The sequence below is a fragment of the Lontra canadensis genome, unplaced genomic scaffold (genome assembly GCF_010015895.1).
Source record: "Lontra canadensis isolate GAN:19392208 unplaced genomic scaffold, GSC_riverotter_1.0 scaffold18, whole genome shotgun sequence".
Classification (NCBI taxonomy): Eukaryota; Metazoa; Chordata; class Mammalia; order Carnivora; family Mustelidae; genus Lontra; species Lontra canadensis.
Genome location: NW_022631012.1, coordinates 14,285,866 through 14,357,954, shown reverse-complemented (window position 1 = coordinate 14,357,954; position 72,089 = coordinate 14,285,866). Strand labels below are relative to the sequence as shown.

The window sequence follows — 72,089 nt, the reverse complement described above, 5'->3', positions numbered from 1 at the left end:
AATCTATTATATTTTTATACACTAATAATGAAGCATCACAATGAGAAATTAAGAAAATAATCCTGTTTACAATTGCACCAAAAAAATAATATACCTAGGAATAAACCTAATTAAAGTAGTGAAAGACCTATATACTATGAAAACTATACAATACTGATGAAAGAAATTAAAGATAATACAAAAAAAATGGAAAGACATTCCATGCTCATGGACTCGAAAAACAAATATTGTTAAAATGTCTATAAATTTACACATTTAATGCAATCCCTACCAAAATACCAACAGCATTTTTCACAACACTAGAACAAACAATCCTAAAATTTGCACAGAACCACAAAAGACCTGAAAAAACCAAAGCAACCTTGAAAAAGAAAACCAAAGCTGCAGACATCACAATCCTGGACTTCAAGTTATATTGCTAAGCTGTAGTAATCAAAACAGTATGGCATTGGCACAAAAACAAACATATAGATTAATGAAATAGAATAGAAAACCCAGAAATGAACCCACACTTACATGGCCAGTTAATCTTTAACAAAGCAAGAAAGAATATCCAATGGGAAAAAGAATATTTCTTCAACAAATGGTTTGGGAAAACTGGACAGCAGCATGCAAAAGAATGAAACTGGACCACTTCCCTACACAATACACAAAAATAAATTCAAAATGGATTAAAGATATAAATGTGAAACCTGAAACCATCAAAATCCTGAAAGAGAACACAGGCAGTAACTTCTTTGACATTAGCCATAGCAACTTCTTTCAAGATCAGGAGGCAAGGTAAACAAAATCAGAAATAAAGTATTGTGACTACATCAAAATAAAAAGCTTTTGCACCACAAAGGAAACAATCAAGAAAACTAAAAGGCAACCTACAGAATGGGAGAAGATATTTGCAAATGACGTATCTGATTAAAAGTCAGTGTCCAAAATATATAAAGAAATTACAAAACTCAACACCCCAAAAATGAATAATCCAATTAAAAAATGAGCAAAAGACATGAATAGACAAGACACTTTTCCAAAGAAGACACGCTGATGGCCAACAGACATATGAAAAGATGCTCAACATCACTCAGCATCAGGGAAATGCAAATCAAAACTACAATGAGATACCACCTCACACCTGTCAGCATGGCTAAAATCAGCAAAACAAGAAACAACAGTGTTGGCGGGAATGTGGAGAAAGGGGAACCTCCTCGCACCGTTGGTGGGAGTGGCAAACAGTATGGAGGTTCCTCACAGAGTTGAAAATAGAGCTACACTATGACCCAGCAATCACACTACTAGGTATTTACCCAAAGAATATGAAAGTAATAATTCAAAGGGATACATGCACCCCTATATTTGTAACAGCACTCCCTACAATAGTCAAATTATGGAAGTAGCCCAAATGTCAATTGACCAATGAATGGCTAAAGATGTGGTATATATATATACGATAGGCTATTAGCCATAAAAAGAATGAAATCTTGCCATTTGCAATGACACAGTTGGAGCTAGAGAGTATTATGCTAAGCGAAATAAGTCAGAGAAAGTAAAATACCATACAATTTTACTCATTATTATATGGGATTTAAGAAACAACACAAATGAGCAAAGGGAGAAAAGAGAAAATGAGAGAGGTAAACCAAGAAACAGACTATAGAGAGCAAACTGATGGTTACCAAAAGGGAGGTGTTGGGGGGTGGGTGAGACAGGTGATGAGGACTAAGGAGCGCACTTGTGATGAGCACGGCGTGTTGGATGGAAGTGCTGAATCACTATATTGCACACCTGAAGCTAATATTACACTGTATGTTAACTAACTGAAATTTAAATAAAAACTTTAAAAATAAAAATAAAGAAATAAAGTCCAAAAGCAATCTTTACATAAGCACAAAATAAAAATTCTAAGTGTTAAGAAGTATTGAGTCATAGAATTATGTAACTGGCAATTTTTTTTTCTCCATAGTACAAAAAACAGTGTTAAGACCTAGATTCAGTGGTATCCTAGATTGAATAAAACACAGTACACATCCACAGACAGCCAATTTAGGTATTTTCATATTCACATAAAAATATAAATTATATGAATATATATGAACACATTTATATTTTTTCCAAGGACACAATTTTGTCTTATATGCTCGTTATAGTGTCATTACCACTAAATATAACATTAGAATTATAAGCACTGCATTTTTTTAATTTCTTTTAAGGAATTTTATTTCTGCATTAAAAAATAAGAGCCAAAACATTATGAAAAGGTAATATGAACATAAGTTTACAGATAAGGTTCATAAATACAAGGGCTAAGATGCCATAAGGAGGAGAATGTAAAGAGTGCTCTGTAAAAGACATAAGTTTATTTTTCCCTTACACAGTAGTGTCCAAGTGAGAGGCCCTGGCGGGGACGCAGCTTTTCCCAACAGGACTGCTCAGGGACCAGCGTCTTTCCAGCCTGTTGCTCTGCCCTCCTCCAGCACAGCTCTGTCCTTGGCAAGAACCAGGGGCTGGTAGAACTGTATTTTAGCTGAAGGAAAGGCAAAGAGAGGAATTCTAGGGAAAGGGATATATATATATTTTTTAAAGTAGAAATTTTAAGATAGCATATGGTATGGTCACAATATAATAAAATTGAAAGTAAATAATAAAAGGGGGCCCAAATCATCTTAAAATACTTTCTTAAATAAGCTTTAAATAAACCTGGCAGATGAAGTAAAGAGAGAAATCAGAAACCACTGGGTCATAAAGCCTATGAGATATAGCAAGATCCTCAGAGGGGAAAATTTAAGGCTTTAAATTATTTGTTTTTACAGGGAAAAAAAAGCTTAAAAATAAAGAAGTGCTCCTTCTTAAAAAAAAAAAAATGGGAAAATAACCAGAAAATAAGCCTAAAGAAACTAGGAAGCAAGAATGAACAACAGCAAGAGGTGAAATTAATAAGAATGAATAACAATAAGAGGTGAAATTAATAAAACAGAACACAGGATGTGAAGGATAAATATATCATTAGAAGTTCATTCTTTGAAAAGACCTAAAATGTGATTAAAAAAAAAAAAAAACTCAAAAAGTTGACTAAAGATAAAGGAAACATAACCAAGAAAACAAACAAACAAACAAAAAGATGTATAATAACCGGGGAGCCTGGGTGGCTCAGGGGGTTAAGCCTCTGCCTTCAGTTCAGGTCATGATCCCAGGGTCCTGGGATCGAGCCCCGCATCAGGCTCCCTGAGGCTGCTTCTCCCTCTGTCTGCTGCTCTGCCTACTTATACTCTCTCTCTGTCAAATAAATAAATAAAATCTTTAAAAATATATGTATAATAACCACAGATAAAAAGAGATTTCTAAAAGTCTGAAAATACTGTATACAATTCCATAGAAAACGAGTTTGAAAATCTAAAGGAAATGGATGGTTTCCTAAATGATTACAAATCACCAAATCAACCTAAAAAGTAAAAAACTGAATATGGTAATTACCACAGAAGAGAGCTATCATTTTGAAAGAGTCACCAGTGCAATACGGCTTTATCCAATCTTTAAACAATTACAGTTGTGAACTTATTTAAATTAGTCTAGACAAAAAAAAAGAAGGCTCTTCAAATTTATTTCATAACGAAGCAGAACCTTAATACCAAAACCTAGTAAAGATGGTAGCACAAGGAAAAAAAAAAACATAGATCAATTTCACTATGAATATAGTCAAGTCAAAGCAACAGCAAAAATAAAGTCAACTTGCCAAAGGACTAGTACAGTATGACCAAGGATGGTTTATTCAAGGAATGCAAGGTGGCTTAACGGTATCAATACAATCCCTTACATCTACACATTAAAGAAGAAAAATCATTAAAAACATTAATAAATATCAAAATGTTATCTGATATGACTCAGCAGTCCTCTCCAATTATAAAAACTAAGGGTAACAGCAACAGAAAACAACTTACAGCACAGAATGCTTATAAAAAAATCAAAAGCATATATTATTCTAAATAGTAAAACATTGCCAACACCTTAAATTAAAATTAGAGACATAGCAGATATGCTCAGTATGTTCATTATTATTTACCATCTTGGTGATTTTTAAAGAAAATAAATAGCTGACCTAAAAATTGGAGAAGAGCATGTAAAACTGTGTATTTTGTTGGTAACATGAATGCATAGCCAGGAGCCTATGAGAATGCAAATTAAGAAAAAAACCTCAGGAGTGCCCTGGAGGCTCAGTCAGTTAAGCATCCAACTCTTGATTTCGTCTCAGGTCATGATCTCAGGGTCATGGGATCAAGCCCCACAAGGGGCTCTGCACTGAGCATCAAGTCTGCTTGAGATTCTCTCCCTCCCTCTCTCTCTCTCTGCCCCTTCTCCCGGCTTGCTCTCTCTCTCTCTCAAAATAAAAAATTCAAAATTAACAGAATTGGCAAGACAGCTGGATATAAAATAAGTATCTAAATATCAACATCTTTTCTTCAGTTAGGGATCTAAAAATGAAAAAAATATTCAATTTACAGTTGCAACAATAAAGTAGATAAGAATAAATTTTCCTAGAAAAATGCAGGACCTTATGAAGAGGACCATAACACTACTGAAAGATATCAAATAAGATCTGGCTAGTGGAAGGACTTACCGGGTTCTTGGTTGGAAAGACTTAGCTCCATAAAAATGTCAATTATATCTTGTAAATGTCATTCAATTAGAATTTCAACAGGGTTTGTTTTGGGGCAGTGAGAGAGGGATTAGATAATTTTATTTGAAAATATTTTTGAAGGTTTATGAAAAAGTTTTTAAACTTATGTATAGCATAAAATGCCTGAAAGGCAAAGAGAGCCAACAATAGATACAGAAAAAACATATTTGCCTCAGAGATGATGTAGAAAGGGATATATATAAAATATACAAAGAGATCTCACAATTTTATTTCCTAAAGTAAATCTAATGAATAGGCAAGGATATGAATACACAATTCTTCAATATTTATAATTTTCAATAAACATATGCTTTAAACTCATCCAAATTTTCAACCAACAAATTCACTAATAGGAAAATTCAAATTAAAGTAACAATGAAACTTTACACCTATGAGAGGAGCAAAAACTAATGAGAATTATAATACTTATTGTTCTTAAGGACAACGGGAAAAGATACTTGCAAATACTGCTAGGTATAAACGTAATGTGTTACAGTTCCTTTGGAAAGTAATATGGCAACTTCTATGAAAGTTTAAAATACATAATATATTCTTTGACCTTACAATCCCAACTTCTTGGAATCTATCCCACAGAAAAAAAAACACCACCAGTAAGTGAGGACATACGTATAATGATTTTTATTGAAGCATTATTCATAGTAGAAAAAAAATGGAAATAAAGTTGTTAAATAAATTATGGCCCATTCACAACATGGAGTATTAAGTAGCCTTTAAAAGGAATAAATAGGAACTTCTACATATCAATTAATTTGGAAGGATTCCTATGAAATCCTGCTTTATTTTGTACATACACATATAGGTCTGTATATAATGGTATGAAAATGGAGGAAAAAAATAAAAGACTACACATCATTCATTAACACAGATTACTGGGAACGGGAAGGATGTGAGGAGAGAAGGGATGTAGGATCCAGCAAAAAGAAAAAGAAGACTTTAAGAATATGTAATATGATCAAATTATACATTTACGTTAAGTTATAAAACTGTATATGTGTATGCACTTTTTTAATAGGAAAATTTAAACATCACCTATCAGATTGTGATTGAAAAAACATGCAACTGAATTAAGACCCAAGGGAAAGACAACATCATAAAGCACTACAATTTAGTCACTATGGTAACTTGCAAAGTATTTTTGCAGAGCTGTTCTCACAGCTCCCACACGTACAATCAAAACAAATATGCTAAACACTAAAATTTAAAGAGAATTGGTCATTTTATGTGTTGTATTAACACATTTAATAGTGTCATTGTACATAATGTGAGATTTATGTTAAATCCATATAATATTATACAGTCAGGACCATCTATTTTGTTTACTTTGATGACTGTGGTTTTCAAAGGACTAATAGGATAAAGAAAAACTTTTGATGCTACAGTACAAGGTAAGGAAACAGAGCACAAGCAAACATAAGGTGTCCCCTTCAAATATACATATATGTACATATCCGTGTATGCCTATACACCTATTTACATATACTATATGGCACAGTATATGCTGTATTTGTATATACTATTAGCTATTAACAATCCCATTTCCATAATGGTACTGAAAGAATGCACTATGCTACCCCCATTTATACAGATAAATGATATGGAGTCATTTCCATTATGACTTTACCTTTTTTCTCCTTACAATTTTATATGTAAAAAAAAATTCACTGTGAATTTTGTTGAAAAGGAAAAAACCAAAAATAACCTAAAAATGGTGGAAGATGGAATTTGGGGGGAAATTATAGTTTTCTATTATAGTTGATGAACTGTTACCAATTTTCACAAATACTTGAAGTATGAAGTCCCAAACCAATTGTGCAACAAAGACTCATAAGGTAGTAGGTCTTTTGGTAAACCTAGAAGCAGCTGATACTAGATTTTAAAGCACATGGAAGATTATTTCCCACCAGAGATCTCACTTCCATCCAACTATATCTGGTATTATCTTTGCCTGTAAGTCCCTGTCTCCTTCTTTAAATTTTACCTCCTCCTTCAAGAAGCCTTCCCAGACTCACTCCACTGGAGAATTTTTCGCTTTCTATCTGTTCTCACTCACCACTGGTCCTATAAAGAGTGGCTTGCATGTTCTTCCCCCTGCTTGGCTGTGAGCTTCTTGAGGAGAAAAAAAAACAAGGTCTGGTCCTTTCTAGACCTTCTGTGTTGACCACACATGCCTATCAATGGCCCATTTATCTACCGCTTATTTCCCATTCTCGTATTTCATTCTTTAATATTCTCAACCTGCTCTGCAATCTGCTTTTCCTGCAAAACTGATGGTCTTTCCCTCTGACCCTTTCTTGTCTCTACAGTCCATTTGTGCCCAGCATAGAGATTTATCTCCTTCTTGTGTCCATGCACAGCTTCAAATTGCTCTCTAATTACTCCATATGTGCATCCTTCATATCCAAAATGAGATCCTAAACAGAAATCATGGGGGCTATTTTAAAAATTTTCAAATATCCTAGTACCAAGCACAAGTAATTTCATCATCGATTCTGGCTAAACTAAGGAAAACACACTTTTTCCCCCTCTCTCTAGATTCTCACTGTACCATCAAATATGTTATTAAATTTATAATTTTCTGATTTGTACTTAATGGATGGATTAGGGAGCACACAACAAAGACAATGACTTCAAAATGTGTCTGGCATCATACAATGGCGAGAGCAGACACTGGGAAAGTGATGAAATGAGCCTTTCTTTACCATCCTAAAAGAGAAGCCAAGCTCTGTCCTCCTTCTAGAGACAGTCCTTGCTCCTACCTGCCACACTCGTACATGGGGAACTCACATCTCCTGCAAGGGTCTCTTTAGAAACATGATGAAACTATTCCGGAAATGATACATGGGGTTGAAAGAAATAATAAGTCAGGCAAAATGCAAATAAAGAACAAATAACTCAAGGCATAATTCTCATCTAGTCCTCCAGACAAACCCTCTGAGAGTTGATGCAAGTTGCCTGGGAATAGATAAGGGAGGGGGATATTTACTCAAGAAGCAACTGACAGGAACATAAAACATATATGAAAGTTCCTCCTTAATTTTAAAAATAATAAAATTATCAAAAACAAACTAGAAAATAAAGAAGGGATGAAAGCATTTTAAGTTTGGTGTCGTGTATTTATATAGACATTTTGCCCTCGTGGATCTTTACCACAGTCTTATCTGCCCTTCAAAGCTAATCATGATTTCATTACAATTAAAACTCTAAGCCAGTTTTTGATATAGACATTTTCATTAAAAAAAAAAAACAGTCCAGTATCAAAATATATGTGTGGCACACATATGAATGAAGGCAGGTTCTAAACAGTGGTTGGAATGATACTTACTCCCCCAAACATATGGCATTGACATTAAGAACTTACAACTACTTGGGCCAAGACCTACAACCAGCTGTGATGTGAATCTGCTAAATAAGTAGAGAAAATTGCTGTGCAGCATTAAACTTCAGTTTCTTTCCAGGGCTATTATTTTAGCAGATACTCGTTATGTGTGCACTTCACTTCGTTATCACTTCTTTTCTGCAAGGTTAGCTCAAAGTGTAGGACCAAAATCTTACAGAAAGAAGCAGCATAGCGAGTAAAATCTGTATCTCTAATTAAGCCGGTAGAAGATCACTTTTCCATACATCGATGTTCTAGTGACTCAGTACTCCAGCTGATGTGTCTTAAATAGATAGAAATCTTTACACTTCATCATTGAAAAAATACAGATGCCCTAAAAAGAGCAGAGTTCAGGATAAATAGTAATGAACATTAATCTTATCATCTGCTTGAATACAGATTGGTAAAGTTAAGACTGGCAAATTTTTAATACATTTTCAAAGCTGCTTAAAGGAGTTGGGTGGTTCTTTACTCAGAATAGCAGGCTGGCTATATCTGTGCAGGAGAACCAGCAATCCTAATAAAGTACATAAAAGTTGAAAAATTAAAAAAAGCCTTGTGACCAAAGCAAATATTTCTCATTTGAGAGGAGAAAGAAGCTGTGCATTATGGGGCTCAGTGGCGCTATGTGTCCAAACTTGCAAGATAATAGTCACATTGCCACTTCTCTGTGAGAGAAAATCTTGCTGCCTTTAATGAAGCCAACCAGAGGTTGGTAGCCTTTTATTTTTCTGCATTTTCCCAGTATACAATTCAGCCTTTCTCACTAGTTAAGAACATTAATATCTGTGTCACATTTTGAAGCTATTTTAAAAAAATCCATTCATGTTGCCATTTTCCCATGCATTTTACCCTCTTGGAGAGACAACAGCGTGCACGGAAAGGACTCTGGTGCAGGACTGACCCCAGTTCATACCCTGGCTCCACCATGCAAAGCTTTATGGGGCTGAGCAAGTCACCTAATTCAGTTAAGCATCAGTGTCCTTATTAGAGAAAGAACATTATAAAAATTTTGACCTGGACTGTTAAAAATGCCCAACTCAATGCCTACCATACAAGGTACTCGATAAATGGTAGATGATAAAACACTTTTTCCAGGATGGTATGTACTGGAGAATACTCTTGGAAATTGTCTCTTACCCACTTGTTATGCTACATCAGACATGATTGTTGAATATAAGGTTGAATACAAGAGGAGGGTTTTGCCTGCTTTCTTCTAGCTGTCTTACTGACTTGCCTTTCTTCCCGTACCAGCACACTCTGTTCTTTCTCCCTGTCTCTGCGCAAAACGATCAATGAGGCCTTCTCTGACGACCTTACAAAAAGGCAAACACACTCCAGTCCTGATTTTTTTCTTTTTCTTTTTTTTTAGGTAAGCTCTATGCCCAACATGGGGCTTGAACTCACAGCCCTGAGATCAAGTGTCACAAACTCTACCAACTGAGCTAGCCAGGCACCCCTCAGACCTGATTTTTAAACAGTACTAAAAATAATCCTACTCTGCTTTATATTCTTATGTGGTACTTAGCATCTCTGACAATTTTTCTATTTCCTTGTTTATTTGTAGATTATCATTAGACAGCAAGCTCCTTGAGGGCAGGGAGCTCTGCTTCTCAGAACACCGCCTGCCACATAATAGATCCTCAATTGTTATTGAATAAATATTGTTCTGGGAAGAATAAGCCGCCTCCTGGCAGGTAACGATCTGAGAGTGCCAGAAGACTGGCACCTCTTCCAAATACCCTATTGGATCTCCTTCAAAGATGGGGACCCTCTGTGCTCGCCTTCAGGCCGAAAATGACAACGTAGCTTGAGGAATGCTTGTCCCTCTGATCTGTCAGTGCCCTCATCCCTATCACACTGTCATTCATCCTTCTCTGACTTGTTTGGATAAGTGCCATCTCTCTTAATTTCAAGTTTTTAGGGGAAAAGGACCATGTCAATATAATCTCTGCCAGCACTAAGTTTTAGGGGCTTAGCCAATGCTGAGAGGTAATGATCTTTGCTTTGCTGAAAATGTGCAGTCTTCTTAATTCTGGTCTTAAGGACAATCTCTACTTTCTAGAAAAGGTACACAACATGTTGGGAAGTATCTTCAATCTCTTCCAGAGATTTATATTATGAAAAGGATACAGCAAAACATGTGGAAGTGATTTTAAATTAAGTGATTTTTTTTAAAGATTTTTTTTATTTATTTGACAGACAGAGATTACAAATAGGCAGAGAGGCAGGCAGAGAGAGAGGAGGAAGCAGGCTCCCCGCTGAGCAGAGAGCCCGACGTGGGGCTCTATCCCAGGATGCTGGGATCATGACCTGAGCCAAAAGCAGAGGCTCTAACCCAATGAGCCAGCCAGGCGCCCCAAATTAAGTGATTTTAAAATTTTAAACAGGACTAAAAATGATTTTTTACTTTTTTGTCACTGTTATTTAAAAATCTTGTGAAAGTTTGTCATGGTGACAATAAAAACAACGAATTTACCAATAATTCAGAAAAAAACAAAATTTCATCTGAATTATTTAAAATGTTGCTCCAAACAGCTATTTTCCTAGGTGTCATATTAAATAATGAACTAAGAAGTAAATAGTAATTAAAATATACTCATTCATGGGCTTACCCTCAAACTGAAGCATATTTTTCACACAAATAGTACCATCATTGGAGTTAACATATGTGAACTGTATTTATAAAAGTCGCAAATTGTATACTACTTAAGATTGACTTTATTGAATTACAATTAAGAGACTATTGACTGTCTGGATGTTGAGTGCACTTGGTTTTAACTTTAAACAATCAACTCTAGGTCAGTCATTTCTTCAAGTCAATGTCCAGTTTAATGGATAATTGAAGATTTCAGATCACATACTCATCGGCTGATTAATTGTGATTGACACAGTCCCTGCTGCTAAAGCCTGGATCAATGGCAAATTTACTCATATTACAAAATTTGCTCATGCAGTGGTTTTCCTTTTGTTAAGTACTATCCTTAAAAACAAAAACACAAACAAAACAAAACAAAAAAAAAAAACCAACACCCCAATCAGCTTATACCAAAATGCCCTTCTGGCTCAGAAAACAAGCAGTAAATATTTGGTAACCTATTAAATGCCTAATCCTTTACAAAGTAAACTGTATTAAATTGTGGGACTATATGCTTTAAGCCCTCATTGACCAACTCCACACCATGAGATATTAAATGTTAGCAGTACCACTCTCTCTTCAAAAAAAAAAAAAAAAGTAAAACATAAACAAATGTTACATTTTCTCTCATTAAATATTAGGATCCCAAGCACAATTATAGCAATAGAGCATTACTGATGTGTAGTATGTATGCTCGTAAGAAGCAGCACTTTTAATGAGAAATACAATATTGAATAGTGATGAAAGACACACTTTCTATTTCATTTTCAATCTATGTTCATTAACAATGGTGGAGGCGAAATCTTATTTAAGCAGAAAAGAATTTCAATACACAGGATGAATGAATCAATTTATACCACAGGTGAAATTCCACAAGATAAACATGTATTTGCTCTAAGTAGAAAACTACATATTCCACTGTCTGGATAGGAAAACCTGAAATTTCACGCAATTCTGAATGCTTTAATTCTTTTTTTATTTACTAAAAAGTCACACACCCAAAATGCTATTTTAAAATCAAAGAAATCTGTTCTGAATCTCATTTTACTATTTAATAGAGCAGCTGAAAAATGACTTAAAGATGTGGCCATATGGTGTGAAAATCCAGAATCAAGGAAAGAATGAGATACTACAAACATGCAAAAAGCAATAAAAGGAGGCAACTCTGAGCTCAGTTAATGAAAAGCTGATGATGGAGACTGTCTTTTATTGATGACATTTGAGGACAGTGACTCACTGGTGTTTTCTAAAACACGAATTCTGCATTTCAAGTGTTTGAGAGATTCCGCTAAGTCTCTCTCCCTCTGCCTGGGATTGTTTGTACAGAAAGACTCCATAGAATAAATTATGAACCTTCCACACAGCTCAATTAACTGAATAAAGCAGGGGGAGAAAGCTCCAATCTGGTAGCCCCAGAACAGAGCCTGGCATCATTTTGCTTGAAGAGTTTATAAGTGAATCGTGGGGCATTTAAAAGACAGCCTGTATTTAAGAGGAAAGACGACAGGAAGAGGTGTGAGCACTCGAGCTGACACTTCATCCTCTGCTCATGTTGCCGTGGGAAGTCAGAGTCAGGTGTTGCACTCTGGAGTCATTTTACTGCCTGTCTTTATGAAGAATTTTGGTGTCTCCACCCTGTTTCCCCAACACCGCATACACAAGCTGAGCCAAACTTTGCGTTCTCTAGAAGTTCCAAACAGCTCCTTCCTTTAAATATAACTCCACAATGGAAGTCCACTTCGGGCAAGAAAACCTCAGGTGAGTTGATGAGTGATTAAACCATCTACGCCTAGAGAGTTGTCTATCTCTGACCCAACATGAGGGCTCTGAATTCAGCTATTTGCACATTAATTCATTCAACAAAAATTTTCTGATGCCAAGCATGGGAATTACCAAGGCGAACAAAGCAGTTTCTGTTCTCAAAGAGCTCAGAGCCTAACAGGGAAAACACCCCCGCAAACCAAATTCGTAATAAATGAGTTAAGTACACCAGCCAAGGCGCGTAAAGTTTTCAGAAGAGACTTCCGAACTGGGGAAGTGCTACAGGTTCTGCTGAGTTATAATTTACTCGTGTCCACAGAGCAGTTTTAGATTTAACTTCTTAGGAAACGTGCAGATGCTTTAAAGCATCTGAGACATTTCCCTTGCATCACTGAAAATGTGACCCTTCCTCTTAATTCCAGGACGTGGATGGCAGAGAGATCAGAGGGACTGCGCTGAGGTTGACTTGCAGAACAAGGCACTTAAGACTCTGCCCCTTGGCTCTCCCAAACCACTTGGTGACAAGACAACAATAAAGGAAGAATAATGCTAACAGTCGTGGGGTTTGCTTACACATTAACAGCTAACTAGTGCCCTCCTTACATGAGCCCACAGTCACATAAGTCAGTAGCTGGGGAAGTTGGGAAAACCACAACGAAAAGACTGAAAGACCCACACTGGACCAGGGGTGTTTTCTTACAAAGAGATGACATCCTCATCAGTAGCAAGTGCTGAAAACCCAAAGAATGACTGAAAGATAGGAGGGGTGGGCATTTGAGAAAGGAAAGAGATGTTTTTGAGAGTGAGAGGAAATCCCGATACACCAACCTCACCCCTCTCCCCCCAAATCTCTAGGTCTCCTTTCAGCCAACTCCCTCCTGCCTGGGGAATCTGGCTTCATTCCAGTGGCAGTGCCCTAATGTGCTACGCCAAAAATAAAACAAAGGATGCCATTCATCTTATTTTTCAACAACTGGTTTCTTAGTTTAGAAGAAAAACTTGGCAATCATAAAGCTAAGTTTTTTATTTTTATATATTTTCTTTTTAGTGTCAAAATAAACTGAAAGAGGAAAAAAAAAAAAAAAAAAAAAAACCTTGCCCAACGGTAAGAAAAGAAAAATACACAAAACCCTTCAGAGCTCAGTCGGCCACACACTGCCATTCGACTGACACCACCAAGGCATGGAATGCAACACTCCCAAACTCTCATGGTCCCAAGAGCTGCTTGCCTTCTGCTGCTGTAAGATGTGGCTACTTAGGAAAATCCAAATAGGCTCCCAGTGTTAACTATGTTGCATATTTACTTTAATCAAAGTGACATTTCCCAGATGGTGTCATCCAGAAAACCTCATCTGAAATGGGGAGCATAAGAGAACTAAGTTGCACATTCCAGGGAAAATTGGATACAGGTGTTTCCCCATTTTAAGATGACTCAGTTTACAAAAATACAGAACTATGAAACGGATGCACTTATGGCATGAAAACCACCACACCTCACCTTGGGAATGGGCACCTGGTACCCCAAAATGGGTACCAGACATCTGTATGAGGGAGTGAATGAGTAAATAATAACATCTTTCCAGGACCAACGCAGAACCCTAACACTCTTGGGGATGAATTCTGAGCCTAATGTTTTGTGTTCCCCGACACCTCCTCTGCCTGGGAGGAGGAAAAGTGAGAAAATGTTTGAAGCAAGAAGCTGTCCTAAGGTGCCTCAGGAAATTAGTAAACCTAAAGGAAATAATTCACCAGCTGCACATGCTGAGCCCCTATACTGTAAGCAAAAGAGCTTCCCTCATGGAGGCTGAAACACAGCGATAACACTCCCTTTAATAATTCAATAATTGTGATATGGGCTATGAAAGAAAGGAAGGATGAGCATGAATTTTTTTATATATATAAATACATAGAGAGAACTAACCTGGAAGGAAATGTCTCATAGCTTCAGAAACTAGAGAACAATGTGTAAAAAGCATGAACTTTAGAAAGGTCAGACCTAAACCTGGTTCTCCAACCTACCAGCTGTATGATCTCAAGGTAATCTCTCCGAGCTTCAGTTTCTGCACCCCTACAGCAGGAATAATAAAAATCTCAGATGGATGTTGTGAGGATTAAATAAGATAATGTACAAGTCAAATACACAGAGCACATGGGCGGGTAGATCCCGGTTCGGTGAGGCCTGAAACTCGTACAGTATTAAGTGCCATCTTCAAGAAAACTAATCAGATGGTGACAGATGTTAACTGGACTTGCTGTGGTGATCATTTTACAATACATACAAATAACAAACCAACCAACATGTCATACAAGTGAAACTAACATAATGTCATGTCAATCATACCTCAAAACTAAATAAATGAAAAATAAAAAATAAGCTCATAAGTGAATTTAGAATGAGAAAATAAATCACAATAAATTGCACATTTTAAAAGCAGAGAAATATAATCACTATTATAAATTCTTAAAAAATAACATGACATTTTTATGAATTATTCTATCATACTTCTCTACATGTTTTCCACGTTTTATGGCAGCCTACCTTTTGGTCACCTATTCAAATGACAATGATTTGTCATTTATGTAAAGAGAATATAAAGTGAACTCATTCTTTTTTCTAGAATGGTTGATAGAAATCCATTTGTAATTATTAATGTTTCGAACACAACTTCCCACACAGACACACTTGCTCTTTGTAGTTCTACCAGAGATTTGTTTCCCCCCCAAAACAGGCATTTTGAGCAGTTCTATTTCATATGATTGTCATGAAAAAATGAAGTAACCTAGTGTATTTACAATTGTACACACTGCAGCAACACATCTATTTCTGCAAAACAGAGTTTCTGTTTGGGATGGGCATTATTAAGAACCACATCCTTTGCTTACAGTTTTACACTACTAAGAACTGCAAAGATTTTCCACAGACTAGCCTGTTTTTCCTCCTGAACCTTGTTTTTCCTCCACAACTTACGTATTTCTGGTGCTGGCACCAGAGGACACATTCATCTGTGACAGTCCTCTGGCCCTGCTTTGTGGTGAGCCATCACAGAGGGCGAGGGGCTTCCTGGAGGCCCTCCCTCCACTGGAAGAGTTGGCACAAACTTAACTATGGATGCAAGTGACTGCGAACCACATACATATATCCTGCTAAATCCAATTATCCCCAGCTCAACTTTCCCTGTAACTGGGTCCAAAAACGCCCATGGCTACTCCTTGAACCAGCTATGTAATTTGTGGGACTCAATGCACATGAAAATGAGGGTCCTCTTCTTAAAATGATTCAGAATCTTGATGATAGCAAGCACAGAGCACCGTGCTGCCGCCCAGGCTGCAAGCCCGTGAAGCTGGCCCTGGTCACTCTACTGCCACCTGTCAGGAGAGGACGTTTAGTAGAGAAGTATAATTGGGAACAGACAGTAGTTTCAACAAACTGTGGCGAAAACAGCATGCGTTTGCCGGTTTTACAGAATCGTACAACCTTATGAGCTTACAAGCAGGGCCTGCCCCAGGCCTCACCAGGGCTTCTTGTGAGTGGGGGTCCCTGTGGCTTATGCGTTATCAGCATCGTGGGCACCACTAAACGGAGTAGGTGCTCAACAAATACTGGAATGACCCAGAAGAGACAGTGCCGTCGAGCCAACAAGACAAACGAGAGACGACTAAAACACGGCCACAAGTCAGTGCGTCAAGTCCAAAAAGCGTTACTGCATGAAATGTGGGGATGTGAGCTCAATGCAAAAGAAATAACCCAGTGACTCCACCCGGTCAGGCAGTCCTGAGTCCTGGGGGCGTGGCGGCACCATCCAAACCCACCTGGTCCTGGCTGCAGTTCTGGCACCATCTGGTGGCAATCCTCCTCCCTAAATCAAAACTGAGGGGGACCATTTGAGATCCTGTGGCTGACTTGGCTCTTTCGGGACAGTGGCAGTGATTTCAGGAATCTCTTAATTAATTGGAGCAAGTTTTATGCTTCAGTCTGGGAAACTCAGCAGGGAGAAATCTAGGGACAGGGGGCTTCATCCACATCCGCTCCCTCGCTGATGAGGCAGGGTTGCGTCCCGGAGCACAGAGTCGGGCCTGCAGATGAGGAGTGACAGTCCAGGGCGAAGCTATGAAACTAGGCGCTGATGCATCTCCCAGATACAGGAAGGAAGAAACGGGCAAGGATCCAGTATATTCTAGCTGTGTCAAAGACAGATCTGGGTGAAATTTTAAGTGAGGAAAGAGTGTAGAAGTGCTGGAAAGAGTCTTAGGTCTGGAAGAGATGTCAGCGCTCTGAGGTGGCCTATCCCACAGCAGCACCACAGAAGGGGAGGGTCAACCAACTGGGCGTCCAAGTCTAACCAGATCACGAGAAACGAAACACAAAAGCTGACCAGGCCTAAGAGGAGAGGCCTGGAGTTCTGAGGATCCGGGTTGCTGTATTCAGGGTTCGAGTGGTGACAGAAGTCTACAGGATAAGAGATATGGTAGGAAGAGGCTCCTGGTTGACCCAGCGGGCTAAAAAGAACATGGGTAATCATATTACTTCCCAGTCACCTACTCCAGAGAGCTGTGGAAATCACACAAGGTACCTGACACTAGGAATTCAACAGAAGGTAGCCACTATTAATGGCGCTAAAAGGGTTCACCAAAGACTTCTGTTCCGGTATGTTTCTATTTCATCTTCCTTTTATCCTTGAGAAATACTGGTGTGGATATGGTGACAGAAGATGAACTCTGGAATGTAAGTTTGGGACAGCGAGTAATAGCAATTACCAAAAATTCTTTATACTCACCAGAAACAAAACAGTAGGTCATTACTAAACTGTATCAGAAACAATGATGACTTTCTCCCAAAGAAATTGGTCTTCATGAAGATACAGGCACCTAAGAAGTTAGGTAACAGTGACTGGCCACATGTGGGGTTTCCTAAGAAAAAGTTAATAGGACGCTACACAGAAGGTTTGGGAAAGGTGTTTGGCTGGGAGCCCACCATCAGCTGAAAACCATCATCTACCTGGAAGGGGTGGGTGGGCACAAAAGGAAAGACACATAACTGTGATAACAGAAAAGAATTTCAGTTTTAAAATTACATTAGCCCACGCTTTTAATTGTAGAATAAGTTAGTACACGAAAGGCATTCATTGGAAAACTCTGCCCGATAACACTCCCACCCTTACCCCCGATCAATATTCAGACTCCCTATTAGCTGAAGGAACAGCAAGACTGTCAAAGAAAACACAGGATCTGACAATAAGAGAAAAATAATAAAGAAATTATGAGAATAAAATGCCAATGAGAAGAGAGGGCGATAATCTTCAATGGGCTGCTTTTAATAAAACTATATTCAAGCCGGATATTTTCTGCCTTATTCTCCCTCCCTTCGATTCAGTCTGCTGAGTTCTCCTCCTGACACGATCCAGTCAGGGAGCCAGAAACCCCATGAAGTATTTCAAAAGACAGAACATAAAAAAATGGGTCAACCAAAAGTTGTTGGAGAACCCAAAGAGCAAAGACAGAAAACGGTACCCCAGACACACAAGGGCAGGAGTCAGTACGCCCTAAAGCTGCAGGCACAAAGGGAGGAGGAGACTGGGGTCCACAGAGCCTAGAAGCTAGGGGAGAGCCCTGGAGTGGAGCCCAGAGCCGGGGCTCAGCGGCTGCTGGGGCCCCTGGGGAACAGGAAGAGGGCAGTTCTGAAAGCGTCAGAAGAAAAGCAGGAGGCTGGGGAGCTACTACTCTCAGTTCCAGAGCCACTGCGGCAGGGTGGCTGTCAGCAGCAGGAAGCGACGAGGAGAGCGCAAGCCCCTCTCCGCCTGCCCAGCCAGCACCGGGTCCTGGCCCAGCCCAACAGGAAACCAGCTGGCAAGGAGGACTATGGCCTGCAGAGTCCCCAGGGTCCACGGCAGCGTATGGAAGGGCAGGCGTGTGGCTGAGCTGGACGACGTACACGCTACACGTTTAGAAAAAGGAATTGATTCCATGCTTAGGTCTCCGACTCACATCTTCATTTATGAGCTAATCTGTCTCAAAATACTGCGCACAGGGACAAAAGAAGTGGCGGGGTTATCCGGGGTCAGAGAGAGTCCAACAGACCCACGCTCCCCGGGATCTTTTCTCACACCCTAGAGAAGGAGTCAGATTCTGTCCTAATTGCTCTTACCTATGAAAAATGGGCTCCTATGCAGCCATATGCAGGCCTGCTTAAAACAATAAGCTTCGCTAACCCCCGAGCACAACATTCTCCGGGAGCCTGGTCTGGACGCTTATCAAACAGTTCCTGAGCCGTTCTCTGAAGTTTCTGGGCGCGTACAAACAACAGAGTCAAATAAATGCCTTTTAAAAGCAAGGCCGTGGAGCACGTACCCTGTCCATGAGATCCTCACATCCCCACAGAGTAAACAGTAACATGAGAATATTTATACTAAACAAAATTGTATATCAAGCCTGCTTTGGCTCAGCCAGAGGGAATGATAAATTCCTTGCAGATTCTCATAGAGCGGTCCTTTGCGGGCCACGGACGCCACTTCCAAGACAGTACGAACCAATTACAGAGCAAGGCTTTTCATTATGTTGAGGAATGAAAATATCACCCCCCGCCATTTTGTTTTTATATTTTACAGTTATATTTTATTTAGCCCACCCCTTGCTCCTTACGTGGAAATAATTTTAATTTATTATTGAGTCAAGCCCAAATTCAGGAAAAAAAGGACAGCCCTCCCGCCCCACCCACAATAATGACATCAGGAGTCCTTATCACCCTCAGAGCCTAGCTTTCCGCTTTCCTTGTCCTTCCTCTAAGAGACTAAAACTTGAAGTTTAAAGTGGGATAGAGGAAAAACACTAAAGACTTGATGAACTGTAAAATCTATTTGCCCACATCGATTCGGTCCTATTTGCAACTGGCACAAGCCACGGGCAAAGCCCTCTGACAGGAGCCAGAGGTTAGACAAGCAAGGAAGCCACACTCCATACAATGTCCACTTTGTGGTCAGACGAAAAGAAAAGTACTGCCGAAACATTCCCACAGACGGTCAGTTTGTTTTTTTAAGAGGCCAATAAGAGAAAAGGTTAATAGGAGTCAGGCTGTTTCTTAGCTCATTTTGTCAGATTTTCTCAACCCAATTTGATAATCCTTGGTTGTTAGAGATCCACTCTGGCTACTTCTGCCAGCTCCCACGTAGAAATAGCTGGTGATACACCCTGCATCTGTCCATAGGCTAAACCTTCAGGAACTCACAGCTGTTTCAGATTTTCTAGAGAACCATGGTGGAGCAAGGGAGAGGGGGAAAGGGAAAGACAACAGAAAGAAAAGGGGAATTAGAGTATCAATGGGAAGTAAGAAATGTGACTGTGCTGGTTTTGAAAATTATTTAACAAAAATAGTAAGTTATTGTTTTTAAATAGACAGATGAATCAAAGGCCAAATTTAACTAACTCTATTTTAAACCATTAACTAAACCCCACATGCAGTGCCAGAGTCCATCATAATAGATTAAAAGGGAAAAATGGGTCTTATATGTTTGTACACTTCAACAGATACTAGAAATTTGCCAACATTTTATATAGAAAGCCTTCGTAAAATGATCTTTCTTGCTTTTTTTTAACTTTTCTGAAATTAATATATACTTTTTTAGTAATTAATTGTGGTAAAATACACATACCATAAAATTTACCATTTTAGCCATTTTTAAGTACAGTTCAGCAGCATTTAGTACTCCCATTGATGTGCAACCATCAGCACCATACATTTCCAGAATTTTTTTCAACTTCAAAAACTGAAACCCTGTGCCCATTAAATGGGGGTTTGGTTTTATACAGGCCTTACTCGAAGCCAGTGGTCTGGAATGCAGTGATAGAAACCTGAAGAGGCTAATTCACATAATTAGCAAAATCAGTGAACTCCTCCTACAACCCCAAATGACCCAGTGGCATGAGGTGCTTTTACCCGCTCTCATCTGTTTAACATTGATGCCCAAAACCGAACCAAAGCTCTACAACACATCTGTAAGAGTACGAATAATATATTTCATTTTCACCTTACAGACTATCAAGTCCTTCCATTTTATTCCCCCAGAATACAGCCCTTGATCAAAGGGGGAACTATTTTCCCTACTTAACAGGTAATGGAATTATGGTTACATGGAGGGTGAGGCAAGGACCAGAACCCACGTCCCCTAATCCAGTACTCACCCTACTAGGCCATGTGGCCTCCACCAAAGTAAGAGAAGAACAAAGCGTTTCTGCTTCTCAGCTCTCACAGACTGAGAAATTGGCCCACCGGGTCTAAACGGAGAACATTTGCTCTTCACCACAGCAATTAGACTTCTAGCTGACTGAAAACCACACCTGGTCCATCATTTCTCTTTGTTGTATTTATATTGACAGTGAAAAGAAAACACCCACAGAATCATAATTCTGGAACAAAATTAATTTGCAATCGTATTCAAGAATCAAATGTAAGTTAAATAAAGATAGGTGACTAAATCCTGTAAGAGTTCAACCTCTTTTTTATTTTTTTACTCATTAAAATAAATTCACATTTATGTTCTTACTAGACAAGACCATAATCTTTCTTGCTAAACAAAGTCAATGGAAAAAATTCATTTCTTTGTGCCTTATGGAGAGAAAGCACCTGGTACTAAAGCAATATAAATACTAAGGATTTACATAAAATTGCCAGAATCAACAAGTGGCTTCTTTTAGTTCATAAAGAGGCTAGGTATTTTGATTTCTTTCAAATAAAATCCTTCCACTGATACCCTCCTCTGCTCAAAAGCAATACATTCCCTAAACCTTCAGATTTTCCATTTAAATTCCAAAAGAGATAAACATAATTCCTTGAAGTCATGCCCAATACCATCATTCCATCTCCCTATATAAACACTGAAAAATTAGACAAGTCTGGCTTTTTGGAATTACCTCTAAAATGAACAATAGGTCATCCTAAAAGTGGGAAGGTAAAAACGGGCAATGATGCTTTGAAAAATGAACTTCATTTTCTAATTCTCCCCACACTTTAGTCACTTAGTGCTTGATCTTTTAAAGTGTATTTTTTAAAAACATGACTACTCAAAAAATGAGAGTTGAATACAGGACTTGGGAATAGAGTTCAGGGAAATCAAGTAAGTGCACACCTGTTTTTAGGTTTGTTCACGATAAGGAAAGGTAGTCCAGCAACCATGGCCATCTTATCCATCCAATTCAGAAAGGCTTTTAAGGTACACAAGGACATAAACCTGATACAGAGTAGGTTCTCACGAAGTTTTAACAACTAGAAATACCTTAGGGCGATTACAGACAAGCGATAAACACCTGTTTCTGTTGAACAGAGAATTTTCCACTACACAGCTACAACCAAGCTCTTTGTATCTTCTTTTCATCTTCATCAGCAAAAAGAAAACGTTGTCATGATTGATGTCTTCCTTAAAATTTAAGAGAAGCCTTAGATTGGATCACATAAAAATACTTCCCTCCCCATATCTTCCAGAATTCCCCAATACTTTCTTTCATAGCACATTTGGCACAGTTCTTACGTTCTTAGGGTGTAAATCCAATCAATGCTCTACCAATTCCCTGGTCTCTCACGGACTTTTTAACTTGAGCTTCTATGTAATTAGGATACATAAGAAACATGATCCCATGATCACTGTAGGCCGTGTATTGAGAGCCTTCTGAGGTTTCTATAGCGTCTTGGTCTCTAAAACACTCTACACTGAAAACTATCTCAATCTTCCCTTCATGAGGAAAAGTCATTGTTTGGACACCCTTCAATCCATTGGCTTTGGAACCCCGAATGGCACTCGAGATCTCTTTTCCCAAAGCCAAGTCTCGGGCGTCTATGGCAACACTGCATCCTGTCGCATACGGGCTGGCTCTGATGTGCAGGGCATTAGAGAGCATGTTAATCAAGCAAAGCAAAGCCCTCATTTTTGAAGATTTTATCCTTTAGCCAATATCAACCCAAGGAACTTCCTTTACTTTATTTGAAAATAGTTCAAATATTCCTCATTATGAACTCCAGAATTTTCTAAAGGTTATTTATTTGTTTATATATAACAGAGCTATATTTGAGCTAAGGCAGAAACTTTAATCTACTCTAAAAGTACCTGAAAGACACTTCTTCTGGAATAGTTAAAAAGATTCCAGACCTTCTAAAATATCACCAGAAAAAGGAAAGCACACTTGATAACTAAACATCAATAGCAGCAAAAACCCTTGGCCCTCGCTCATCTCCAAGACCATTTCCACAGGGGTTGAAATTCAGGGCCAAGTGTCAGGATCAGGAAGATAGGAGTAAATCATGCTATGCACCCATCCCTTCCTCCCCAAACACGCACCTGTCATCCCTGAGTTACATTAACATCTGATTCAAACTAAACTCAACAACAGTCTTGACTAGGGAAGAAGGTCTCTAAAAAGTGACATATGGCCTTGGAATTGGAAAGGACAAAGACACTTGTGTCTCATGAAATGTGGATTTGGCAGGCTTTGGACTATTATGTATACCTTATTTGGTATAACCTATTGAAGACACCTCTTTCTTTCTTTTCCAACTTTCCAAGGGACTGGGACTGTCATTGTCACTCTAGAGCCTTGTTACTCTACAGCCCAGGAGCAATGTCCCTCTTTTCTCTGCCTCAGGGATGGTGTAGCTCTTGTTACATAGCCTGCTCTAATTATAGTTTACGTGATAAGATGGATAAGTTGGTTAAATTAGCATTGGTATAAAAAGCTTAGGTTTGCAATTTCTTTATTTGGGGGGAACCTTACATTTCTAAAAGCAAAGTTAACTAGAGATTGATGGGGGATAAAAGGCTGAGCTCATCTTCAGCATATGACAATTCTTAGCTACTACTTCAACACTATGTTACTGTCATTGCTTTCTCTTGGCTCCTTTCAAACTTATTACTCAAGATGTCAGTCTCCATCAGAGATATCCTGCTGAGTTCACTTTCTCCCAGACAGCCGTGGTTTGGGGGTTTTGCTGCCTAGCCTGCGTACTTTCATACTAATAGACGTTTTACGGAAAATCAGCACACGGAAACCGCATTTCATCTTTTTCCCACACATGTACATAATGAAACATTTCAACTCCCAAAGCTGGGCCTCCTCCTACTGGGAATTCTGCAGGCATGAATCAGATTACATTTCTCCATAATGCTGATTTCATAAAAATTAAATTTCCTAACAGTCAATACATCTCTCTCTCATAATTTCATATAGCAATCACTTACTCTAAATATCTTTGAGAATTATATCGGTTTTAACATTTCACAGAGTACAATTGGAAATTTTTTTGTCAATGCTAATGTCATTCATTAACAAAATATCCAAGCATGGTTTCTCTCTCCTCTGCCCCTCAACAGGTAATGTCACAAATAGTCCTATTTCCGCAAAGCTGATATACACACCCTATTCTCATTCAAGAAGTGGCCTCTGGGCACCTGGGTGGCTCAGTGGGTTAAAGCCTCTGCCTTCAGCTCAGGTTATGATCCCAGTGATATGGGATTGAGCCCCGCATCTCATCAGGCTCTCTGCTCAGCAAGGAGCCTGCCTCCTCCTCTCTCTGCCTGCCTTTCTGCCTACTTGTGATCTCTGTCAAATAAATAAATAAAATCTTAAAAAAAAAAAAAAAAAAAAGAAGTGGCCTCATCTTTACCATATTCCCAGCAAATAGTTGGATCACACTCAGATTTTGCTAAGCAATATATAAGTACTGGGTTATAGTAAGAACAACTATTCAAAATACATATTGTGCCTGTTGTGCTCTGCTATTCTAGAACTTTGATCTGCCAATCAACATGCAGATATTCACACATAGCTTATCCCATTGGGGAAGCAGGTCACTTTCTTTTTTTGTTGTTGTTGTGATTTAGTAAGATTTGATTTATTTATTAGAGAGAGAGACAGAGCACAAGGTGTGAGGAGGGCGGAGGGAGAGAGAAAGGGATAAGCAGACTCCCCACTGACCACAGAGCCTGAAGCAGGGACATTGGGCTCCATTCCAGAGCTCAGAGGACATGACCTGAGCTAAAGACAAACACCAAACTGACTGAGCCACCCAGATGCCTGGGGAAGCAAGGCACTTTCAATAGAAATTCCTTCAGAGAGACCTGGGGCTCCTCCTTCCCACACTACAGTGGCATAGTCCACTCCATCCCTACAGCCATGGGAATTTTCCTGAACATCCCACCCAGTAAATTCTAAAGGGCCTTTTACCACCACATGCCTAATAACTATCCCGATTGTTTATTTTTTAAGAGAGTGGCGGTGAGGGGCAGAGGAGGGGAGGGAGAGAGAGAATCTTAAGCAGGCTCCATACCCAGCACTGGGCTCGTTCTCACAACCCGAGACACATGAGCTGAGCAGGAATCAAGTGTCAGCGATACTTAACTGACTAAGCAACCCAGGCACCCCAATAACTCTCTTTTTTAGTAGAATTTGCAAAGTTGATCATTTGTGTCCATAAATGAATTCACTGCCTGAGATAAATTATTAAAAATGTAAAAGTTTAGATGTTAAGCCTAGAGTGCAAGAGTTCCATAAAGAATACACTTGTCCCAAACTGTGTTTTAAAAATTCCCTCAAAAGCACACTTCAAAGTTAACTCTGAGAAAAATAAAATTAAACATCAGAAATAGCTTTTACTATTTTACTATTTTAAAGAGGTAACCACTTCAACAACACAGAATGATCATTTTTGTATATGCCCTTGTGGTATGTATTTTAAATTCTGTTAGACTGTAGTTAACACGATACTTTACTTTGTTTTAGTGCTCTACCTTATTCAAGGTGTGAATACAGACCATCCAATGAATCTGAGAAGTTTCTGAACTAACCAGGTTGTAGTTTCCTCCCTGTGGGGTTAAGAGGCCATGACCCATTTCTCCCTTGAAAAAAGAGACAAAGAGGGAGAGAAAAAAACAAAAAACAAAAAGCCTGCTTTCTGCCCAAAAGCATCCTTTTCCAACTTCCTCCACTTAATCCTTCCCAAGTCCAGCACCAATATGGTGATCCAATTCTGAAGAATCAAATTCTGCATTTAAATTGAGCAGTACCATTGACCTTATTCAAATGCTGAATTTGATATTTTTTATGCTAATTTAAACTTAGTGAGAATTTTTAAATAAGGGAGATAATTAATCCCCGCAAATCGTATTTCTAGTTAAATGTCACAATTAAAGTAATTCCATTTTTTGCTCTAAAATTAGAAACCTGATGTGAAAGTTTGTTTCTCAGTTTGCGGTTTCGCTCCGCTCCTGCCTCCCGCACATTGGCACTCGGCTGCTCTGGCGGCAGCACGAATCTCCTCGCTGCAAAGCTGAAATTCCAATTTTATTCCAACGCAACTGTCAAAACGCCCTGAAGCAAGCTAAAAACAAGGAAAAAAATCTTTGGTATGATTTCACTTTCCATGTGTTCTTTAATGAAAAATTTATCATTCTAAATATTGGTGTTTACTCCTAGTTAAATACTTTTTTTATCAAAAAGAAAAAGAAACTGAGATTCAGTTGCTATTATTTCACAGGGAAATATAACAGGCCTGATGTTTTCCTGACAATTCTGTTATTTTCTTGTGTGGAAACACTGTATTTATCATATACTGTATGGCTGGTGATTCAGATATTGTAGAGACCTTATGGTGAACTGATATAGATGTAAACTCTTTATGCCAGATTGTTTAAGCAGAAAAAAACCAAATGCACTTAATTAACATCTGATGTGTAGCTTTTGCAAACACAAATGCAATATTTGTGTTTGAGCACTGGCAGTAATGACTGTGAACTATGCTATTAATGTCTGGTTTAAAGATGCTTGTGGTAGGACCACGTCTGGAATAACACAAATAAAAAACTGCATTCAGACAAAACAATAGTGAAGAGCCCATTAGAAAAATGAAAAAGCAGTACTCAGAAGAAACACATGTCTTTTTTCCCCTTTAGATAAAAACTATTTTCAAAAACCGTTCCAGGCACCATCATCTTCAACCAATTAAAGGTGAAAAAGATTCTGTATATTTTCCTCTACAGAAAGATTTTCATTTTAAGGGGTCAGAAGAAGTGGTTTAGGGATGTCTTTAGAAGTTCTATTTATGTTATTAAGCCCCTCTTTGGTGGGTAGTATCAAAACGTGCATGAGGAAAGAGTTGAGATGGTGTTTTGGGATATTTTTGCATTTTTATATTTGAAGAGAGAACTCCAAATTTGTGGACTGCATTAGAGTTTGAATAAAGAGAGATTCTTGTGGACCGAGGTGCAGTTCCCTCACTAAAGATGTTTTTACTGAAACCCTGCTGGGTGCCAGGAACCATGGAGGTTGTTGGGTATAAAAACACAAAGGTTAAAACAAGATAAAACCTAGCCTAAACGTGCTCTTTGTTTCAGAGTAACTAACACAGCAACAGACGGACTCGGAACTCAGGTTGAAAAACGTAAACAGTTATTACACCAAAGGCAATTAGTCATCGTTACATATCGGTCCTTTACATCTTTGAGAGCATGTACTAAAGGGAAACCGCAGGCCAAACACGACATTTGATGACTAAAGCCATAAAAGTCAAACATAATTGCGAAGACGGATGCTCCCATGGCAGGAAGAAGGCAGGCGGGATCCACAGGAAATACAGCTGAGAGGGCCCTGCGCTGGGCGTGGCTCCCCGGGGCTCTGAATTCGAGGTGCGGCTCTTGAGGTCGCTGCCTCTGCTCAGCCGTCTGTCTTGCTGCAAAATGGCTAAGATGCTTTCCCACTCTCTGAGGAACCGGGAGCTCGGTTTCTCAGCTCTGAATCTCTCCGAGTGACAGCGGCTCAGAAAGGGCAGCACAGAGGCAGGTACACATCAGCAGCGTCAGGGACGGCGGCCCGCGCAGGTGAGGGGGCGCCTCCCTGCTCCCCGCACTGCGTAGCAGAACAGCGCCCCTCCCGGTTCACGCGGACGCCAGACCCAAGTCCTTCAGGTTTCGTTCACGGGTTGGTTACACACTTAATTGCACACGGAGACTTTCATCTTCCATCAACCCAACTAAATTTACGGGCAAACACAGATGATTATGAAAACAGGTTCTTTCAAACAAGACTCATTCGGGACGCCCGGGTGGCTCAGTCGGTTAAGTGTCTGCCTTCAGTTCAGGTCATGATCTCAGGGTCCTGGGATCGAGCCCCAAATCCGGCTCCCTGCTCAGCGGGGAGCCTGCTTCTCCCTCTGCCTCTGCCTGCGTGTGCTCTTCTGCGCGCGCTCTCTCTCTCTGACAAATAAATAAATAAAATCTTAAAAAAAAAAAAGACATCCTAAAATCAGAAATTATTTCTCAAAGCGGAGGTAAATTTTTGATGTGGTGTAAACTGGCTTATTCAACACCAAGAAAAGTGCCTGATGCTGCACTCATTTACAGAGCAAAGTAAGCAGAGGCAGCTCTCAGTTACCGGCTTAAATAACTAGATGGAAGTTCCTATTCCAAGATGTACGAATTCCCTCCACCGTCGATTCCCAAGGCACCATATGAAACTACAGCTCAGAGAATTGTCCTTGTATTTTTAAACAATGATGCATACAACAGAACATTCAGGAGTGTTTAAATTACCTCACAAATGTTTAGGGTTTTTAAATATATATGTATAAAGTGTTTATTTATAGACCTAAAAGTATCAACTATTACCGCTTTGCCCTTATTTACGTTCCCTATGAGCCGGCCAACTACAAACTTTTTAAAAGGAATTTGGCTTAAAAGATTTTGTGTGTTTGGCACTAACTAAGGCTGTTAATCATTTCTGAACTCATTCTTTTTTTCTCTCCTGTTTATATTATTCTTAGTGAACTTCAAAACAGAAACCTGTTCCCCTTATAAGTTCTGCCTTCGTTCAGGTACGATGTAGTACAGTTAGCTAGAAGTGTTCAGCTGAGAGCTCTGACCACTTCTATTTAATTTTTTAAAGAAAAAATAAATAAACACAGCAAAAACGTGGTGAGGTTTTTCTGCTTTATTGGGAGGAGTGAAAAAAAATGCTGAGAAGCACTGATATAACTAAAAAAAGTTAAAAAAGTATATAAAATCCTTCAATTTAAAAATAAGGAGGGAAATTGCCATTTTGGGGGGCTAAAATCACTGAAAAACAAGATGAATAACATCTACCCTAATGACAAAAGTGTTATAAATTCTACTTCAATAGATATTACTATAAAAAATTAAAGCTTTTACTCCTTCCCACATAAATGTGTTTTCAAGGGAGAATTCATGCAAGTACAATAACCTAAGATTTCAGCTGATCATATCCCTTAAATTTAAATTACAACTAGTTTGTGAAATATTAGAAACTGTTTATCCACATCCCTTATTCACTGTTCCTCCTTGAATCATTTTCTTTTTCTGCCCTTAGCATCTGCTTTGAGCCTCCTAAATGAGGGGTCTCTTGATGAACAATGGTCTGCCTAACGTTGGCAACCCTTGGAATTTTCAAGTTTTTTGCACAAACTAAGATCTCTACCCCCTGTCAGGAGATAGCAGCAAAAAAAGACATGGGGAAAAAGTTGTGCTTTTTCCTTCTTATCTTGAATCTCCCATCTAACCCAAACTGAATGAATGCACTGAAACCCAGGTCTTATAAAACGGACCACTGCAAAACCTTAATAATCATCCTTTATGAAGATGATAGAAAATGATCACAAAATTGATTTAGAGACATTTTTAAAGTAATTTGGAAGCATTAAGAATTTTTAAATGTTTTTCTTAGAAATATGTGAGATAAAATACATGCACATTTTACAATATTGAAATCATACTGTGCATCGTACTTCATATCCTTTGGCCTTGACACTAGCTGCTCCTTCTTCCTGGGACTCCTCATATCTCCACATGTCTAACAGTCTCACCCCTTCAAGTCTTTGCTCCACTCCTGCCTTCACAATGATACCGACTTTGGATTATCCTTTTTTTTTTTTTTTTTTTGAGATTATTTATTTGAGAGAGAGCGCACGAGCAGAGGGGAGGGCAGAGGAAGAGAGAGAGAGACTCTCCAGCAGACTGGCAGACTGAACGCTGACTAGGGAGCCCAGTGCAGGGCTCAACCCCATAACCTTGAGATCATGACCTTGGCCGAAATCAAGAGTCGGCTGCTTAACTCACTGAGCACCCCCGTATTATCCCATTTAAAATCGTGATTCACTTCCATCCTAGAACTCATGATGATGCCCCTTGTTCTGTTCAATTTTTTTTTCTTTTGGCTACACCACCTACCATTTTTCTATCACACTATATAATTCATTATTTATTAAACGTGTTATTTATCGTCTGTCTCTTCACTCGCTCCCCACTGGAATATAAATCCTTTGAGGGCGTATAAATTCTCTTTTGCACACTGATGATAGTGCCCGGCACATACTAGGTACTTAATAAATATTTGTCGCCTTAATCCATTAATTACAAATTCTCTCTATATTGTACTGTATTTTCCATTTCGCTAAAATTTCTCCCAAAACTTCACACTTCATTGCTTTTTCAAGGGTCTTTCACATAGTATGCTATAATCTGTTTAACCATTCTCAAATCCTGAACATTTACTGTTTCCAGTATCCATGGACATAAATAATGCTTTGACAAACACACTTGCATGTAAGTACATGAACCTTTTATTATTTCCCTGGGATCTATCACTAGAGCTGGAATTCCTGCAAGGCAGTTCTACGCATTTTGAGAGCTGTTGATACATATCACTGACTCACTTCCAGGAGGTTTTTTTTTATACTACCATTAGCAGTATGAGTGCCTCTAGCTACATCTTTCCCAGCACTAAACATTACCTTTAAAATGCCATCTTTAAACATTTTGTGCCAATTTTGGCATCTTAAAGTTTTAACTTGGGATGTGCAGATGTTGATGAAATTATTCATGTAAATCACAGCTCTCTGTGTGGAGTAAAATAAAGCAGAAATTAGAAATCCCGAATGGCTGTCCATTTCAAATCAAACAATGTAAACAGGTGTGGATGAAGTAGAGACACAGATTACCTCAACTGGAAGCATTCTTTCATGAGATGGAGAAGCAATATCCATTTTGGTTTAAACAATTACAGACCAAGTTTGTTCCTAGAGACTTAATGTGAACACTGAACTCAGATTCACTTTTCCTATCAGGTTATATAGTCTCAGGAAACAAACTGAGGGTTGCTGGGTGGGGAGAAGGACAGGGTGGCTGCATAATGGACACTGGGGAGGGTGTGTGCTATGGTGAACGCTGTGAAATGAGTAAGATGGACAATCCACAGACCTGTACCCCTGAAACAAATAATACATTAGATGTTAATAAAAAATTAATTAATAAAATTTTAAAAGATTATGTAAACCTCAAGTTATAGTTAATAAAACAAAGGTAACAGCTGTTCAAAAAAAAAAAAGCTCTTCCCAAATGCTGACGCCTTCATTCTCACTGCAGTACAAAAACAAGAATCAAGTTTTTCAAGGGTTTGCTTAACCTAATGCTAAAGCCAGTTCTTCTGTCCCCCAATGCTGGTAACCCCGTTTCTAACTCCTGTCCACCTGACCAATCCAGTTACCTGGCATCACAATGACTTGGTCTGTGGTGCGATCCCTTCAGTCTTTAGTGAGCTCAAAAAAACAGGAAATAGATTTCTTAAAGTTAGAAAACTTACACTTCTACATTTGTGAGACAAATTGTGGGAAAATATGTGAGGTTCAAATTGGCAGGGAGCAATCAGTTTCTTCCTTCTTTGCACAACTAAATACTGAAAAATATTTATAATCACTCTTTAATAAGTCTCTTTACAGTGGATTTTTTTTTTTTTTAATGTCCCTTTAGGGCACTTGGGTGGCTCAGTCAGTTGGGTTTGTGCCTTGGGCTCAGGTCAAGATCTCAGGGTCCTGGGATGGAGCCTAGCATTGGGCTCCCTGCTGGGTGGGAAGTCTTCTCCCTCTCCTTCTGCCTGCCCCTCCCCCCCGCTCATGCTCTTTCTCTCTCAAGTAAATAATATTTTTTTTTTTTAAATGGCCCTTTAGTATCGTATCTGGCACTTAATAGACATGATTTCAACTTCACAGTGTTATTTGGGAGCTACAATGACTATGTCCATTTTATAGATATGGGAACTGAGGCTTAATGAGATTAGTGGCCAACACGTGGCCTTGCCAAGATTTGAGCACAGCCTCACAGCCTATACTTTTTTCATTGTACTTCTCTACTTGATTGTAGATACCATTTGTTTGGGAGCAGAATTCTGCCCAAGGCCTGTATATAACCGCAGCAGAGCTGTGACTCAAGGAAATGTGCCTGCCAGCCTCTTAATCCTTGGGTATCTAGTATTTTAATAACTGCTAAGGTAGATAATAACTACCAAAATATTACCTAATGTGATTGAATTTGTGACCCCACAAAAGATATTTGAAAATGGAAGAATTAAGACTCAAATAAACAGCACTGGGCTGGAGACACGCAGGGAATGGGCCCTGGGGTTTGGAGAGGGGCACTGTCTTTTCCTAAGGTCAGCCCTAAGTGCAGGGGATGACTGGAGCAGCAGAGAGAGGCAAGAGTTGATGAGATCTGAGGGAAGAGAGAACACCTTTCCCAGTGTTTGTTCTCTCTGTTCTAGGAGCCTGTTGCCTAGAAAAGCTTTTTCCCAGGGCGGCTCTAGAACTGATTTCAAGCTGTAAGCATCCACGTGGCCAACCTAGAAGATTTTCCTGCCAGCTCCAAGCAGTGTTCTGCTCAGGTCCCCACCCCTCAAGTGTCCCCATCACACCCCAGACCCGCAGACACAGCAGCAAGGCCCCAGGCACCCTCCCGCCTGTCAGGAGCTGCAACCATTCTCATCACTGACCATGCTGCAGGGCTCATTAAAGATCCTGAATATCACCCTTGGGGCCTCTCATTGAATATATGGCCGGGGCTTCTAGCTTCCCCCGTCAGCTTACAAAGGCCTGGGTGAGAGTAAAAGCCAAGAGAAGACACCCCTCCCCCGATTCAAGGAGGAGCCCCCAACCGTAAACCTTTCTGCTGACATGAAAGAGACCAAACGAAGGGGACCTCGGGATGCTGATAAGTTTCAAAAATATACTGAGAACCTGTTAAACCACATCTTTGCAAGGGCTGGTGCTGCTCCCAGGTCAGATTCAAGAGCACTGAGATGCCTCTTCCTAAGCCAGTCTAGTTGCTTCCTTCTCTGTACAAGAACACACTCCTCAGACAGGTTTCTCCTCTCAGTGAGGAGAAACACCACAGCCAGGGACATGCAGGACCAAATTTTAACAAAATTAAATTGAAGTCAAACCCAATAAAAAAAGTAAGGCATATAATTTTTACAGTGATAAAACATATGTAACATAAAATGTACCATTTTAACCAATTCTAAAAATACATTAAGTACCCTCCCATCACTGTGTAACCATCACCACAATACCATATAATTTATATAATTTTTAAAGGTCAAAGTTTGGGTATAATTTATTTTCCCTTGAAGTTAGTCTCATGATAAAAGTGTGTCTTTGTCCAAGGAGGCTAAAATCTCCAACCCATTACAAATCTAGTTTCCCATGGAAAATTCATCACAAGAACTAATGAAGTCGGTACCTTCAATTTTTAAGCAATTTTATTACAGCACCAAGTTGTGTATATTGTTAAGAAAAATAAAAGTTAAGGGTAAAAGAACCAGATCCTCACTGGAACCTCTAGCTACATGTGCTATTAAATTTAAATTTTCAATAAGTAATTGGAAAGGAAAAAGTGAAATTGTCACTACTTGCAGATGACATAATATTATATAGAGAGAACCCTAAAGACTCCATCAAAAAACTATCAGAACTAATAAACAAAATCAGTAAAGTTGCAGCATACAATAATATACAAAAAGCTGTTTCATTTCTATATGCTAATAATGAACTATCAAAAAGAAAAATAAAGAAAACAGTCCTGCATCAAAAAGAATAAAATACCTAGGAATAGATTAAGCCAAGGAGGTAAAATGTACATTGAAAATGAGACATTAATGAAAGAAACTGAAGACAATACGTAAAAATAGAAATCTATTCCACGCTCATGGTTTAGTAGAATCAACATTGTTAAAATGTCCATACTACCCAAAGCAATCTATAGATTCAATGCAATCCCTACCAAAATTCCAATCGCATTTTTCACAGAAATAGAATACACAATCCTAAAATTTGTATGAAGCCACAAAAACCTTAATAGCCAAAGAAATCTTGAGAAAGAAGAACAAAGCTAAATCCATCATGCTCCCTGATTTCAAACTATATTACAAAGCTATGGTAATAAAAACAGTATAGTACTGACACATATAGGGAACACAATAGAGACCCCAGAAATAAACCCGCACATATATGGTCAGTTAATCTAGGGCAAAGGAGCCAACAACATACAATGGAGAAAGAACAGTGTCTTTAACAAATGGAGCTGGGAAAACTGGACAGCCACATGCAAAAAATGGAACTAGAGCACTATTTTGCATCATACATAAAAATCAACTCAAAATGGGTTAAAGACAAATGTGGGGCCCTCAGGTGACTCAGTCAGTTGAGTGTGTGACTCTTGGTTTCAGCTCAGGTCATCATCTCACAGGTCATGAGACTGAGCCCCAACAGGCCCAACGCTCAGCAGGGAACTGAAGATTCTCCCTCTCGTTCCCTCCCCCCACTCACAAGCACACTTTCCCACTGTCTAAAATAAATAACTCTCAAAAAAAAAAAAAAAAAAAGACTTGCGTGTAAGACCTGATACCACAGAACTCTTAAAAGAAAACATAGGTAAGTTCCTTGATGTAAATCTTAGCAATGATTTTTTTTTTAATCTGAAACCAAAAGCAAAAGCAATGAAACCAAAAATAAAGTGGGACTACTTCATACTAAAAAGCTCTGCAGAGCAGAGGAACCCATCAACAAAATGAAAACATAACCTTATTGAGTGGGAGAAAACATTTGCAAATCATGTATCTCATAAGTGACTAATATCCAAATTAAATAAACAATTCATACAACTCATAGCAAAAAACAAACTAATTTAAAAATGGGAAACGATCTAAATAGACGGTTTTCCAAAAAAGAGTTACAGATGGTATGCTCAACATCATTAATCATCAGGGAAATGCATATCAAAACCACAATGAGAGATCACCTCATACCTGTGAGAATGGCTATCATCAAAAAAGCAAGAGGGGCACCTGGGTGGCTCAGTGGGTTGAGCCTCTGCCTTCGGCTCGGGTCATGGTCCCAGCGTCCTGGGATCAGGCCCCATATCGGGCTCCCTGCTTGGCGGGGAGCCTGCCTCTCCCTCTCCCGCTCCCCCTGCTTGTGTTCCCTCTCTCACTGTGTCTCTCTCTGTCAAATAAATAAATACAATCTTAAAAAAAAAAAAAAAAGCAAGAAGCAACAAGTGCTGGTGGGGATGTGGAGAAAAAGAAACCCTCGTGAACCGGTGGTGGGAATGTAACTCAGTGCAGTGCTCCCTTTGGCAGCACACATACTAAAAGTGGAATATAATTTAGTGAAGCCACTATGGGAAACAGCATGGAGGTTCCTCAAAAAATTAAAAATAGAACTACCATATGATACAGCAATTCCACTTCTGGGTATTTATTCGAAAAAAAAAAATGAAAACACACTAACGTGAGAAGATATCTGCACCCCCTATTTATGGCAGGACTATTTACAACAGCCAAGATGTGGGAGCAACCTCAGTGTCCATCATTGGATGAATGGATAAAGAACTGGTGTCTGATACACACACACACACATAGTAGTTTTCAGCCATTAAAAAAAAAGGAAATCTTGCCATTTGCAACAATGTGGATGGACCTGGAGGGTATTATGCTGAGTGAAATACAACAGACAGAGAAAAACAACAAACACCATATGATCTCTCTTATATGTGGAATCTAAAACAAACACCAAACAAACAAAAAACAAGCTCATAGATACAGAGAACACACAGGTGGTTTTAAGAGGTGGAGTGTGGCAGAGTGGGAGAAATGGGAGTCAAAGGTAAAAATAAAAAATAAAATTTAAATACATAAATAAAATATAACTAAAAATTAAGTTAAATGTGGCACTCGCCACATGTCAAGTGTTAGTAATCACTCATGGCTAGTAGTCTCCTTATTGGACAGTGCAGACAAAGAACACTTCCATCATCACAGAAAGTTCTATTGGATAAACACTAAACCAGATATTCTGCAAGGAAATCTAATATTTCCACATTATTGGAGGCTACTCTGAATGAGAGCCTGTTTTCATCCTCTTCCTCCATTCTTTATATTTGAATTTTGTCTCTAACCTTATCTTCCAAGGCAGATTACAGAATTGCTTTCCCATTTTTTCTGGAGAACTGCCCCCAGAGGACTTCTGTTTGCTGCTGATGGCATCTTTTTATGGGTCTAACTACAGTCCCCTCTAAGCAAGGACAGAGATAATATACACGGGTGTGTGATGTATAAAATTTGGGTATTCAGAGAATAGATGGCATTGCCTTGGGGTGGCAGGAGTGTAGGCCTTCTTTATTCAGAGGTACATTATAGACCATCAGAGGCTAAGATGGGTCTCTAGCCACAATAAGCACGGGGAATCTGACCAACTGCAATTTTAGGGTTTGTTACTTGTTTTCTATTTCTAAGGTAGACTGCCATGTTGATGGGAGGGGTAAACTGTGGAGGATACTAAAAACACATTTTGTACGCCTGGGTTGTATAAAGTCTTGGGAAATGGTCTTTCTTTGAGTCAGGTTGGGAGTCTAGCACTGGAAGCCCATGATGTACACACCACGAAGAAAATCTCCGAAATTTACTAAGCGATCTCTGCTCCTTTAACACTACATTAAGAAACTACAGGATGCAGCTGGTGGGTGGGGCCAGATGCCTGGGACACATACAGCCAACTGAGGTTTAGGGATTGTTTTGTTTGTTTGTTTGTTTGTTTGTTTAAGATTTTATTTATTTGACAGAGAGAGAGATCACAAGTAGGCAGAGAGAGAGGGGAAGCAGGCTCCCTGATGAGCAGAGAGCCCGATGTGGGGCTTGATCCCAGGACCCTGAGACCATGACCCTCCAAAGGCGGAGGCTTAACCCACAGAGTCACCCAGGTGCCCCAAAGGTTTAGGAATTGTAAAATAATGTTTCGGTGGTTAGCTAAATTCGCCCCTTAAATCTGGAATGGCAGGGGGTGGGCACGGCAAGAACATTAGGAGAGTTAGGATGTTAAGGCACTGCAATATCTGACAGCTCTCCAAATTGTTCCTGCTCCACCATAACTCAGAGTGACTCACACTTCGGGGGCCGCAGGAGCCTAAAACACAAACCGTGAAGCCTGAAGTTTCTCCTCCTAAATAGTGGGACATATTTTCTGGCTTTGCCCAGGTCTCTGCCTCTCCAGGCCGGCACCTCCATTTGGAACTATAGTTCTGGAACACTGCGCAAGTTTATAAAGCCCGGAATGTCTGCAAAGAAGGAATTTTGGAGCCTGGCACCTGGTCAAAGCAGTGGGACATATTTGCAGTAGCAACCCCCAGCTGTTAGTCAGGAATGGGGATTCAAGGGCAGGTGTGCATTCGATTTTGTGCAAATCACACGTGCTTTTTTGAAGCCAGAAGATACCAGTCTGAATACCATTTCTGCTCCTAATAACTATTTGGATCTTGAACAATTCAACTTCACTGTCTGTAAAATTTAAAAAAACAAAAACAAAAACAAAAAACACATGTTTTAAAGCTTCCTCTAACACACCAACTCCTTATCTAGAAATCTGGCAATTAAAAGGAATAGGAGGGGCGCCTGGGTGCCTCAGTGGGTTAAAGCCTCTGCCTTTGGCTCAGGTCATGATCCCAGGGTCCTGGGATTGAGCCCCATATCGGGCTCTCTGCTCGGCAGGGAGCCTGCTTCCTCCTCTCTCTCTGCCTGCCTCTCTGCCTACTTGTGATCTCTGCCTGTCAAATAAAATCTTAAAATAAATAAATAAATAAAATAAAATGAAAGGAATAGGAGAAAGCATTTATCCTGCCTTTCTTGTATAAACTGTGTTTCAGGATAGCTGGATAGCCTGAACTGAGGAAAGAGTTTTTTTAACAGAAAAAATCCAATTACTAAATGTGCAAGTAATGAAATAATTAGAAAATCATCATTTTACAGCCCTTAAGAAATAATTGCCTCAAAGATCATCAATAGATGAAGCCCTCATGAAAAGCTAATTAGGAACAAAGGCAATTCATCTTCGCATCATCAGAACTGAGATAACCAGACATTATCACTCCTGTTACAGTGACTATAGAGCTCTCACCCTATCTTCAAAGAATTTTTGCCAAAAAAAATAATAATAATTGAACTTCAAATCAATCAAGCCTCTAAATCTAACTTAATGTTGATAAAAAATATAAGAGATAAATATACAAATTAAATGATACCACAACAGAGTAAACAGATTCAGGACAACTGACCCAGTTTCTGTAACCAGTAAAGGCAGAAAAAAGGCAGGAGGGTGATGCCAGGGGCCCTGGTCTAGACCAACACTGGTAGAGATACAATGAATCAATGCTGGGTGTGAATCTGGAGATCCAGATTCAATTAAGCCCATCACAGGAAGACATGTGCCCAGAATATACATGGGATACTAATGGTACCAGAGAATTCTAATTTTGCAGGGTGTGATGACACTGGTTATGTAAGAGCACGTCTGTAGTGTTTAGCGACATAAATTCAATACCTAGGGGTGAAAGGACATGGATCTTTGGTACTTGCTTTAAAATGCTTTACTAAAATCAAAGGAAAAGAAAGGAGGAGGAGGAAAGGAGAGAAAAATAAAGGAAGTAAGAGAAAAAAAAAGAAAGTAAAGAAATGACTCTATAGAATGAATAAAGAAATTAAGCTTAAATAAGCTAAGAAAAGCACCTGGCATGAAGCCCACTCCACGGTAGTCAGTAGACGCTAGCTTCCTTTCCCCTTGGCAAGCCCACGTCAGTGTTCTGAATTCTGAAAGTTCTGAATACCTTCCTGGACTGCTATGTCTGCACTTAGAAACCCCCGAATATTTTGACAACGCTCCTCTTCCATTATGTCTTCTCCACAAAATCAGGATGGAAGGAATCCAACTTAATTTTTGTTCTTTAATGAAGCCAGAAAAGGAAATATTTCATTATTCAAGTACAATGAAAAGACAACCAAAGCCAAAATGATAGTTAGTAATAGAGCTAGTATGCTACACTCTTCATATTCAAGGAAATAACATTTGTGTTTCTAATAATTGCAACTTAAGGGCCCACGGCAGGTGGATATTTGTAATTTTGCAGAGAAGTAAATTTAGATTGCCTGTATTTTAAAGAAAAGCATCAAATTTAGTCAGAAGCTTACTAGCAAGTTATTTTATTTATGATATAAATTACATATTCAAAAGAGCTAGTTTTAATTTTATCATTTTATTTTCACAATTAATCTATGTTAAAATCATCCTACGTAACTTCAAACACTCACATCATGCAAATCGAACTGGCCTTTTGCAGAAGATAAAAATTCTTAATACTTCAAGCTCAAGCCAATGGGAACCCACTTTCAGGTAAGTGGGTTATTATTTAAAACAACAGTTCTGTGTGCATTTCCTGTAAATGCACCTCTCCAGTGGAGTCAAATGTTTCCAGAGCAGGGACTTTTAGCACTTGCAATGAATCCCCAAAACCCAGAATGTTTGAATGAAGAATCGCTGCTTCCTATTTGTGCTCTCTGTCCACTGAAATTCATTTCTCTCTGTCTCTCTTGTGTTCACAGAGCATTTGACAGCTATCATAGGATGTGACATCAAACCTAATCTACTTGTATAATATAGTTAATTGCGGACCTTAGTAGGTTTTATACTCCCTGAGGCAGTGCCTTGTAGTTGATCAATATGCGTTAGGTTGAATGACTTGAATTTGGTACCTAATCGCTTTGCAGGCATTGGATACTGAAGAATGGAGTCCATTCCAAACACACAAATTACAGTAAGGGGTCTCTGCTCTAACTAAGGAGAAACCCTGGGATCCATCTCCAGCATAATTCTCATGTTTTCCAAGCTGGCCCACCAGCAGCCATCAAAGCCACCTGTCCCTGTGGGCTGCCCGAACCAGTTGGTACTGTCAGGCAAGGCAAACGTCTGAATCACCTTGGGCAGGAAGGGTATGATGCCATCGTGCTGGTCGTGAAACAGGCAAAGCAAAACTCTGCAGCTTCCTAAATAGCGCTCTATTAAGAGACCAATTTTTTTTTTCATTTTTCTTCCTTTTTTGACAATCTTTTCCCACCATCGTTAAGAGTTCTGATCTTTCAGGGCGCCTGGGTGGCTCAGTGGGTTAAAGCCTCTGCCTTCGGCTCAGGTCATGATCTCAGGGTCCTGGGATCGAGCCCCACATCGGGCTCTCTGCTCAGCGGGGAGCCTGCTTCCTCCTCCTCTCTCTGCCTACTTGTCATCTCTGTCTGTCAAATAAATAAATAAATCTTTAAAAAAAAAAGAGTTCTGATCTCTCAATTCTCACTAGTTTTATTTTGAGAAGGCTGAAAAATGACAGTATTTTTTCAATGTACTTTAACCCTCATTGTTGGGTGGCCTTATTTACTCAAAAATGATTTTTGGCCATTTCTCCATATGTACATTTGTCACTTTTAGTCTTAACTTTTAGTCTATGAGTCTGCTTATACATTACAATGAGATGTACCTCCATGCAGTGAGAAGCTTAAGTTCATATTCTTTTTTTTTTTTAAAGATTTTATTTATTTATTTGACAGACGGAGATCACAAGTAGGCAGAGAGGCAGGCAGAGAGAGAGAGGGAAGCAGGCTCCCCGCGGAACAGAGAGCCCGATGCGGGGCTCGATCCCAGGACCCTGGGATCATGACCTGAGCTGAAGGCAGAGGCTTTAACCCACTGTAAGCTTCATATTCTTAACAAAATACTTTTCTCTGAGCCTATAACAGACATAAGTGTGGCTGAAACGTACTATTTAAAAAGAGAAGAAACAATAAAGTTGCATGTAAAGACATGTTAAGAATCTGCTTAATTAAATGGATATGCCTGTCTTCTACTAACACACACTTCAGGTTTACAGTGGTATTTCATATTGTCCTTTTCCCTTCTGCTTTTGTTTCTTTTAGAAGCAATTTAGGACTATTGACATAAATGGAGTTAAAATTTAACCGTTAAAGAGACTTGCATTTCAGAAGCTTGAGGAACATAACTGATGAGCTCAGTTTTGTTATATTTTCGATAGAAGTCAAAAGGCACAACTAGAAAAAAAAAAAAATTCAGGTCTGTCATTCCCTCTCCTCTATGAATAGATAAATTTTCCTTCCTGTGACCCATGGTATGATGTGTGGTTTATAATTATTATTTTTTTTTAAACCAGAACCTTAGTGATACTCAAACAGGAATCAAATTTTTTCATAAGCACAGAGCAATCAAAGAGTATTTTTTCAACCCTGTCACCTCATACCCAATAACACGTAAAGGGAAAGAAGCACAGAATCTAAAAATTAAACTGGGTGCTAGACTTGAAATCTTACAAGCGTCTTCTAGTTTCGGTCTAGCTCTCTTAATATAGCCAAGATTTTTGTTTAGTTGATTTTTTATTTATGTATTTTTTAATGAGAAGGGAAAAAAAAAAAAAAGATTCTCTACCAGAAGCCATAAAAAACCTCTCAGATGGTAAAACAGATAGCCCTAAAAGTTTTTGCCTAAACTCACACACATACCTAAAATAAAACTGGCCCAGTCATCTCACTACAGTCCTTCAAAAGAGAAGTCAGATGAAAATACAGCAGAGGAGGGTGATGCCGCCCAGCTTCTAGTCAGGAGCAGGCTAGGAAAAATTATTCTTAGTTCAATCCATGGAAGGGGGTAGAAATTTCTCTCTTTGCAATTCAGGATTATTTTAAAGATAGACCATTTCTTTTCCAATATCTTCATCAAACAGAGCTGTTAAGAACTGTCTCCCAACCATCCAGCCCCAAAGAGCACGCAGCTCCCCAGTATTCACCCCATACGCTCGGCTTTGAAGTGTGCAGCTGGGACGTCCCACCAGACTCTTTAGCCACCATCAAAGTCATCTCATTACGCCCAGCGCTGAGAGTTAAAGCGCGGGGCCCTAACCGCTCCAACACAAACACCGCATTAACAAAGCAACCACAATATTCCTCCCCCACATGGCTAGAACTTGAAGAAATTTTTACCACATGTACACATGCACGAGATACGAAAATTTATGATGCTAGAACATCACTGAGAAGTACATGAAACATGCTGACTAGAACTGGATGTTATTCTAAGGGACTGGAAAAAAATAAAATGCAGCTGATCTTTATGATGAAAGAACAGAAACATCGGGCTAAAAAACGAGATCAAGTACAATTCCTAAATTGTATTTCTACTGACACTTTCTGTTGCCCATTCTTTCCTGAAGTGAAGTAGCAGAGAACAGGGGGGGGGGGGGCAGGGACAAAACTCTACGGCACATCTCTGAATGCTACTGTTCTCTCTGCCACGTTCATTTCTAAAGGACAAATAAGCTTGCAAATACTGATACACTGAGAAGAGCAACTATGATTCAAAATGAATAGGGCCTACTAAGAAAAAATAATTCCACTTGTATCTCCTGAATTGTCAGTTTTTCACTGGCTTGGCGGTAAAAAAATAAAGTGCAAAGAAAAAACTTGTTACATGCTAAGGAAATGAGGTAAGGAAGAAATGAGGGTAAATACTTGATTGATTTTCATGTAAAAATTAATCTGTCAAAATATTTTAAAATGTTTGTACCTAATGGACTCCATTCTTTTAGAGAAATTCTTGCATATGTACACAAGAAACACTATTCAAGAATGTTCTCTGCTGCATTATTTGTAGTAGGGAAAACTGAGAAATAATCCAAGTGTCCACAAATAGAGAAATAAGTAAAATGTGCTACCTTCATACCATGATACTCTATAGCAATTAAAAGGAATAAACTAGAAGTATATGTAATACCATGGATAGATTTCTAAGATACCTTACTGAATAAAAAATTCTAGTTTGATAGCATTTGTATTACAAACATACACAAGCAATATTATATTGGGTTTACGAGTATACACATGTGTGTAAACAAAAGCATGGGGAAATTTTGGAATTTCGGAATTCAGAGTGCACATAAATCCTCACACATAACCTGGCAGGGGGTGGTTCAGGGAACCAGGAATGAGGATGATGGTCAGAGGTAAACTTTAACCTTACATGGAACACTTGAAATTCTGAAAAAGAGAATTAATTTAAAAAGTCCTAGGCAAGGTCTAATAAATAAAAAGTTGTGAGGATCCTTCATTCTGCTGCTGTCTTGATGGAAAAACATGAGGAAGTTTCTTAATATTTCTAGGTCTGTTTTCAGCTATAGAATGAAAAAATTCACCTATCCTCTATCTTCATTATAAGCGTGAGAATTACATACCTCCAAACTCTTTATATATCATGTATTTTCATGGAGAAATAGGTATCCATGAAAATATATAGTATATTAGTAGTTTTGGGCTACATGTTATATATATTTTCACATCCAAGAATTTTGCTATTTCTTCATATGTGACATACACTTTCATAGAAACGTATATACAAAAGCTTGTTATTCCCGTGTAGGGCATATGCTGAGATAATTACCAGTTTGTGCAGACATGGTATCACTCATTTAAAGAATTATACTTTCCTGAGTGACCTAGCATATGTTGTTTACACTGTGTTCAGTAATACGAATGTTTTCATCTGTCCTGTGTTGTTCTCTAATTGGTTCGGGTATAGATCCCATGGTCCCGTCTTTCTTAGGGAAGGGAAGGTACCCCATTACACGTCTGTGATAGTCACAACAGCATTAACCAAAGTAAATGGAAAGGTAATAGGCACTCCGATACTATCTGGATGTGCACAAATACCTCTTCTTGTAGCTTCATATATTTGTCTGAAACAGGCACTGAATATTATTTTGCAAAGAAGAACCAACAGGAAGAAGCTGTCTGCTATAGAACTTGGAATTTTAGTGCTGAAAGCACTTTAGAGATCTGCTCAAGAGGTTTTCAAACATCTTGTCCTGCAATCCTTTTTCTCAAAAGGCACCTTATCTGAAGTCTTGCTAAGACAGAAGGGAGACCAGGGATTCATTCTCTTCATGGTGGAGGGCAATCGCCGGGCCGCCCTGCTCAGCACCCTGCTCCACAAGGCGGCAGAGAATCACGACAAGCAGTGACAGCTCCTTACTGGTGGGAGGCAGTGGACCAGGACCTTTACAGACAGGCGTTATTTCTCATAGTCCTCCTGGCGGGAAGATATTGTTCCCCACTGAATGGAGGAAAACCAAAAAAAGACTATAAAAGAGACTAAAAAATTTTCCCAGCATCAGCAGGCAAATAAGTAGCAAATCTGAAATTTGAACTCAGATTTATTGCTCCAAAATCCTTACTTTGACCACTTATGATTTGGATTTCCTGTCTCGCCACCCGATGTGATATAATCCTTTAGCTGATCAAAAATATACAGCACATATACATACGTACATAATGCATATGTGGGACAGAATCGGGCCTTCACCTCCTTAAGACTCCTTAAGAGTCTCCCTCTTAGTAAGGACTTCTCACTCTCTTTCCTGGAGCTAGTGAGAAGCTGGGCTGCCTCAAAGAAGAGTTCGGATGGGACACAACAAAGCCTTGGGAATGGCTCCACGAGAGGGAATCCTTCTGCGGGCCAATATATCATCATTGTGTAATTTGCCTTTAATGTAAAGCCTACTCCCCATGACTGCAAGGAGTTTATCTGGCTCGTCCACCCCAACAGTGCTCCCCAATGGCAAACAAACAGTCTACCTGAGTAAGTTTGGCTCCCTCGTGCATGTCTGGCTCCCACACATCTTCTGGCCACTGGTCATACTCAACAGCCACTCAGTCATCGCAAGCCTAGCCCTACCTCTCACCATGTACCCCCTTAATAGGTCAACTCCTCCCAGTCCCCTTCCCACAGTCCTTCTGCTCTTTGCCACCTCTCATGGGGACCCTATGCCTACCTCTTTAAATCTCCTTTGAGGGGGAAACTTTTCTTGCTCACTACTGACATTTCTTCCACGTGGAGAGAATTCTGCTGGTCTTGCTGGCTGTTATGACTTAAATTGTGCCCCACCCCAAATTCATATGTTGAAGTCATAGCCCCAGGAGCTCAGAATGTAACTTTATTTGGGAATAGGGTCACTGTAGATAAAATTAGTTAAGATGAGGTCATATACAGGAGTACGGTGGGGCCCTAATCCAATATGACTGGTGTCCTCATAAAAGACAAATTTTGGGGGCACTTGGGTGGCTCAGTAGGTTAAATGCCTGCCTCTTGGTTTCAACTTGGGTCATGATCTCAGGGTTCTGAGATCAAGCCCCATGTCAGGCTCTGCACTCAGAAGACAGTCTACTGAAGATTCTCTCCCTACCCCTCTGCTTTGGCTCTCTCTCCCCCTCCTCCCCATGCTCTCACTCTCTCTCTCTCAAATAAATAAAATAAATTAAATTTTGAGAGAAAGAAATTTGGACATAGACAATATATGGGAAAATGACATGTGAACATGAAGAGGGCCATCTAAAAGCCAAAAGGAACAGATCCTACCCTCACGGCCCCCAGAAGGAACTAACCCCACTGACTCCTGGATCTTGAACTTCTAGGCTTCAGAGCTGTGAGATAACAAATTCCTGTTGTTTAAGCCACCTGGTATGTGGCACTCTGTTACTGAAACCCTAGGAAATAAACATTGGCCTCACTCCTCCTAAATTTCATTCCCTGGTGGAGAATTTGGAAGAGATGCTGGGTTCACACAGGCATACCCTTCCTCCAACTTCCTTCTTAGGAGCTAGCCGTCAGCAGGAAACACATATTCTGGTCCACTCTTCCTTGCCAAAAGCTTTCCAGGGGCAGGCCTGCGCTGTCCAGTGCTGCCTGTGACTGGCTGGATGAGTCTGTCTAATTCTCTGGTCGAGTAAGCTCAGCTGTCAATGTTAGTTTCATCAGTATTAAAGTCAGTATTTTCTGGGTGCCTGGGTGGCTCAGTCGGTTAAGCGTCTGCCTTCAGCTCAGGTCATGATCCCAGGGTTCTGGGATCGAGCCCCACATCGGGCTCCCCGCTCAGCAGGGAAGCCTGCTTCTCCCTCTGCCTCTGCCTGTTGCTCCCCCTGCTTGTGTTCCCTCTCTCTGTCAAATAAATAAACAAAATCTTAAAAAAAAGTAAGTATTTCCCTTTCTCATCTACCTTTCTTTTCTGACAAACTGGTTCAAAATTTTAGAAAGGAAAGAGGGTACTATGTAAAATGAACATCCTTCTTTCAAACCCAGACCCCAGTCTTCATCTTCTTCCAGACAGGGAGTGAGGGGGCCTCCTCCCCTGTCTTTCCTATTGCAATGGCATAAACTTTATACACTGCTTTTCCCAGGCCTCTTCTTTAAGTTGTCAAAAATTCAAACACGAACACTGACTGCTACTTCCTTCTTTTATTTTTTTCTTTGCAAGGGACATGGAGAAGCGGCGTTGGAAGGGAGAGAAGCCACGTCCAGTGCAGAGACTGATGCGGGACTCGATCTCACCACCCTGAGACCATGACCTGAGCCAGAATCAAGAGTTGGAGGCTTAACCAACTGAGCCACCTAAGTGACCCCTGACTGCTACTTCCTTACTCCCACTATAAAAATTCTATATCCCTCAAGGTAGCAGATAACTCAGACTGTCCAGGAAACAGTCATGCATAGCCTATGGGGGAAAGAAGCACACAAAAAATTAACATCTCAAGATATTATCTTACTGTATGTTTTTGGTTAATTAAAATTGGGGAATGAGTTTTTTAATATATGAATTTTAGCAGTCAAATAATAAATGATAATTGATCTAATTAGTAACAATGTCATAACCATATGTTGTCATTACTATTATCACATGCTCTGGGTCTCCTGAAGAAGCACATCTTCGCTTAACCAATGGAGAGCAGGTAAGTGGATTGGTGGCTCCATGAGTGTGTGGACAGACTTGGGTTGATGTAGCTCATTTTACAGGGCCATCAGTGTCACTAGCATCACTATGTCATTTCTTCAGAATTTTCTAATCCTAGTGATTTTGACATTGGAAGTCACTATAAATGCTAGGAAGCAGGGATAAAAAAGAAAAGAAACTCAGGAAAAGAACTGCCAAGGTCAGGGGGCACCTGGGTGGCTCAGTCAGTTGAGCATCCAACTCTTGACTTCAGCTCTGGTCACAATCTGAAGGTCATGAGATCAAGCCCCGACTGAGTCGGGCTCATGCTCAATGTGGAGTCTGCTTGTCCCGTTCCCCCTGCTCCTCACCCCACTCATAGACATGCGCTCTCTCCCTCTCACAATAATTAATTAATTAAATCTTAAAAAAAAAAAAAAAAAAGAATTGCCAAGATCCAGGGACCTGGGCTCCAAAAGTTAGCTTTGATGTCAGTGACCTGCTATAAATTCCTTATTAGGTTCACATTCTCTGAAACACCATCAGCAATCACATAAAATCAATCAATCTCTGAGCACTGTAAATAACTACTCAAAATCAGAAAACATAGAGCCCTTAAACTATGAGAACCTCCCAGGCCTGCATTTATTAGTAAACAGGGAATGTTATAATGTCTCCCACAATGACCCATGGCTTCATCATAAGTAACCTGAGACCCTTTAGAGGCGGGGTAGGAGGCCTCCCAATTTTTAACTATAAATCTTGTAAGCGACTTCTAGATTAGGGAAGAATTCTAAGAAGTATGTAGTCAGGCAACAACGATCTCATGCACTCCACCCATTCATCCCAAGATCCTTATAATATGGTCATTTTTTGGTCAATATTTGCAAAAAATCCTATTCAGTATGCATCGAGAGTGAAACGGAGGAGGGAGGGTGAGCCAATACAAGGGTGTGTTAACAACCAGTCATCATTGTGAGAAATGGGGCTTGGCCTTGCTGGAATGGGCCTCCGAATTGTCCATCTCAAGGACAAAAAATGAGAGTATGCATCTATCAGTTCAGGTCTCTCCCCTGGTCACAGCTTGTCCCATGAGATGCTAACTTGCCTGGACTTCAGTTTATCGCAGGGTCAAAGCAAAAGAAAAGGATGCAGGTTTTTCAAGTATGGTTGGGTTCATCCGTAACTGCCATGGAAGAACAGATTAGTTTATCTCACTTCTCCCATTTGGCCTTATCCTTCTTCATTAGTACCTCCGTTTACATTAGCCAATATAATCCTGTTGCATTTATTAAACCTATAGTAATCTGCATTTAAGAACAGCCTGGTAACTCTCCTTTATAGTTAAAATGTGCTAAATCAATTTTAGTGTTTTATGTACTTTCCTAATGCACAATCCCTTGGTTTTTTCAGTTTTCTTAAAATACGGTGCCAGTATCCTTAAAATTCTCAAACTAAATGCTATGTCCTAAAACTATGTTAACATATGCTCATAAAATGAACCACTGTTTTTATACTATGGCAATGAGGGCATTGCTGATGGTGGAGAGACTTATATCAGAATCCAGCATCTAAATTGACTAATCTCAACCAAATCCAGGGCTGTTTTATAAGACAATCTCCATAGCAACTAGAGAATCAGGGTAGAAAATTCTTGAAGTGGAAAGTTGTGCCTGATTTGCCAGATCAGCCCATGTTTTGACAATCTGTAATAAGGTAATCAAAGGGTCTCAAGACTATCACACAAGTGTTGACATTGTGTGAATCTATCATGGCATGTGTCCTCCAAGTCATAAAAATACTTGAAAAAACATCTAACAAGGCTGATATTTCTAATCAAATTCATTAATGTTTTATCTATTTTGAGGTAAATCAAAAAAATAAAAATCAATCACGTAGAAGCTATTTCTTTAGTCATATAACTTACTTAGCTAGCACCTTATCTTTCCAGTCTTCTAAATAATGTCCATTTATATGGCATTGTACAAACATTATTTTATTTGATTAATGACATAAAACAAAAAGCAGGTTTCCATATCATTTATAAAATTTATAGCTATTGCCCAGACTTTTAAAGCTGAATGCTATGAGCCTACATGTTAGGTAAGCCCACCATCACCAGCAAATCACTGGGAGAATTTGCCTGAGTACCTTCTGCCCTGACCCCTCCCCCACATTTTCACTCAGTCCTTCTCACGAAGATTTATGTGTGAATGGGAAACAGGGTCATGTTTCAGAAACACTGGCTCCCACATGTAAAAACACTGAGTAAGGAAGAAGGGGAAAACATACAGGAAGCAGTATGACCCACAGCAATCCTTCAGAGAAAAATGCTTATAAAAAATTTATAAAAGCCCAGAAACTGAGACTAAATATTGTCAATATAGAGTTGGACATCAGAAAAAAGAATAAGTTCCTGTAAACTTACCATTTGATTCCAAATTAGATGAATGACATGTTCTGAGAATGATCCAAATTAATTGAAAATCATCGAGAAGAATTACAGAAGTAGGGACTTCCAAATAAAGATAAGAGTATGGATCTTTAGAATTATTCTCGCTGCTTCCCAAAACCCCAGGAAAAAGATGGGAAAGGGATACTTTTTAAAAGCAAGGCCTCACTCGAACAAATGGTAGAGAAATGGAAGAGGAGGCAATAGCACCAGAACTTGGAAAACAGATATAAGAGTGGTAGGTGATTTGCAGACCCAAGGCAGCAAGAGGAACAGCAGAGAAGAAACTGACTTATGGCACAGGCACTTGATAATGATCAGAAATGGCAGCCTCAATTTGGAAGGCAAGATCAAGGCAAAGCTCAAAAACAGGGAGACTTGTGGGAAGTCTATTTAAGAAGCAGTTAGATGCTACCTGCCCCCCACATAGAAAGGCAAGTGCCCTGCCCCCACCTTGGCAGAAGACACGAGAGGCATCCAGCACCGAGGCATCTGAGCTGGAGAATACTGGGCAGAGCTGAGGGCAGGAATGAGTAATGAAAAGAGGGCAGCTAAGAGAATATTTACAAACTAAATGCTGATACTCTACCAGCCCTATTCTACAACTCATTTCCTAAAATATAGACAGCTGTGTCTACCCTCCAGGCTGAAGACTAGATGATCCTTCTCTGAGGAACTTGAACAACCCAAGAGGAAAAAACAAACAAACAAAGAAACCTGACATAGGGGTTCCCCAAAGAAATGATCTGATCAGATGAGTTTACAGCTGACAAACTCCACCTACATATTGAGAATATCCGTTCAGTCTTTCAGTGCCTACTCTCAGAGTAAGCAGCCAACCAGAATCATCAGACATCCAAGAAATGCTTTTAAAACAAACAAGCAACCTGGGGGTGAAGGGGGGGTGGGTAGGGGCTGAAAAACAGACACAATGCAGGAAGAAGAAAATATCAAAAATTATCCATTGATACTGCATTCATGAGACATGGCCAGGATGTTATTTCAAATAATAAGATGAAAGGAGTATATTCAGAGAGTATATAAAAGCATTTGGAAGCTAGTATAGAAAAAAAATGAAAGACTTACTGAAGGCTTGGCATATAGAGGAAATCTGCCAGAAAGTATTACAAAAATATAAAGTGATGGGGAAAGGAGAGAAATTAAATGTAGAGAACCAATACTAGAGTTCCAATTTCCAAATAATGGAGCCTCCAGAAAGAACTAAGAAAATGGAAGAAATCGTCAATGGGATAATTCAAGAGTTGTCTGGCACCAAGGAACAAGAGGGTCAAGGATTCAAAGCACCTAACACATCTCCAGCAAAATAAATGAAAACACATCCATACAAAGAACATGTCACAGAAATTTCAGAACACTAGGAAGAAAGTGAAAATCTTACAAGCTTCCAGAAAGAAAAGACAGATCACATACAAAGATTAGGAATCATAATGACTTCAGAGGTCTCAATAGTAACATAAAAATAAGAATTCAATAATACAATGTCTTCAAAATAAAGGAATTATTATTTTTAACCTAGAATTTTATACCTAGCCAAACTAACAAGTGTGATGATAGAGTAATAGCATTTTCAGACACATAAGGTCTCAAAAAATACTCCCCCACCTTTCCAAAGGAAGCTACTAGAAGATATATTCCCCTAAAACAGGACATAAACTAAGGGGGACAAAAAATAGAAGATATGAGATTTAGGAACCAGGGTATCCAACATGAAGAAAGATGCAGGGAACACCCAGGATGATAATTAAGGGAGATTCCATGATGAGAGTTATCCTCAACAAACTGAGGGCAACTAGTCCTAAATGGAACAGGTCAGAGAGATCTAGAAGATGATTCTTTAAGAAGATGAAACTGATAGAACATTCAATACATGGAATGTTCTATCTAAATGCATGGAGAGATGCTATTATTAACAGACGGGCTGGGGTTAAACCATTGACCAGTATTTTAAAAACTAAGTAAACAAACAAGCAAAAAGATAATGATCAATTCCAGCCAAAAGAAAATTGTGTAAAAAGGGTAAAATAATAACAACATTCTAAATACCTCATTGTGAATGTTTACATAGTTATAATAATGTAACCACCAAATATTTATCCAAACTTTGATATAACTCTATGGAGAAGAGGGAGGATTAGGAAGAGTGTGTGAGTGTGTATATGTTGGGAGTCAGGGGTGGGTGGTGAAAGGAAGCTAAATTTTCATCTTCTGCAGGGAGAAGTCAATAGACAGTGCCTAAAACTGAAAAACCAAGAAGCACCAATACGAGTTGGTATTTAGAGATCTGGAGTTGAATCCTAAATGATAAGACAAGAGAGTTAAAAGCACTTGGCTTTGGGGAGAAGAAAAAGTGATAGGGAAAAGGGAGGTGGGTACTTAGAGCTTTGGGAATAAACCCTGTGAAACAGTCAACTTTCAGCCACGTGTGTGTATCATTTGGATAATAACAAAGAAGAAAAAGGAGGAAAGGAAGGAGGAAAGAAAAGAGAGAGGGAAGGACAGAGAGAGGAGGGGGAAAAGGGAGGAAAGAAAAAATTTAAAGACACAATACAGATAAAAATGAACGAGAGCCTAACAGATCAAATGTGGTTTTCATTGAAAATGAAAACCAAAGTCCAAACATTTTTGGAAAAGTATTAGCTTTCAATAAGTACAGACTAGATCTTTGTGTCTCCTAGCTCTCAGTTTTATATCTCATTGCCAAATGGCAACATATAAAAAAGTATTCATTCTCCTTCCCCCCAAATCCCTTTCTTCCATTATTTGTAAGTGATGACACTTCCATACCACTGCTTTGTTCGCACTCCCCCAACATCCTATGGGTTCTCTCCATTCTCTCCACTTTATTATCTAGGGCACCATCACCTTTCCAAACTGGTCTGCCTGCTTCCTAACCATCCTCTAACATGCAGGCAGAGAAGGGTTTCTAAAACTCAAAGCAAATCACACCGCTCTCTTGTTAAAAACACTTCTGTGGTTCCCACTGCCTTGAGGATATGGTTTAAACTCCTTAACCTGGCCTATGGGATTTCAAGCTCTGACCTCTAACTACCCTGAAGCTTCATTTTTTACCATGCCCAGGAATGCCTCTCCCCTCCCACCCCATCTCTAAGTTCCAGCCTGCCACACTGAAGTCGTTTGTGGGTCCTCAAACCCAGGATGCTCTCACATCTGAGCCTCTGCATCACTGTGCCCTTTATCCTAAAAGTTCTTCTATGAAAATTATACGCAGAAGTATGTGTAAGTGTCTGTGCCTATGTATGCATACACAAATGAACACACACAAAACCTGCAGATGATTTTGACATTATTTATAAGGCCCCCCGAGCACTAATTTTGGACCCCACTTTAAGAACTCATTCCTTAAGCTATAAGCAAGCTTACAGCCACTATAAAAAAGTTCTGAAGTACATTATTCAGAATATTTTCATATAAAGCGTACATGAATTACACATATCAATATTAGCTATTTTTCATGTCACTGGAATGTTCTCCATTGCCCTTCCTCCCAGAGAAAGTGGGTTAAATGATTATCCTAAAGTTAGTTTCCATGAGAAGGTGTCACCCTAAGTGAAAAACATCCCTTTGCTGTTCTGAGAACAGCAAGTTCCTAGAATGTGAATACTTGTATCTCATAAGAATGCCTGGGCATGCTGTTACAAAAACAACAACAACAAAAAAAACTTTATAAAAAAGTCAATATTAGATGAACAGCTGTGTAGAAAGGGGAATGTAAAAATAAAAACTGCATGTTGCAGCATCAAAATAGTAACCATATACAGTATATGACTGTTCTTAATCAGATGAAGATTGAAGCTATTACATTTCAAATCAAATGTTATAAATTAGTTCAAGAATGCAGCTGAGCTCTCATTTAATTAGAAATGTCCATGTTTAAATCATGAGGTACAGTAGCTGCCAATGAAGCAAAAGGGCAAGGGAAGGGAGAAATACTGTGTCCAGACCCTCCGATTATCAACTGTCTCCGACGCACGACGAACATCTGGGGGGGACTGGTCCTGATGTAATGAAGAACTTCGTATACTAGCTAATTTGAGATTTAATGTAATTGAACATAATTGTTTTGAAGACAATTAAAATCATTATTCTGGTCTGGACAATTCTGAACTCTTCATTTTTGTGTGCAACGTATTTTCCCCCATGCTGAATTTTAACCCTTTCCTGGATAAAAAGTACAGCAAATTTCGGGTCAGGGTTTCCCGAAATAATCTTTAGATTGTCTGGTCGCATTAAAATGCAGCACAAGCAGGGAGGTGCTCCTCTGGAAACAAGTCTCTTTTCCTATTGCTAGTATTTACTGTAGCCCAGCTCAGCCAGAGTCCCAGATCTACAGCCCAAATGTCAGACAATTCAGCATTAAATAAAAATGAGGCAACATCATACAGGGATTTCTGGGGTCATACAGAGAAGAATGCAATTATCCTAAGGCGGACTTTCCCCCAAAGGTTATGAGCCTCTGCATCTCATAATTAACCACGGTGCAGCTAGACAGTCCAGGCAAAAGGTCTTTCTTTTCTCCCAATTTGCCTAATTCAAAAACACCTCAAGTGACATAGCTCAAATTTTCCAAATTAAACGCACCCCTGGGGCTGAAATCAAGCATGTGACAGTTCAGTTCCAAAGCAAATCTTAAAGAGAGTTGTGCATAAGGAAAGAAAGAAAAAAATCAGAGGAAAAAGGGGTAGGAGTTAACATTTAAGTGGTTTTTCAACCTCATCATTACCCCTGCTCAAGAAAATAGGACACAGATGGGCAAAACACACCATTGTTCTGCCATGAAGAGTCTACGGAACTCATTAGAAACTACTGTTGCTTCTCGTGATCTATGGTGAATCTGTAAGGGACGAAATGGTTGATGTGCCCCATCCCAGTCGGGTGGAGAGTGGAAAGAGAAGTCACAGAGACACGGTGTGCTTCGCAGCCCATGAGAGCCTGTTGTTGCTGGAATTCTCCAAGATCAAGTCTTCTCAGGGAGTTGAGGAATGCTTATCTTATCACAAACTGTTCTGATTTGTGAAAAATGGTTTCCAATCAGGAGTGACACACTGCCCTAAACTTTCTCCTACTTCTGGCCACAGCTTCACACTTGTCCCCTGGGACACCAGAGACAGGGTCAATGGGAGAGAGGTTCACTGCTCCCAGGCAAGAGTGGCTCCCCTCTCAAATCTCCACAGTGATAGAATTAAAGGCCTCCAAGCTGGCAGCCAGAAGAGAATTGCCTTAAAATGTCAAACTGCAAATAGCAATCACTGAACTTTCACTTGCATCTAAAGAAGCAGCTATAATTTTACTGTCCCACTAGCTGTTTTCTTTTGCAATCTGCATGGGAGATTATTTTTATCCAAATAAAGAAAAATAAAAGATCCAACCATTTCCCTTCACCTCACCTCCCTACTGTCATAAAGTTTCACATTTCTGCCAGCTCTTTATTCCCGAAAGTGGAGAATTACACAATGCTCATCAGTCTTAAACAACTTTGTTGTTTTATTCTTCAGTTGGTTACTTTAAATTTTTTCAATTCTATCACATTAATCTGATAAAATTCTGTTATTTTCAGAATGCTTTATAAATAATTACATTAAAAATACATATACATTTTTCTGAAGCATAATTATTTGATTTTGCTCTTATTCAGTAAGTAGCTTTTTACACTGAATCATTTTGTCTAGGTACATGTTATAGACACCTATGCTACTACTACTCTGAGTTTTCAGTAATGCAACATGACCATTTTAGCAACAGAGATAAAAAACAAAGAAGCAAATTTTATATCCTACGATTAACAGTCAAGATAATCTGTCCTTTGTTTGCTGGAAGTTATCAGTCAGCTCTTTGCTCTCTAAATAAATGGGCCTTTTGAAAGAAGACACTCTGCTAAGTTGAAATCAGGTTTATCTGAAAATATTTTGAACCCTTCACTAAACAAGATTAAGATATTATAGGCTTTTCTTTAAACAATTATGATCCTTCCAATCCCAGTTGTCCTGTTAAATCTGACAACATCCCTGTGAACCATGGAGTTCATTTCATTTTAACCCATGAACTAACTTGAGATTTCAGGGTCCCATCCCAAAACACAACTGCTTATAGTGTATTTCATTCCATGCCAAGTTATCAGTAAAATCAAGGTTGATTTCAACACTATTACTTCACATATTAAAACTAGAAAAGGTTTCCTTAACCACATAAGATATGGGATCATCATCTTCAGTAAGAGTCTTATTAAATCTTGGACCCCAGGGTTCATTTTAATAAAGAGGAAATGGGAAATGTTTGGGATATACATGTTCAGAAGACTAATGCAATGAAGTTTTGGGGCACGCTGTCTTGAGTATTCACATTTATACAGGAAATCAATGATTAAAGAGCATTCAGGTCTACCTGAAGCTTATCCTTCATCAAAAGACATACATAAAGAAACTGAAATCTTACCTAACTCATTAATAGACGCTGTTACTGTAATGACTGATCTGATGTAGTCTTGATCAGAAAATGAAATATACTGAACATTGATACTTCAGGATATTTCTGCCCTGCAAAGAAAACAACACATACATGCAAGAATTTTTTTCTGTGGAATCTTAATAATTTATTTCTTCTGATAAAATTAAATTGAGCTTGAGAAAAATCCTGGGATTTGACCTCTAAAGTGACATTGACTAATCATGAAATTCACAGGTAGTAATGTCTACTTCTTACAGGATTACCATATAACCAGATTACAGTTATAATGAGATCTGATATCTAGTTATAACAGTTCAGAGGCTCAGTTCAGAGGCTAGTCTTTGGTGTCTATGACAGATCATCTCTTGGACTTGCCACTAGGCTTGCCAAAATTATCTTAACTTAGTCCAAGATGGTAGCCTCCTGTTTCAATCGCCAAATCACACCACTCTAAATTCTGCTCCTTCTCAATCTCATCCTCTAGGCTTTGTCAATTTTTCCTTCCAAAGGAAAGGAAATTTCCAAATCAAAACTTCACAAATCAAACTGCCTGGATCAAAATCTGACATCTGGAAAAGCTAAGACAGGCCAATTAGTGCCTAAAGCACAGGTTCCTGGGATGCATGCACCTGTCCATTAGAAACCGTTCTGTCCCCACCATCTCCTCGTCAGAGGCCACCAACGTCCTTCAGATGTTAACGACTTCCAGCTTTTGGTGGCTTGTGACTCACTTGAATGTGTAACCTGGAGGAGAAAGCTGCCATACACTTGTATGGCAGCCGCACATTACCCCAACGTTATTTTTAAAGTTTACAAGCCTGGTTCAGCCTCCTTAAAAGTCCCCCTTAAGCCTACAAAAGCAAATTCAAAGTGAAGAACAAAAGTTTTCAGGCAGTAATTAAACCGTTAGCTATGCTATTATACCTTTGTCGCCCTGTCCCCTGGCAGCCTAACAATTAATCTTTTCAGAAGAGAGGAAAAATAAGTTACACGCAGGAACTACAGAGCTTACAGCAGCCCTACGCTATTAATTTTAATAACATGAAAAGATAAACATATGTCACTCACTCATAGCCAAATGAGCATCTACAGAGCCCTGCCCTGGTGTACATCTAAAATTTATAACTCAGGTTCCTTTGCCCAAGACATTTTAGGCTATTTAAATATTTTCACATTGCTTAATCAGAAAAAAATATGGATGATATAATTTTATTCCACTCATTTAAAAATAAAGGCATTTAAAATATTTGTAAAATGACAGGTCATTTTCTTAGCTAGTACCACCTTCCCTCATTTTTTAAAACCATAAAAGATGAAGCAAGAACAAGATTATACAACCTCTTATTTTAAGTATTTTTTCAACATACTCTAGCTCCCGGAAGAAAAGAGATGATTTTATTTTTTCATCCCAAATCTTCTTCTGAAAAGCTTTTATTCTCAGTTTCATATGATACAATTGAATCAAATGCTAAAAGAATGAAACACTCTCTCCTGCAATTTCTTAAGCATGCATATAGGAAAAAAAATTACTGCTGGCAGGAGGAACTGTCAGTATGAATCTCGGCAGAAGTAAATTGTTTGGTATTTGTAATGGAGTATAATAGCTATAATTCCACTTGAGCTGCTGCCACTAATAAGCTGATAAAAACTCCGAGTTGAGACCCAGGTGTCCATCAGTATATGCCTTCCACAAATGTCCTTGTACATTCACTTAATCACAGAGACGGGTAACCCAGTCCCATTAGAAGTACTGTGTCTCACAATGAGGGGCCCAAGCTGGCTCTTCCCACAAAGAGAATGCAAAAGCACAGATGTATCCTGCCTCTAGAGGAGTTTTCTTATCAGCAATTTTAAGGAATTTTCTTAGACGCTTCCAGCTCCTGCAAAGTTGTAAGACAGTAACTTAAATGTGCTCACCATTAGAAACAGGCCAGGGGAAAACACTTCTTTCTCATGAAAAGTAGTCCCCAAATCAAAAATGACTCAGAAATTAACACAGAATGTCTTGAATGCTTCTGGATTGTGACCCGAATGTTCACCTGTTGCCAAAAAGTTGATTTTAATTAACAAAGCATTCTATTCAAATGATTAGGAGTCTGAATACACTGTTTTGTGTGTGTGTGAAAGCAAAAACAACTAGAACCCAGAACCGTGTGTCATCACATGAACATTTTAACGAGGGTAAAACAAAGAATAATATCTCTCATTGGAAATACTGGCCCAGGGAGTAAAGAGGCTTGAGGTCCAGTCTTCGGAACTGCTGAGAGATCTTACACCCATCATTTAAATGCAATTGCCTACTAGTTTTTATATGGAGAAAATGGAGGAGAAATAATAATGTTGTAATGAAAGCATGGGTTTTGCTGGCAGGAGAGCTCTGAAAAGTAGCTGGTATTTGGCCAGTTTATTTTTTATACAACCTGTTGAATAAAAAGCATAATGTACAATTATGCTCATTCTATTAGTGATCAAATAAGTGGCCCATGAGGGAAACATTAAACCTTTATGTAAATATATCCTCCTCAGCAGCCTGAACTCCTGAACAATGCTCATCTCAGACACTCACTCTCCAGTGTGAATAAGTGCACCGCTGAGCTTACGTGGGCTTTTGGAAGAGCACATGTGCCCATGAGTAACTGATCTATCTCAGTATCTCAGAGTCCTGCGTTAGCTCTAACAGCCCGAGAACAAGGAGAAAAGTCTAAGAAGAAAGAATGTTCTATAGCACTGTCTGCAGAATACAAAAACTACTGTACTCATACATATTCACATCAATTGTCTGTTTTCCTACCATTTCTTTCAAGAAGAGCTGCTTTTGCTATGTTCTCAACAATGTATTTTCTTCTGGCTTCTGAAATACTTAGTAAACAAGCAGCCAAATGGAACCCGAGTCTGGAAGAAGCCATGGTGATTTTTCTAGAATAGGAGAAAAATTATTGTTCATTTTGGTCTCTATGGCTCATTCGTATTTTCATGTTCATTAACGATAAAAAAATTATACTTTTCTGGAAACCAGGCAGTCATAATATGAACACTTCACTATTTTATTCCTGGAGAACACCTGAAGAGAGAAACCTTCAGATTGAGTCAACCAGAAAACCATGTGTATGTGGTCATGCACAGATAAGCCTACGTAGTATTGACACTAGGAAATATAGGGCAAGTTACTCAACCTGAATTGTCATGTAAATGAAAATATTTGTTAAAGTATTCTATTCTCTCTTAAACACCATCTTCCTTAGATTATCCCCGTTTTCAAGGTCTATGATACTTAACAAATAAGCTTGATCCTCTTGTTAAATGAGACTTACTAGGGAAATGTAGAAAACAGAAGTGAAGAAGATTCTTGGAAAAACTACCTTTCTGGCAAAAAGAAAAGTTATCTCTATGGTCCATGCTACAGCCAATATATGAACAATAAAAGGGACTCATTTGGGTGCTGTATGTGACAACTATTTGACTCTATTCCTCTCGTACTTTAATCCCCACAGTTCCTTTATCAGTTTAAAATCTTTTCAAAGGACTCTGTTCCTGGAACTGAAATCTGACAATAATGCCCAAAATGTGACTGATGCCCTTTTGTTGAAAGTGGATTAATTATAAAACAATTCCCCTTTTCAAGATCGGGCCATATTCTGGTCTCTTTTAAATATTAAAAAACTAATTATGGCCCTCATGAATTCATTCAACAAGTTATTCCATTAAGAGTTATTTTGTTTTAGGCAATGCGGGGAATGCCGCAGTGAATGGTGTCCAAGGCCGAGACAGACGTGTTTCTGAGTTTAAGCTGAACTGTGCTCTCACACGAGTCACAGTACTGTCTATGCATAAACCCTCTGGCTTCTGTTCACCAAGATTGTCCATTGGCCCGATCGTCCTAACCTAGAGGGAATCCAGGGCTACATGACTAGTCTAGGTTTGCAAGCAACTTTTCATACTGTGGCCATCACCTCCTGCCTGAAAAGTCATAAAAATATGGTCATTAGGTTTTTGTAGGCATTAATAATATCGTTGTAATAAGGCAACTCAGACCTCTCTCATTTCTGTGTAAACAAAAAATTGCTTTACACAAGGGGTGTGGGCGTCTTCTGGCTTTCATTTGTTTTCAGTGTGTTTATGTAGCTTAATTGTCTCATCAGGCACTTTCCCAACATAATTATGCTTTTTAACAAATGGTGTTTATGGCAACCCCTAACAGTGCAAAAGAAAGGATTAGTTTCATCCTCTCATTCCACATTTTGATTCCCTGTGGACAGTTAAATCACACAAAGATGGTGTTAGAAAAATCTACCTTCACAGCAAAAGCTGGAATTAGCGGCCACCAGGCTTTTGGAGAGCAGTCAGGCTCGTGAGCACAAGGGGTGTCTCCCTGCCTCTTGCACTCACAAAGTAACCCAGAGCAACCCCGCCAGCGTTCAGTGGTTCGGGAGAACGCGCTCCCCGTCCGCCCGTCCCTCCAATCACAGTTCGATGACTTCCGGCCACGAACCAAAAAGCTGCCGCCCCTGGGGAGGAACGCCCGGGGCCCGCGCGGACGGGAGCCGCCCGCGGCAGTTCCGCCAGATCACCTGCCGCCTGCGCACGCACCACCTTTCGCGCTTTTGGGGCGGCAGAAAGGCTCACCGAGGAGGCGGGGGCGCGTGCTGCGGTTGCACCCGCCGCTGGGACTCCCTGCGCGGCCCCGCAGCGGGGCCGGTGCGCTGTGGCCACGTGGGCCGAAGGCTAACCCGGGAGGGGGGAGGGGGGCGGCGCGAGCCTCGGGGCAGTCCCCCGCCGCCCCGCGTCGCCCGCCGGGAGCAGCGTCTCCGGGGCCCGGGAGCGAGGCACGGCCGGCGGCGGGGCTGCCCGGGAGCGGCTCTACCGCCAGCGCCGGCGCACGCGCCCGCAGCTCCGCACGGGGGAGGGAACCGACCTGCGCGCGCGGAGGGGCGGCGGGGTGGGCCGGCGCGGAGCAGGGGTCGCCGCGCGTGAGCGGCGCGCAGCTTCCGCCTCCGGCCCCGCCCCCCGGCCGCCCCGCTCGCGCGCCAGCCCGCCGCCGCGTAGCGCGGAGCACGCTCCCCGGGTCGCCGCCTGACCTCCGGCCCGCGCCTCCTGCGCCGGCCCCCGCCCCCGCCGGCTTCCCGCCGCGCCCCCGCGCCCCCGGTGCAGCCCTCCGCAGGCCTGCGGCCGGGAGCTTAACGTTCCGTCGCCCCTCTCCTTTAGCTTGGGATTCTCCACCCTCGTCTCTTGTTAATGAATGACTTTGTAAAAGGGCAGTAGAATCTAACGATGAGGTCATTATCCGTTAGTCACACACCCAGCAGGGGGCTCTTCGGAGCGCGCGAGGAGGGCACCGCTTCAGTGAAGTCTCCCCTGAGAAACACCGCCAGCGCTTGTGAGCAGGGGCGGGACCCGTCCCCGGACAACAGCAGTCGTGGCACTTGCCCGTTGACTCAAAGTTACAAGCAATTTGAACCAGGCATTAAGCATTTCCCTTTTTTTCTAGGCCAGTGAACCTTGAGAACACATTTCTCCTACAAAAACCTGTTTTTTTTTTTAAATATATATAGCAAGGATTAAATGTCACTGTTTTGATCCAATTTCGTTCCTGAAGTGAAATAATCACTAAATAACTACTTTGACAGAATAAATTAATTTTTAAATCTATTTTTTTATTTTCTAATTATACTTTTTAAACACAGATTTGAGGAAATTAACATTTATGTGGACATTTGGTTTCTAGCCTAATGTGGCATAAAAATAAGTAACATAATGAGTGTTAAAAAAAATCAGGTTCATGATGCTTCTCACATCATCATCATTGTACTGAGATGTCACAACAGTATTATGTGCGATTGTGTCAGATCCTGCCTTCTCCAGCTCGGAGTGTTGGCAGGTAGGAGGGTTGTTGGCAAGAGGAGGGGTGTTAACCTCAGGATCCTGGATTCGTTCCAAGGCTGGTAATTACATTCTGCCAGCCAAAATTCATCCCATAATTTTAATTGGATAAATCCTTTCTGGCCTAAGCTACTGCTATGCCTGTCAAACTGTTGCCACATTTCACCCCAGAGGTGTCTGTGTTTTAGTTGCAAGAATCAGTCCCTTTGAGGTTGGCTTATCAATTTAAATCCTCAAAGTGCTTTGGGATCCTGTGGAATTAAATATATATTTAGGTATTTTTTTTCCTCTACTGAATCTGTAATAGAAATGCGTAAAATAGACGTATATCCATGTTAATGCCTAAAAACCAATATCCAGCAGATCTATTTAATGTCAGCGATAATTTCAAAATAATTTAACTAGACTGCTGCCCCTAACTTTCTCTTCTCTTCTTTTGAGAGCTTTTACTGACTTTTTGAGAGAACTTTTACTTTTAGTTTCCAGTTTACAAAAAGTACTGCAGTGTCCAACATTTCCTTCTAAGGAGGACAATGGAACTGAATGAGGGCCCTGTATCTCACCTTTCCAAACAATCCTATGATGGGACAGACTACTGGCTACAAATGGAAGACACAGTAACATTACATCTAGTCTTATCTGTCCCTCCAGAGAAAACAGTGTGACACCTAGGGGCCCATGGTTCTAGCTGTAAAAACTGCTAGAACTAAAACTTCTTTCCCACATCTCCTAATCCTCTCTGTGAGAATTTCCTTCCCTTTACAGGGATGCTGGGGTGTTAAGTAAGATAACACTTTGGAAAGCAACAACTCCCAGCAGTTACTCAGTAAACCTTAATCCCTTTCTCCACTCTCCTGAGGTCAGACAGAAATGGAGAGACGGCAGGGTCCCAATGTTCTTTGTGGAGAAGGGCAGCATCTACCCCTGCCTCAGGACTGTACGCACGTCTTTTTGGAAAAGACAAGGAGACAGATACCAGCAAATTTGATGAAAGTTCAGCAGTAAGACTAAAAGTCTTATTTTGCTCTTTTCAGGAATTAAAACATGGGATGCCCGGATGGCTGCATTGGTTAAGCCTCTACCTTCAGCCTAGGGCATGATCCCAGGGTCCTGGAATCGAGTTCCACATCGGGGTCCCCTTGCTTGTCCTCTGTATCTCTTTCTGACAAATAAATAAAATCTTAAAAAAATAAATTGAAAAGTACCTTTAGATTTTAGCTTTACTTGAGCTCAGCCACATAAAATCCTGCCTTTTTTGTTATTTAAAAGAGTTCTGCATCACTTTTATAATGTATGAGCATCAAACCTCTCATTACTTAACTTAGCGTGCTTTGGAGGAGTTTTTCATACATTGTGGGTGAATGAGTTATCCTGACTATTCCTTTCTCCTGCTAAGTCCATGTTCGGGGCATCACTTCCTTTGATCATTACGGTTCCTGTCCAAACACAAATAAGCACCAGAAGAAAGCGTAGCTACTAGTCCTAGTGTCAATTCTATCTGTGATAACCTGTTTCCTAACACTCCCATTAGTCCCTTGTGAGACAATGATAGTTTTCTCTATCCTTCATCTTCATTTTTGCCAGCAAGGAGAGCAGAGGTCTTATAGGAGCTTCCCTTGGCCCATCAGAGCTGAGGTGGGTCAAAGGGAGAGGCTGTGCTCTAGTCTGGCTCCACAGAGCTCCTGGAACATAGCACTCAGGCGCTGCCCAAGCAGGGCTGGGATCAGGGTGAGGGAGTGAGGCTTTCACGTCACATGCAAACTTTAAGCGGGTGCCAAAAAACTTGGTAATGCAGTGTCCTAAGAAGTTAAAATTAATGCAAAATAAGAAATCCGTGGTAAGCAAAATAACAACATTTTAAGTAAATCAGAACCCTACCCTGTACTTGTCCACCTTGGTCACCCTCAGCTCACCCCATCCCTGCCCTGTGGTTGTGTTCCTCTTTGTACCAGTCTGTTCCTGATTGAAGGGTTAAGAGGAAACTGTACCACTCTGCCCTGACTGCATCCTCTCCTGGGCCCCCAAAATGGGCAGCAAAACCAGAAATGTCAAGGGTAGAAATTTCCAAGCTAGTGGTTACATACAATTTATAGTCTGTTGAAGAGTTTTCTAGACCTCCATATATAGGAGACTTGGCCAAGTTACCTCAAGAGAAGGCAAATCCTTATTAGAACAAGCAAAAGAATCAACTCTATTAACTAATATGTTTCTTTACCGGTTTATCTGACACTTTTCAAAATATGGTGATTAGAAAGTTTCCTTTTGCTCTTGGGAATTTTGAAATAACGTTTTAAAGACCATTTTAAATTAATGCTATGAGACTGTTTTCTAACTTCATATCCCAGCACTTACCTCTGTTCAGGGAAATGTGAGAATTTCCCTTAGAAAGACAGAAATCTAATTCCCTTTTTAAAAAAAGATTTTTTGGGGGCACCTGGGTGGCTCAGTGGGTTAAAGCTTCTGCCTTCAGCTCGGGTGATCCTGGGGTCCTGGGATCGAGCCCCACATTGGGCTCTCTGTGAGCAGAGAGCCTGTTTCCCTTCCTCTCTCTCTGCCTGCCTCTCTGCTTAATTGTGATCTTTGTCTGTCAAATAAATAAATAAAATCTAAAAAAAAAAAAGATCTATTTATTTATTTGAGAGCGAGAAAGAGCACGAGCAGGGGAAGGGGTGAGGGAGAGGGAGAGAATCCTCAAGCAGATTCCCTGCAGAGCATAGAGCCTGACTCATGGCTCAATCCCAGGACCCTGAGATCATGACCTGGGCCGAAATCAAGAGTTGGATGCTGAACCAACTGAGCCACTCAGTGGCCCCTGAAATCTCATTCCTAATGCAAATTTTTTTCTTTGAAGATTTTACTTTCACCCTCTTTTGCCCTAAATCAGATTTCATTCTGCCTTCTTTCTTCATAAAACGTGGAAAGATTTTACTTCTTCTCCCATGTAAATGTGGTCTGATAAATGAATAATTTTTAAAAAGTGACTTTAGTTATCTTTCCAGGACAAGTTAAATACAGAAGTGGTTTTAATTACTTGTTTTAAACTGAATCATGGGATATTATGAAATATCTGTTCTATTAGTCATTTTCTAAAACAGCAAATGGGTTTCATTGCTGCCATTTTTAGTTTGTAGTGGGGGAAGTTATGCTAGTAATTTATTTTAAATGACTAAAAGGAGCCTCATGTCCAGAAAGAAGTTATAACAACTAACAGAAATACTTCCACTGCCTATACACCGCTGCCTTAATCATGGGAAATGATCTCCAGCCATTTTTGTCTTAATGAAGGAAGAAAAAAACCCACAAGATTTCCAGAATTAACCTTCTTCACCTACATTTTTGGGAAATGTCTTTCCCCCTTACACAATATGGATTCACTTGACTGAATTTATCATTAAAGAGTAGGAGGCTAGGGGGCGCCTGGGTGGCGCAGTGGGTTAAGCCTCTGCCTTCAGCTCAGGTCATGATCTCAGGGTCCTGGGATCGAGTCCCACATCAGGCTCTCTGCTCAGCAGGGAGCCTGCTTCCCTCTCTCTCTCTGCCTCTCTCTCTGTCTGCCTCTCTGCCTACCTGTGATCTCTGTTAAATAAATAAATAAAATCTAAAAAAAAAAAGAATAGTAGGCTAGAATGTAAGCATAGTTACTAGCTTAAACTTGAATCCCTTGTTATGCATTCTTTTCATTCATACTAGGCATATCTAATGTAACTAGCCAAAAACTAAAAGTCTATGACCTATATACCCCTTAATTCATTCTTTGTCTTTTTCTACCATGTACACCATGTTTTATATAACATGAAGTTTCTCCTAGATCCTCTCCCCAAAGCTGTCTTCTTATAGCTATTAATTATGTTGCAGATGAAAAACAATTCCTAAAATAGACTTTTCATTTTTGCTAAAATTTGTTTTTAACGTATGGGACTACATTGGAATTATTCCTAAAACAATAATTCACAAAATGTATCTTTTTATACCCAGAAAATTTCTGGGAATGTTTAGAAACATTTCCCCCTAAGTAAAATGAATTTTGGTTGTATCGTGAGGTTTGGTCAAGAAATATTTACTCTAAAATGCCCACCACGGGGTGATGATTGCCAGTTTTCATTAGGAAGGATAATATATCTTGTGACAGTCCCAATAGTGACCATCAGGCTCTGCACAATTGTAGGCACTTCTGTATTGTTGTCTTTAATGTCTCATGTATGTGCAAGAGAATGTTAACTCTTATGGATACCAGGAGAGTAACCTTCTATATGCACAGGAATCCGAGACCTTGGACAGAAGCAATCCCATGACGTGTGCCTGTCCTAATTCACATGTTTGTTCAGAGCCATTCCTTGCTTTGAAAATGAGCCCCTCGGGAGAGAACCAGTTCTGCTGTTGGTCAGATCTCTAAGCTCTGTCTCTGCAAGACATTCAAACTGAAGGTTCCAATGAAGTTTTTCTTGCTCATTTGTTTCTCTTGTATTGTACCTCTTTGTGTTTGAAGCGATTCACTTTTTAAACGTATTTTTCATTACTTTTAAATAGAAAGTGTCTAATTTCTTAAGAACAGGTGAGCAAGATTGATTTGTTGGTGCTGTTGTTCTTAATGTTTTCTTTATCCTACCTTGTGCCTCACAGTTATTATACAACTCTTTAAACTTGAAGTTTTCTCGGGTTTTTTTGGAGAGGATTTGAAAATATAAATTTACAGAAGTTCTGGTCAGAAAAGACCTTAGAGTTCATCTGGGACTTCATCATAACCTTTGTTCCAGCGATGTCTGATCTGGAACAAAAAGACAATAGGGGTGGAAACTGAGTTTGTGATGAAGCAGGGGGAGGGGTGGGCACTGCAGGTCACCCCCATTCTCTTTGCTCCTGCCACTGCTTCTTCCATGGCCCCTCCCTGAACCCTAAAGTGCCTGTGAAAATCACCAACTAGTTCAACCCTTTTTCTGGGGCTTGAAAGCCTTTTTTACCATGGCATATAAAGTTCTCATCTTTTGAAGATTAACTACCGTGAAACAAGTCTGTGACGCCGTCTCAAAACACAAGCACTGTGAACAATCCACGCTAGTTTAAATTATTGGGTTTTATAGATAATTTCTGTGGAGGAAAATAAATATGAACAGATATTCAAATCTGAAATGATTCATCAAATGTTTTCATTAATACTCAAGGAAGTATGATACAGAAACCTGGAAAGATCATGACTGGGGCGGGGCAGGGGGGCGGAGAGGGAGGGAGGAGAAAAAAGGATTCAAAAAGATGCAATCAGACCGTTATAGTGCAACTATAAGCAAGGAGGAGAGGGGCTTAGGTCCTGCGTCCCTAACTGATTCAGACCTGATGGCTGTAACACAGCACTGCCTTTCCCCGGGCCTCTGTCACCTTTACCATCAGTATTTTCACATCTCTATTTGGGGTACGATGATGACAGTGTTTCCCACAGGAGATTGCTGTATTTTATTTAGATATGGGCCCATTTTTCTTTTCTCCCTTCCCTATCCAGTTTTTTTTTCCTTTATTTCAAAGTATATCATTTGATCTATGGGCTAAATTCAGAATGACCACAGAACTGGACTAGAGCAGGGGTTTCAGCTACCTATGTTTTAAAGCTGAAAAGCTATGTTTTAAATTAAAATATGAAAATATTAAATTGAAATATAGCATGAAAATACATTTTATAAATCATAATCAAACTGTATCAAACATTCGGTTGACAACTACTAATTTTACTCAAGTAAAATTCAAACAGTTGTTAATCTCTGGGTTTTCATCATTAATTAACATACAACATAAAAGACCCCAGTGTTTGATTTCCCTAAAACACTCTCGTATTTTTTTATTTTTTTTTTATTTTTTTAAGATTTTATTTATTTGGCAGAGAAAGAGAGAGAGAGCACAAGCAGAGGGAGGGGCAGACAGAGGGAGAGGGAGACAGAAGGAGAGGTAGAAGCAGGTTCCCTGCTGAGCAAGGATCCTAATGCTGGGCTCCATCCCAGGACCCTGGGATCACAACCTGAGCTGAAAGCAGACACTTAACAGACTGAACCACCCAGGCGCCCCAAAACACTCGAATTTTTTAAGTAATTACTCAAAGAATAAAACATATGTTAAATTACTAATATATAATTTGACTGTCTAAAACTTATTGATAAAAGCAGAGAAGGTTAAGGAAAAAATATTTTAATAATCTATCCCAGGTGCAACCAAAAGTAGCAATTGACGTAGGAATTAACCAATTGGAAGACTATATTCTGCAGAATAACTTGATCTTCCTAAGTATGTCCACCCTTAAAACAAACACCAAATAATATATTAATAGGAATATATCATACTTTGTTCATTATAGTGAAAGCACATATCTGCAACAATACTTTTGTGTATAAAGATATTTTTTACAGATATTGTGATTTTCATAAATAGTCATATCAATCTAAAAATATACAGCATTTAGTATATCTAATGGATCGATTTTATAATTAACAAAAGGTAATTTTATAACTGAGGACACCCTGAAACATATTCCAGCAAATGCTTTAAAGGTGGGAGACCCAGACCCAAAGAGGTGAAGTGATTACCACACGTTTCCTATTACTCTTTTATTTTAAGTTTTGATGTCTGGAGGGTGAAGTCCAAGGCCCTCTTGGACCCCATTCTACTGTTTTAAGAGTTTCGGCTTTCCTTTTCCAACCCCTAATCGCACCCACAGAGGCATACCACTCACCGAGCACACTCTGGGCTACTGTATATCTCTGGCTTAGCTTGTGTTTTACTCAGAATTTCATTTTATGACCACCGTGCATCCACGCAGTGAACAACCCCCATCCCCGGGGAAGGCTTCCTGAGCTCCGCCCTCTTCGCCAGCATTTATCCTTCTCTTCTGTGTTCTCAGAACATCCTACATTTAACGCTGAAACACTGATCACGTATTGTGAGAGTATTTCATAAGTGTCTCTCTCCCCTGTAAGACGGAACAGGTATAGGATAACTTTTGTCTTTTTAATCTCTACATCTTAGTCTGGTCTTGAATCGTAGTAGACGTAGTAGATATTTTGTAAAAATTTGTTGAAGGGATGGTTATGTATATGCGGAAGTCAATGAGCGTGTGAATGATTTAATTAATGAACAGACAAACCAACGAAGGAGTGAACGAATAGGTCAAGTTCCTCAACCCGGGCACTATTAATCTTGGGCAGGATAATTCTTTGCTGTGGATAAGTCTTTCCTGCGTATTGTAGGATACTCGGTGGTATCGCTGACCTCTACCCGCAGGTGCCAGTGGCAGCCCCCTCACCCAAGTTGTTATGAATAAATGATTAATGTCTCCAAGCATCATTAAATATTCCCCAGGGGTAAGATCGCCCCTAGTGGAGAGCCGCTGAAATACACGCAAGGCTGGCTGCATGCAAGGACTCCGGTGGAGGGTGGAGATTAGAACTCTGGTCTCCACTTCAGTCCAGAACTTTTTCCATTACGACTTAGCCCTGCTAAGACCCAAGTTCAGTTCTTAGACTTCTCATAAGACATTTTTATTTTTTTTATTTTTTTAAAAAGATTGTATCTATTTATTCAACAGAGAGACAAAGCAAGAGAAGGAACACAAGCAGGGGGTGTGGGAGAGGGAGAAACAGACTTCCCGCTGAGCAGGGAGCCCTATGTGGGGCTCGATCCCAGGACTCTGGGATCATGACCTGAGCGGAAGGCATCTGCTTAATGACTGAGCCACCCAGGTGCCCCTCATAAGACTTTTTTTTTTTAAGATTTTATTTATTTATTTGACAGAGATCACAAGTAGGCAGAGAGGCAGAAAGAGCGAGAGGAGGAAGCAGGCTCCCTGCCGAGCAGAGAACCCGGTGCGGGACTCCATCCCAGGACCCTGAGATCATGACCTGAGCCGAAGGCAGAGGTTTAACCACTGAGCCACCCAGGCACCCCTCATAAGACATTTTTAAAACCTGACACCAATAACAGAATTTCAGAAGCATAATTTTTGGGACAAAGTATTAAAAAAGCAACATTAGGAATAAAGATATGGCTTCCTTATATCAACTAATCTGGTTGATGTTACTTTTTTTTTTTAAACAGCATTTACCTGTAGTCGATATTAGTAAATGGTACTTCCTTGGTTCTGCCTAAAAGTTGCCCCTACAAGGCATAAGATTTTCAAGTTTTCTAAATGCCACGTCATAGCACCATCTTGTGGATTTTAGAGGAATTCACGGATTTCAATTTAAAATGTCTAGTTACTTCTCCAGAAAAGGAGAGAAAAAGAATAGAAAAACTAAAAACGATTAGGACATTCTTTGCTTATTGAAATGTTCTACCAAACTCTGAGTTAGAGACTTCCTAAAGTTTGGTTTTGACTTTGGTATTCGGCCAAGATTTCTATTTGGCTTCAGCTACAGTCTCCCTTTAGCCTTTGGAAAATCAAATAGCCACATACCTATGTCGTCATCATCACGTCTCCATCATGTACAGTCAGTAAAGCAAGGGAATAATGACAATAAGGAAGGCCATTCTAATGTATTGGTTAACATCTGAATATTCACTTTGAATTTGCAGATATAACTTGGAATTAAAATTTCCTTATATGTCAGAAGTACTGGAAGAGAAAAGTGATGTAGAATTAGGAAGACTATGAAAGTTAATAATGTTATGTAGAAAACAAAAGAGGGGTGCCTGAGTGGCTCAGTGGGTTAAGCCTCTGCCTTCAGCTCAGGTCATTGATCTCAGGGTCGTGGGATGAAGCCCCACATCCGGCTCCCTGCTTAACAGGGGAGTCTGCTTCCCCCTCTCTTCCTGTCTGCTTCTCTGCCTACTTGTGATCTCTCTCTCTCTCTCTCTCAAATAAGTAATTAAGTAAATAAATAAATAAATACATCTTTTTAAAAAAAGAAAACAAATAAGAATTTTTAAGTCATTAAATTGAGAAATAAGGAAATAGATTGACAGAAATATGAAATTTGTGCCTGTACCATATCAAACTTCAAAATTCCATTACTGGCACTTTTTTTAAATTGTAAAAGTGTAATTGTGATTACATTTCACATTTCTTCTTGTATCCAAGTTCATTCTATGATGATATCTAGCTTCAGCCTCTGACAAGTGTTAATACTAAGCTGTTTGGCATTCAGCCTAAATATGTATTTATATAAATCTATTCTAAATCTAAAAGGAGAGTAGAATGAAAGGAAGGTAATGTAAAACATAATAGTTTTGAAGATTTTTCTCTTTTTCAAATATGTAAGTTCTCCTTTCTGACTTGAAAGAAAATATTTAGCAAAAACTACCAGGAGCACCCAATGCAAAGGACAGTGTGGGAAAGCCTACGTGGGATTACTGAGATGGAAAAAGAATTTCCACTAATTACATCTGCAATTATATTCTAATGTTACAGACAAAATGTTCAATTGATTATAATTGTTTTTCCCATCCCAATACACAATTGCCTTCTCTCTTCTCCCTGAGGAAAAAGTGAGCATAGCTATACTCTGAAAGGTTTTGTTACCTGATCTTCTGCTTTGCTCCTCTCTTCAAACGGAAACACCAAGAATTGCTAGCCAGGTTCATCTGGGGGCAATTCCATATCCAAAGTCCATTCTTCTCTAAGTTACCTTTATCTTGAAAAATGGGAGAAGGCAAGAGTATTAAAAAGAGAACTTTTCCTGCAGAACTTTCATGTTAATTGTTTTGAACCCAAAGTAACTATTTTATGTTACAGGAGACTACTTTGCTTGCTTGTGTGCCTTAAAATGGAGCCCCAGCAGGTGGATAATGGCCACAAAATCTAACTACCACGATGACAATAATTGTTATGGCATTTAGGTCTTTAGGTCCCACATTACCTCCATAAGAAGATAATCAATGTTATGAATAACACATTTTGGCTTTGAACTGATATGAGATGTCCCTGATTAGTAACACTTCATAATGGAAAGAACTCTGGACAGGAGATCAAGAAGCTGGTCATCAAGTGTGTAACATCGGACAAATGACTCAGGCTCTCTGCTCCTCAGTTTCCCTATCTGTACAATGAGGGAGTTGGACGAGGGATTCTATCCTGTCCTTTCAAGCCTAATACATTAAGTCTCTATGATGTGCCCTACTGGGTAGAAGCATAGCCCCATCCGCCTGTTCCTTCTGAGCCTGGGTAACAAGGGATGCGTTGAATAGTTTCATCCTGCACAGTTTAGGAATCTAACAAGACCATCTCTAACTTCTCCTTCTAGTGATGAGAAGTAACTTTTTTTAACTTTTCCCCATACCATTTATTTTCCATATATACATCTCTGCAGACAAATTTCATTTTACTTATAAATATTTCCTTCACATTTCAGAGGAGAACTCCTGATTCTACCGCTCAAAAAAATCTAGTTGCCAGTTCTGTGAACTTTCTGTATTTTACAGACCACGATCACATAACGTGTAGATAGTCTATTCCCGAAGAGGGACTACAGAGCCCTTACTCCCTGAGGTGTCAGTTTGCCACAATAAAAACCAGATTGTGTCTCACCACAGGGATACTGTTGTCTTGGATATGTACAATAGCCATTATAATTTTAATGATTAGGAAATCCATTTTTTTCTTTATTTTCTTATTCTTGTCTTGGCGTAGTTTACTCTGGTTTTGTTAATCTGGTAGGATTTGGGGGGCGGTGAGGGGGTGAGGGTGGAGGGCAGCTATCACTTTAGGAAATGGCTTGACCTTTCTAAACCTATCATTTTATCCTGACCTGACACAAAAACCATTCCTGTGAAGATGCGATGCTTCTCTGGAAGTTTCCCAGCTCTTTTGCTGTTATTGTATTTATGATGTCGTCCTAGAAACAAGAACCTCTGAACTTTCTCTTTAAAATGGTAACTTCACAGTAAATTTCAATATAACAGAT

At 39.6% G+C, this 72,089-nt stretch overlaps 1 protein-coding gene across 1 annotated transcript; it reads right to left on the bottom strand.

Moving 5' to 3' along the window:
- Positions 1-19,289: 19,289 nt before the first annotated feature.
- Positions 19,290-60,271, bottom strand: FTCDNL1 (formiminotransferase cyclodeaminase N-terminal like). Its single transcript, XM_032860141.1, is given in 5 exon segments — positions 19,290-19,694; positions 55,327-55,390; positions 55,393-55,427; positions 58,130-58,254; positions 60,251-60,271. Coding segments are annotated over 4 exon segments (234 nt in total). The 5' UTR covers positions 58,245-58,254; positions 60,251-60,271; the 3' UTR covers positions 19,290-19,674.
- Positions 60,272-72,089: the final 11,818 nt, after the last annotated feature.